General features: G+C 37.6%; 1 protein-coding gene and 1 non-coding gene across 2 annotated transcripts; both read right to left on the reverse strand.

Annotated features, from left to right (window-relative positions):
* Window positions 1-23,757: 23,757 nt before the first annotated feature.
* On the reverse strand, window positions 23,758-23,888 carry LOC114514437. The gene has a single exon (XR_003686060.1). It is a non-coding gene; the product is annotated as a small nucleolar RNA SNORA25 (small nucleolar RNA).
* Window positions 23,889-27,032: 3,144 nt separating this feature from the next.
* On the reverse strand, window positions 27,033-39,237 carry IL33 (interleukin 33). Its single transcript, XM_036020118.1, has 9 exons — window positions 39,136-39,237; window positions 38,812-38,919; window positions 32,787-32,912; window positions 31,942-32,052; window positions 30,522-30,630; window positions 29,695-29,745; window positions 29,311-29,447; window positions 28,699-28,796; window positions 27,033-27,310 (listed from the first exon to the last, which is right to left on the reverse strand). Exons 2-9 carry the CDS (start codon window positions 38,894-38,896, stop codon window positions 27,107-27,109), a joined length of 921 nt encoding a protein of 306 aa, XP_035876011.1. The 5' UTR covers window positions 38,897-38,919; window positions 39,136-39,237; the 3' UTR covers window positions 27,033-27,106.
* Window positions 39,238-72,089: the final 32,852 nt, after the last annotated feature.

The raw sequence follows: 72,089 nt of genomic DNA on the forward strand, positions 1-72,089 counted from the left end.
GACAAGGAGAGAATCCTATAAATGGCAAGAGAAAAGCAGGTAGTTAACTATAAGGGAGCACCAATTAGACTGTCATCTGATTACTCTTCAGAAACATTTCAGGGCAGAAGGGAGTGGAGTGAAATATTCAAGGTGATGAAAAGCAAGGACCTACAAAGCCCCTTGGCTGGATCTACTTTACCCAGCAAGGCTATCATTTAAAATTGAAGGAGAAATAAGGATCTTCCCAGACAAGAAAAAGCTCAAGGAGTTTGTTAACACCAAACCAATACTGCAACAAATGTTAAAGGGCTTGCTTTTACCAGAAGAAAAAGAGAAAGGAAAAAAAAAGACAGAAAATAGTCTAAATATAAAATGACACTAAATACATATCTATCAATAATCACTTTGGAGATGGCAGCATAGGCAGACATTGCCTCTTCGAACAATGAGATCAAAATTGCAACTAAAATATAGAACAACCATCACTCAGGAGCATCAGAGGTTGAGCTGAATGGAAGTCTGACAACTATAGAATTAAAGAAACCACATCTTGTGGGGGAAAGTGGTGGTGGGAAAATGGAGACAACTGTATTTGAACATTAATTTTTTAAAAAGGATAAAAAAGACCCTATAGCCTTTCAGGCTGGTAGGAGGGACACTGGAACAGCCTGGTCCCATACCCAAATGGATAAAAATTCAGGAGGGATTTCTCCAGAGCAAGGAGTTCCAGACCCATACCAGGCCCCCAACCCAGGATTCCAGTGCCAGAAGATAAGTCCCCACAACTTCTGTCTGCAAAAACCCACAGAGATTTAATCGGTGGAAGAAACTTCTGGAACCCCAAGCAGCTCCTCTTAAAGAACACAAACAAAGACTCACTTACTCAGACTCACTTCCTCTGAGCTCCAGCACTGGGGTAGCAGCTTGAAAGGCACTAGTGGTATACAGGGAGAAACTGGAGTGTCTGGCATGAAGGTGAGCAGAGGCCATTGCCCCTTTGCTAAACCCTCCCCCCACAGAGCTGGCAGGCTCGTGCCATATCTGAGAGTCCATCAACCTGAATAACACTGTTTGACCTGCCTTGGAGATCCCCAGAGGATCTACCCTACCCAACTTGCTGGCACACCCAAGCTACTTTTCCAGAAGAATTTGGGTCTTGACTCCTAAATCCTATAAACAAGCAACAGCTGGCTTCAGTGAACCCTAGCAGCAGCCAGATTATATTCACAGCTTGGCTTCCCTTGGGAATCTACAAGCCCAGCACAAGCAGCAGCCATCTCAGATAGCTTTACAGCTCAGGCAGGGTGCCCTGGGAAAAACACAGGTAGGGGCTTGCCTTGGCCTGCACAACCCTGGGGAAGCCCCAGGGCCAGCGCACCCAGTGGATGGCTACAGACTACATTGGAGCACCACCACTCTCCCCTGCAAAGCTGTTCCTTCATGGATGGTAAAGGATGGTGGTCAGTGGTCACAGCCAGTCCTTGCAGCTGACCTGCCTGGTTAAATCCCTCCCATTGATCAACCAACAGCAACCAAGGCTCAACAATAAGAAGAGGGTGTACTCAGCCCACATGAAGGGTGAGCAGCTCTACCTAATACATAGAGACAAAGACAGGGAGGCTGCCAAAAGGAGGAGACAAAGAAACATGGCCCAAATGAAAGTACAGATCAAAACTCTAGAAAAAGACCTAAGTAATGGAGATAAGCAATCTATTAGATACAGAGTTCAAAATGGACTCTGTATCTAATACAGAGTCCATTTTGTTCATGGACTTTAGAGAGGACCTCAGCAGCATAAAAAAGACCCTGTCAGAAACAAAGTATACACTAATTGAAATAGAGAACTATTTACAGGGAAACAGTAGAGTGGAAGGAGCCGAGAATCAAATCAATGATTTGGAACATAAGGAATCAAAAAACAACCAATCAGAACAACAAGAAGAAAGAATCCAAAAAAAATGAGAATGTTACAAATAGCCTCTTGGACAATTTCAAGAAGTCCAACATTCACATTATAGGGGTGTTAGAGGGAGATGAAAAAGAGCAAGAAATTGGAAATCTATTTGATAAAACAGTGAAAGAAAACTACTCTAATTTGTTGAAGGAAATAGACTTGCAAGTCCAGAAAGCACAGAGAGTCCCAATTATGATGCAAAGAGGCCCATTCTAAGACACATCATAATTAAAAGGCCAAAGGTTAAAGATAAAGAATACTCTTAAAAGCAGCAAGAGGATAGGATTTAGTTACTAGATGGTTCCCAGATGAGAAGGGGGAGGGGGAGAATGGTTGAATAGGTGAGGAGATTAAGAAGTACAAATAAGTAGTTATGGAGTAGCCATAAGTAGTTATGGAGTATAAAGAACAGTATAGGAAATGGAGTAGCCGAAGAACTTATACACATGATCCATAGACATAAACAATGGTGGGGCGATTTCCTGAGGGGGTAGGGAGTGCTGTGTAGGGGGGAAAAAGGGGGGAAAATCAGGACAGTTGTAATAGCAAAATCAATAAAATATAATTAAATTTTAAAAAACACCTTTAAATGAATGGCTTAAATATTCCAACCAAAAGACAGAGGGTACCTGAATGGATCAGAAAAAAAGACCAATATATATACTGCCTCCAAGTTACCCATCTCAGATTGAAAGATACACACAGACTAAAAGTAACAAGTTGGAGAAAGATATTTCATGCAAGTGGAAAAAAAATAAGCTGGGATAGCAGTACTCACATCCAACAAAATAGACTTTAAAACAAAGGCTATAGTAAGAGACAAAGAAGGACACTACATAATGATAAAGGGAACACTCCAAGAAGAGGATATAATGTTAGTAAACATTCATGAACTCAACATCGGAGCACCTAAATATATAAAGCAAATCTTGATGGACATGAAAGAAGAGATCGACAGAAATACAGTCATAGTTGGGGATTTTAACACCCCATTGACTTCAATGGATAGATATTCCAGGAAGAAAGTCAACAAGAAGACAGCAGCCTTAAATGACACACTAGATCAAATGAATTTAATTGATATTTTCAGAGCATTTCACCACAAAGCAGCAAAATATACATACTTTTCAAGTGCACATGGAATGTTTTTAGGACAGACCAGATGTTAGGAGACAAAATAAGTCTCAAAAAATTTAAGGAGATTGAAATAATATCAAGCATCTTCTCTGACCATGATGTGATGAAACTAGACATCAGTCACAAGAAAAACACTGTAAAACACACAAATACATGGCAGGTAAATAACATGCTATTAAACAATGAATGTGTCAACAATGAGATCAAGGAAGAAATTAAAAGATACCTTGAAAAAGGAAAATGAGAACACAACAATCCAAAATCTGTGGGACACAGGGAAAGCAATTCTAAGAGGGAAATTCACAGTATTACAGGTCTATGTCAAAAGAAAATGTTGAAATAAACAATCTAACTTTACACTTAAAGGAACTTGAAAAAGAACAACAAACAAAGCCCTAAATGAGTAGAAGGAAGGAAATAATAAAGATCAGAGCAGAAATAAATGAAAAACAGTCTAGAAAACAATACTAAAGATCAGTGAATCCAAGACCTGGTTCTTTGAAAAGATAAACAAGATTGTCAAACATTTAACCAGATTCATCAAGAAAATTAGATAAAGGACCCAAATATATACATTCAGAACCAAGAGAGGAGAAATAACAACTGACACTGAAGCCATACAAAGGATTCTAAGAAAATAATACAAACAACTATATGCCAACAAATTGGGCAACCTGGACAAAATGGATAAATTCCTAGAAACCTTCAATCTTCCAAAACGAAATCAAAAGAATCAGAGAATCTGAGTAGACAGATTATACCTAGTGATATTGAAACAGTAACAAAAAAACTCCCCGCAAACAAGAACCCTAGACCAGAAGGCTTCACAGGTAAATTTTACCAAACGTTCCAAGAAGGAATAACACCTCTCTTTTTTCTCTTTTTTTAAAATTTTTTATTGTTGTGCAAGTAAAGCTGTCTCAGTTTGCTCACCACCGCTTTCTCCCACCCCCAAATAAACCAAATCTCTAAAAATAAAATAAAGTAAAATAAAATAAAGGTCCATAAACTTCAAAAAGCACATTTATCATTGTATTACAAATGACTTTATTATTTTGACAACTGTATCTCAATAAAACTGGTATCCTTTTTGAAGAAAAAAGGAACTAACATCCTCCTTCTCAAACTATTTCAAGAAATTCAAGACAATGGAAGGCTCCCAAGCTCATTTTACAAGGCCAGCATTATCCTAATTCCAAAACCAGATAAAAACACTAAAAAGAAAGAAATTATAGGCTGATATTCCTAATGAACATAGATGCTAAAATCCTCAACAAAATATTAGCAAAATGAATACAGTAATGCATCAAAAAGGTCATACACCATGATCAAGTGGGATTTATTCCAGGAATGCAAGGTTGGTACAACATTCACAAATCAAAATGTGATTCACTGCATAAACAAAATGAAAGATAAAAAACATGTGATCATATCAACATTCACAAATCAAAATGTGATTCACCACAAAAGCAAAATGAATGATAAAAAAACCACATGATCATATCAATAGCTGCAGAAAAAGCTTTTCATAAAACCCAGCACCCATTTATGATCAAAATGCTCAGCAAAGTGGGAATAGAGGGAACATACCAAAACATAATATAAACCATATATGACAAACCCTCTGCCAGCATCATACTCAATGGACAAAAACTACAAGCATTCCACCTAAGGTCAGAAACAAGACAGGGATATGCCTTTTCATCTCTTTTATTCAACATAGTGCTGGCAGTCCTAGCCATAGCAATCAGACAAGAAGAAGAAGAAGCAAAAATCATCTGAATTGGAAAGGAAGGAGTAAAACTGTCATTATGAGCAGATGACATAATACTGTCTATACCTCTATAGAGGACTCTTAAGATTCCTCTAAGAAACTACTAGAACTGATAAATTCAGTAAAATAGCAGGATATAAAAGAAATGTCTAGAAATTAGTTGCATTTTTATATGCCAATAATGTACCATCAGAAAGGAAAATTAAGAGAACATTCACAGTTGCTTCAAAAGAATAAAATACCTAGGAATAAATTTAATCAAGGATGTAAAAATACCTATACTCAGAAAATTATAAGACACTGAAGAAAGAAATTGAAGAAGACACAAATAAGTGGAAGCACATACCATGCTCATGGATAGGAAGTGTTAACATCATTATAATGTTCCTACTACCCAAAGCAATATATAGATTCAACACAATTTCTTCAAGATTACAATGATGTATTTCACAGAACTAGAACAAATATTTCAAAAATTTACATGGAACCATAAAAAGCCCTGCATAGCAACAGGGATCCTGAGAAAGAAGAACACAGTTGGAGGAATCATTCTACCTAATATGACATGATACTATAAAAATGAGTAATCAAAACAGCATGTTCTATTTTAATTAATGACATAGAAACAGACACAGAGGTCAATGGACCAGAATAGAGAGCCCAGAAATAAACTTATACCTTTATAGTCGATTAATAGTTGACAGAAGAAGCAAGCACATACAGTGAGCTAGTGATAGTTTATTCTATAAATGATGTTGGGAAAATTGGACAGTTACATGCAGAAATATTAAACCAGATCATATTCTTACACAACAACAAGAATAAAATCAAAGTGGATTAAAGACTTAAATGTTAGATCTGAAATCATAAAAATCATAGAAGAAAACAAAGCAGCAAAATCTCAAACATACCTTGTAGCAATAACTTATCAGATATATCTCCTCGTGCAAAGGAAATAAAAGAAAAAATAAACAAATTGTAGTACATCAAACTAAAATGTTTTTGCACAGCAAAGGAAAGCATCAATAAAATAAGAAAACACACATAATAGGAGAACATATTTGTTGATACACCTGGTAAGGGGTTAATATCTAAAATTTATAAAGAACTTACAAAACTCAATGCCAAAAACCCCCCCCAAAAACCAACCCAGCTGAAAAATGGGCAAAGGACCTGAATAAACATGTCTCCAAAGAGAACATACAGATGGCCAATAGACATATGAAAAGATGCTTAACCTCACTAATTATCAGAGAAATGCAAATTAAAACCACAATGAGATATCAACTCACACAGGTCAGGATGGCCATCATCAATAAATCAACAAACAACAAGTGCTGGTGAGGATGTGGAGAAAGGGGAACTCTTCTGCACTGTTGGTGGGAATGCAGATTAGTGCAGCACTGTGGAAAACTGTATGGAGATACCTCAACAAATTAAAAGTGGATCTGCCTCTTGACCCAGCAATCCCACTTCTTGGACTATATATGAAGGAACCCAAAACACAAATTCAAAAGAACATATGCACCCCTATGTTCATTGCAGCATTATTTATAATCGCCAAGATATGGAAGCAGCCCAAGTGTCCATCAGTAGATGAGTGGATAAAACATCTATGGGACATTTACACAATGGAATACTACTCAGCTAAAAAAAAAAAAAAGAAAGGAGAGAGCTGAACACATTATGTTAAGTGAAATAAACCAATCAGAGAAAGACAAATGCCATATGATTTCACTTACATATGGAATCTAGTGAACAAACTGAACTAATAAGCAAAAATAGAGACAGACTCATAGATAGTGGGATGAAAGCTAATGAGGGGGATGTGAGGGGATGGAGTGATTAAAAAAAGGACTCATGGCTATGAACAACGTATAGTGATTGTGTGGCGAGGGGGTTATAAGGGCACTAAATGATAATAGAAATACAATACAAAATTATTAAATAAAAAATAAATGTATCAAAGTAGTTGTACAAGTTTACATTCCCACTAGCAATGTATGAGAGATCCAGTTCCTCTGTATCCTCACCAACACTTGTTTGTCTTTTGATTATCGACATTCTAACAGGTGTGAAGTAGGTTCTCATTGTGGATTTAACTTACATTTCCTTAATGACTTAAGATAATGAGCATCTTTTTCATGGATTTATTTGTTATCCACATATCTTCTTTGATGAGGTGTCTATTCAAATATTTTTTTTCTATTTAAAAAGTCAGGGTTTTTCAAGCAAGCAAAATATAACCAGAGACATTGAAGTTAAGAACTAACTGACAGTAACCAAATCGGAGGTAGGGGGGGATAAAGGGGACAAAAGGGGAAAGGGTTTTCAGGAACATGCATAAAGGACACATGGACAAAACCAAAGGTGGGTAGGATCAAGGGTGGGAAGTGGGGATCAAGGGTCGGGGGGGAGTGACGGGGAAAAAATTGAGACAACTCTACTTGAACGACAATAAAAAACAATGTGAAAAAAAAGTCAGAGTATTTTTACTAATGAGTTTTGAGAGTTCTTTATGTATTCTAGATACATAAAATCTTTCTGGATACATACCAAGTCTTTCATTAGATATATATTTTGCAAATACAGAGGTTGGAAAAAGTAGATTTACAGTTGTGAGTATGTGAAACTTAGAGTTTATTATTTTATTATTTATTAATTATTGTATTACTTTCCATATGAAAAACTATAAATCTATTTTTGCCCATCCCTGTATTTTCTCACAGTCTGTGGATTGTCTTTTTACTCTTTTAACAGGCCTTTCTAAAAGGAGAAGTTTTAAATTTTGATGAATTCCTATTTATTGATATTTTTATGGATCATGTTTTTGATGTCATATGTAAACAATCTTTGCCCAACCCAATGTCGCAAAGATTTTCTCCTATGTTTTCACCTAGAAGATTTATGGTTTTAGGTTACACTTTTTACGTCTGTGATACATCTTGAGTTATTATTTATATAGGAAGCAAGATAAGAATTGAATTTCAGTTTTTTTGTTTGCTTTGAGTTGCTTTTTTCATGCAGATATCTAATTGTTTCATCACCATTTGTTGAAAAGACTATTCTTTTTATTGAATTGCCTTTACAACTTTGTAAGTAATCATTTGTTATATATTACGAGTCTCTTTCCAAATTCTCTAAGCTGTTCTACTCCGGTATTTGTCTATCTTCCTGGAAATACCACACTGTCTACATATATGTAGCTTTCTAGTAAATCTTGAAAACAAGTACTAGGGACTGCTAGTGTTGTTCTTTTAAAAAAATGTTTTGGCTATTCTAGGTCCTCTTCATTTTCATATAAATTTTAAAATCAGCTTGGAATTTTAATTGGGATTGCACCAGACCTATATATCAACTTGGGGAATATGGACATATTAACCATGTTGGGTTTTCTGACCCGTGAACAAGTTATGTCCCTCCATTTTTTTTTGTTTTCCTTTAATTTCTGTAAGTTGTGTTGAGTAGCTTTCAGTGTATAGGTCTTGTATGTTTTTGTCAGATTTATTGCCAAATATTTTAAAAATTTTAGTTGTACTATCAATGGTGTTTAAATTTTTAATTTGCAATTGTCTTTTGTTATTCTATAGAAATATAATTGTTTTTGTGCATTGATCTTGTAGCATCCTGCTTTCTTGCTGAACTCATTTATTAATTATATCCTCTTCTTTGTAGATTCCATTGAATTTTCAACATGATGTTCATGCTATTTTGAAATAAAGGCAATTTTACTTCTTTTTAAAAATATATATTTTATTGATTATGCTCTTACAGATCTCCCATTTTCCCCCTTCACTCCCCTCCACCCTGCACCCCTCTCCCACCCATATCCCCCACCCCCTTATTTCATGTCCATGGGTCATACATATAAGACCTTTGGTTTCTACATTTCCCATACTATTCTTGCCCTCCTCCTGTCTATTTTCTACCTACCATCTATGCTACTTATTCTCTGTACCTTTTCCCCCTATCTTCTCCTCCCACTCCCCTGTTGATAACCCTCCATGTGATCTCCATTTCTGTGGCTCTGTTCCTGTTCTATTTGTTTGCTTAGTTTGTTTTTGTTTCTGTTTTACATGTGGTTGTTAATAACTGTGAGTTTGCTGTCATTTTACTGTTCATATTTTTATCTTATTTTTCTCAGATAAGTCCCTTTAACATTTCATATAATAAGGGCTTAGTGATGATGAACTCCTTTAACTTAACCTTACCTGAGAAGCACTTTATCTGCCATTCCATTCTAAATGAAAGCTTTGCTGGATAGAGTAATCTTGGATGTAGGCCCTTGCCTTTCAGGACTTGGAATACTTCTTTCCAGCCCTTTCTTGCCTGCAAGGTCCCTTTTGAGAAATCAGCTGACAGTCTGATGGGAACTCCTTTGTAGGTAACTGTCACCTTATTTCCTGCTGCTTCTAGGATTCTCTCCTTCATTTTAATCTTGGATAATTTAATTATGATGTGCCTTGGTATATTCCTCTTTGGATCCAAGTTCTTTGGGACCTCTGAGCTTCCTGGACTTCCTAGAAGTCTATTTCCTTTGCCAGAATGGGGAAGTTCTCCTTTATTATTTGTTCAAATAAGGTTTCCACTCGTTGCTCTTCCTCTTCCCCTTCTGGTACCCCTATAATTCAGATGTTGGGACATTTAAAGATAAGCCTCTCCTCATTTTTTTTTGAATTCTTGTTTCTTCATTCTTTTCTGATTAGATGTTTCTTTCTTCCTTCTGGTCCACACTGTTAATCTGAGCCCTGGTTTCCTTCCCATCACTGTTGGTTCCCTGTACATTTTCTTTTATTTCACTTAGTGTAGCCTTCATTTTTTTCATCTAATTTTTGACCAAATTCAGCCAATTCTGTGAGCATCCTGATTACCGGTGTTTGGAACTGTGCATCTGATAGGTTGGCTAGGTCTTCATCACTTAGTTGTATTTTTCTGAAGCTTTGATCTGTTCTTTCATTTGGGCCAGTTTTGTTTTTGTTTTTGTTTTTGTTTTTTGTCTTCATGTGCCTGTTATGTAATAGGCGCAGAGCCTGAGGTGTTCACCGGGGCAGGGTAACCCACATTGCTGTGTTGTGATGCTGTAAGTGTGGAGGGGTGCAAGAGGGAACAGTGACATTTGCTCCATTCTCTGCTGGATTTCAGTCACTTCCCCTTCTTCCCACAAGCAAATTGGGCCCTTCTAGCACTGATTCCTGTGTAGATGGGCTTGTGTACATTCTAGGACCCTGTGGGTCTGTCCAGTGAATTCTCCTGTGAGGCTGGGAGTTTCTCCCACTGCCTCAACCCCTACAGTTGTTTTCAATCAGTGGTTTGAGGCTTTATTTCCCTGCACAGGAGCCCTAGGTTACACAGTCTGTTTTGTTCCCCAGTTGTTTCTCCTGGTTTATCTGCACTCAAATGTGGGACCGCCCATTCCACAATCTGCCAGCTGGTGCCTTGCCGGCCAGCTACAGCCTTGCATGTCCCACTCCACAATCCACCACCTCACTGGGTCTGCCCACTGCCACCTTGCCCACCATGGTCCTCTAACCACCACCTTGCCATGAATCCTCTCCACCTGGCCCCTCTCTGACCTTCCTACCAGTCTGGGTGAATGTTTCTACTTTAACTCTTTGGTTTTCAGACTTCCATACAATTCGGTTTTTTGTCAGTTCTAGTTGTTTTGTTTTTAAATTGTTGTTGTCCTTTTGGTTGTGTGAGGAGGCACGGTGTGTCTACCTATGCCTCCATCTTGGCCAGAAATCTCCACAAAAATTTTACTTCTTATTTTCCAATCTGGATTATTTACTTTGTCGTCTTGCCTTATGGCAATGACTAGACCTTCCAGTAAAATACTAGATAGAAGTGGTGAGAGTAGACATTCTTTATTGTTCTTGATCTATTAGGTCTTTTCCTAGTTAGACTTTCACTGTTAATTGTGATGTTAGCTATCAGTTTTCTTTGGTCTATGCCCTTTATCAGGTTGAGAAAGTTCCCTTCTATTATTAGTTTATTGAGTATTTCTATCAGGAATAGATGTTAGATTTTTGTCAACCACTTTTCTACACCTATTGAGATAATAATGTTGTTAAAATAGTAAATTACCTTGGTTTATATTTGAATTTTAGATCAACCTTGTATTCTTGCGATAAACCCCACTTGGTCATGATGTATTTTTATATCATTTAACATACATATTCTTTATAAATACCATATATCCTTTTTCTATATTGTTGGATTTCATTTGCTAAAATTTTAGAATTCTTGTGTCTATGTTCATGAAAAATATTGGCCTCTAGTTTTCTTGTAATGTGTGGTTTTGATATCAGTGTAATGATTGCCTCATAGAATGAGTTCAATAGAATTTACTCCTATTCAATGCTTTGATAGAGTTTGTTTAGAATTTATATCATTTTTTCTTAAATGTTTAGAAGAATTCACCAATAAAAACTAGAGTTTTTTAAAGATTTTAAACTACAAATTTACATTTAAAAAATGGAGAGAGGAAGATGGCGTCAAGATAGGAGGAAGTGGATTCCACTTTCCCCTACACATGGGAGAAAAACCTAGCCCATCTATGGAGGAGCGGAGCAAACAGCCAACAGTACCACAGCATATATGAAAATAGGAGATCAAAAATTGTAGCAGACATTGAAAAAAACAGAAGATAAAGAGAGTGCTTCAGGACCATAAGGGCCCAGGAATCAGCACAGGGACCAGCAAGGCTCCAGCCCCAGGCCCAGGTACCTGTTGGGTCGGCCACAGGGTTCTTGGGAGAAAGCTGGGTTAACTGCTCCCTTCCCAGCCAAACAAGGTTTGAGTAGCACTGGGAGAGACCTGGTTGCTTGAAGTCGCAGAGAGGGGAGTAAGGACAAAGTAGCAAACACACAGGGACTGTGAGCACCCACTCGTTGCCCTAGGAAGAAAGTAAGCCTGAACCCGTGTGACTGGAAGCGGCCTGGCTGGGCGTGTGCTCCTGCAACCTGGTGAGAGTGTGCTTCATGGAAGACCCAGAGCCCACACCCATGGACCCAGAGAAAGTGCACTCTCCCTGAAAGACCGGGAGCCCACACTTGTAAACCCAGAGAGAGCGTGCTAGTAGGAAGGCCTGGATCCCGTAGACTAGCCCTGGCGAGAGTGTGCCTGAGGCTGACTGAATGCTGAACAGGAAGGGAGAAAATCGATACCAGTTGTCCCTCAGCCTGCTATAGTTGGCAAGACCAGAAAAACTAGTATGGCCAGTTGGAAACCAGCAAGAGGTTTTTCGTTTGTTTGTTTGTTTGTTTGATTTTTAAAGTAATTTTTTGTTTTTTATTATTTTTTATCTCTCCATTCCTTTTGTTTCTCTTTCCTTCTTTCTTGTTTTATTCATTCGTCCTTTCTTTCCAATTTTATCTCTCCTTCCTTCCTTCCTTCTGCTTTTTTTCCCATTGTTTTTTCTTTTTAAATACCCACAAGTGAGACAAAAAAAAACCTGGAACTGTGAAAAGACCAGAGATGGACCCGAAGAAGGGGCATCCCAACAGCTGAGAGAGACAAATTTCACTTTGCTATTACAAAGAACCTGCAAGTTATTGCATATTTGTATTATTATTTTTTCATTGTTCTTCCATCTTTTATTTGAATAGTATTTTTGTATTCCTCTTCTTTCTGTTTAGTCTTCTTGGCTGGTTATATTGTATCATTTGACAGGTTTCCCCTGTTCTCTCATTCATAGTGTATTGCTAATTTACTGTCCTGCACTTCACTTGAGCTCCATTAGCACACTACTCAAGGCCCTGTACCCCCTATTCTTGTTACCTAGATCTCATGGATTCTGTCATATGATTGTTGCTCTAATATTATTGTAAATAATAGCTGTTCCATACAATTGTAAATACTACACAACACTCCTCCCAGATCTTAACCCACTTCACGGTTTCCTGAACTCTATTACTGTAGTGGTCAACTCTATTATCTCACACACTATACCTATTTACTATCCTTTACTCTCACCTTACCTCAGAATCTGACCTCCTACAAACTCACTGCATTCTAGATCCAACTCACACTCCTTCTCTCCCCAACAAGAGTCTTATCTTCTTTTCATCCTTTATAAAAAGTGGCTAGTTGGGTGGAAGGTCATGGTTAAGACTATACATAGCCAAATGATCTCCTATCTTTTTTTCTACCAGCTGCTACTGTAAATATCATAGTATACTCTCTTGTTGTCTTACACCATTTTGCCTTATCCCTCCAACTGATCACAAAAAAAGAATAGGTGGAAGCTGTGAACACCAGAATACCCGAAGGAGACTGCACCACTGAATCTCACAGGTATTCTACCACAGAAGTTCACACCATAAACCCAAGGAGCCAGAACAGATCTATTTAAGAAACTGAGGCTATCAAGAAGAGTCTCACAAACAATAGGAAGACAAAGAAACAATCCCCAAATGAAAGGAAAGGAGGAAGCCTCAGAAAGAATGCTAAATGAAATAAAGGCAAGTCAACTATCAGGTATTGAGTTCAAAGCAATGGTTATCAGGAAGCTCAATGAGCTCACAATGAGCTACCAGAAACTACAGGGAAACAGCAATGAACTCACTGCAAACTATATCAACATGAAAAAGGAAATAGAAGCTATCAACAAGGCCAAGAGAAAATGAAGAATACAATTTCTGAACTGAAGAACACAATAGAAGGAATCAAAAGTAGGATCGATGAAGCAGATCAGATCAGTGAGCTGGAGGACAAAGTAGAAAAAAAAACACCCAGAAAGAACAAGAAAAGGAAAAGAGGCTCAGAAAGAATAAAGAGGGATTAAGAGAAATGCAAGACAATATGAAATATAATAATAGCCATATAATAGGATTGCCAGAAGGAGAAGAAGAAGAGAAAGGGATAGAAAACTTATTTGAAAAAGTAATAATGGAAAACTTCCCTAATTTGATGAGAGAAAAAGTCACACGAATCCAGGAAACACAGAGAATCCCAATCAAAAGGAACCCAAAGAGGCCCACTTCAAGATACATCATAATTAAAATGGCAAAATTCCAAGACAAAGAGAGAATATTAAAGGCAGCAAGGGGCAAAAAGTAAGTAATATACAAAGGAGCCCCGATAAGGTTAGCAGCTGACTTCTCAATGGAAACACTTCAAGCCAGAAGAGAATGCCAAGAAATATTCCAAGTAATGAGAACCAAAGGACTGAAACCAAGGCTACTTTACCCAGCAAGGCTCTCAATCAAGATAGAAGGCCAAATAAGAAGTTTCCTGGACAAAAGAAGTCTAAAAGAATACACCTCCACAAAACCAGCTCTGGAAGACATGCTAAAGGGACTGCTCTAAGGAAAGGAAGGAAAAGAGGGAGAGGGGGAAAGGGAGAGGGAGAGAGACAGAGAGAGAGAGAGAGATACATGGGTACAAAAATGGCAATGAATAAGCACTTATCAATAATAACCTTAAATGTAAATGGATTAAATGCTCCAAGCAAAAGACATAGAATAACTGAATGGATAAGAAAGCATGACCCACACATACGCTGCCTACAAGAGATCCACCTCAGGACAAAATACCTACACAGACTGAAAGTGAAGAGCTGGAAACAAATTTTCCAAGCAAACAGACAGGGAAAAAAAGCCAGGGTAGCAATACTCATATCAGACAAAATAGACTTCAAAAAAAGGGCCATAAAGAGAGACCTAGAAGGTCACTTCATAATACTCAAGGGAAGAATCCACCAAGAAGACATAAACTTTGTAAATATATATGCACCCAACATATGAGCACCCAAATACATAAAGAAAATCTTAGAGGACTTCAAGAAAGATATTGACATCAACACAATTATAGTAGGGGATTTTAACACCCCACCACCAAAAACGGACAGATCTTCCAAACAAAATATCAACAAAGATATTGTGGCATTGAACAATGCCCTGGATGAAATGGACTTAACTGAGATATACAGAGCCCTTCATCCCAAGAAGCTAAATACACATTCTTTTCAAGCACACATGGAACATTTTCAAAGATAGACCACATGATAGGACACAAAGCAAGCCTCAACAAATTCAAGAAAATTGAAATTATACCAAGCATTTTCTCTGACCACAAAGGACTGAAACTAGAAACCAACCCCAAGGGAAGAAACCCAAAACAATCAAAATCATGGAGATTGAATAGCATGCTATTAAACAATGAATGGGTCAAGAATGATATTAGGGAAGAAATAAAAAAGTTTCTGGAAACAAACGAAAATGAACTCACAACAACCCAAAACACAGCCAAGGCAGTCCTGAGAGGGAAGTTCATAGCAATACAGGCCTACCTAAAAAAGATAGAAACATTTCAAACAAACAACCTGACCCTAAATCTACAAGAACTTGAGGAACAACAACAAAGACAGCCTAGAGCAAGCAGAAGGAAGGAAATAAGCAAGATCAGAGCAGAATTAAATGACATAGAGACTAAAAGCACAATTCTAAGGATCAATGAATCCAGGAGCTGGTTCTTTGAAAAGATAAACAAAATCGACAAGCCATTAAGCAGGCTCATCAAGAAAAAAAGAGAAAGGGCCCAAATAAACACAATCAGAAATGAAAGAGGACAGATTACAACTGACACCACAGAAATACAAAGGATTGTAAGAAATTACTATGAAGAACTGTATGCTAAGAAATTTGAAAACCTAGGTCATATGGACAAATTTCTAGAAAAATATAATCTTCCAGATTTAAAAAGAAGCAGAAAGACTGAACAGACCAATAACAGCAGATGAAATTGAAGCAGTAATCAAAAACTCCCGACACACCAAAGTCTGGGTCTGGATGGTTTCACAGGAGAATTCTACAAAGCTTTTAAGGATGAGCTAACCCCTATCCTCCACAGACTATTCCAAAAAATCCAGAATGATGAAAGACTCCCAAATTCTTATTATGAAGCCAGCATCATCCTAGTCCCAAAACCAGATAAAGACACAATGAAGAAAGAAAACTTCAGGCCAATATCACTGATGAACATAGACGCTAAAATCATCAACAAAATATTGGCAAACTGCATCCAACAATACATTAAAAAGACAGGGACCACTTTCTATTCCCACCATGACCAAGTGGGATTCATTCCAGGTATGGAAGGATGGTTCAATATCCACAAGTCAGTAAATGTAATACATCACATAAACAAAAGCAAAGACAAAAACCATATGATCATATCAATAGATGCAGAAAAAGCATTTGATAAGGTATAGCACCCCTTTATGATAAAAACAGTCAGCAGGAATAGAGGGAGCATTCCTCAACATAATAAAGGCCATATATGAGAGACCTACAGCCAACATCATACTCAATGGGCAAAAATTAAAATCTTTTCCACTAAGATCAGGAACAAGACAAGGCTGTCCACTTTCACCACTTCTATTCAGTATAGTACTGGAATTTTTAGCCACAGCAATCAGACAAGAAAAAGAAATAAAAGGCATCCAAATCGCAAAGGAGGAAACAAAACTGTCACTGTTTGCAGATGACATGATAGTGTACATAGAGAATCCTATAGACTCTACCAAAAGACTGCTTGACCTAATAAATGAATTTGGCAAAACTGCGGGATACAAAGTCAATATCCAGAAATCAAAGGCATTTCTGTACACCAACAATGAAACAGCAGAAGCAGAGATCAAAGAAAAAATCCCATTTGAAATAGCAAAAAGAAAAATAAAATATCTAGGAATAAACCTAACCAAAGAGGTAAAAGACCTGTATTCAGAAAACTACATAACACTGAGGAAAGAAATCAAGGAAGACACAAATGGAAACATATACCGTGTTCATGGATTGGAAGAATTAACATCATCAAAATGTCCATACTACCCAAAGCAATTTACAGATTCAATTCAGTACCTATTAAAGTACCAATGGCATATTTCACAGCCATAGAACAAACATTTCAAAAATTTATATGGAACCATAAATAACCCCAAATAGCTGCTGCAATTCTGAGAAAGAAGAACAAAGTAGGAGGGATCAAGATGCCTGATACCAAACCATATTACAAGGCCATTGTAATCAAAACAGCCTGGTACTGGCATAAAAACAGGCACATGGAACAGTGGAACAGAACAGAGACCCCAGAAATAAATGCAAGTCTCTACAGTCAGTATTTGACAAAGGGGGCAACAACATAAAATGGAGTAAAAATAGCCCCTTCAACAAATGGTGTTGGGAGAACATGCAAAAAAATGAAACTGAAGCACCGGCTTACACCATACACAAAAATAAATTCAAGATGGATAAAAGATTTAAATATAGGCCATGACACCATTAAAGTCCTAGAGGAGAACATAGGCAGAAAAATCTCAGATATTTCACACAGCAACATTTTTACTGATATGTCCCCTCGAGCAAGAGACATAAAGGAAAGAATAAACAGATGGGGTCTCATCAAAATAAAAAGCCTCTACACAGCTAAAGAAAATAGTATTAAAATAAAAAGAGAACCAACTGATTAAAACAAGGGTTTAATCTCCAAAATATATAAAGAACTCACATGACTCCACTGAAGAAGACAAGCAACTCAATTAAAAAATGGGCAAAGGACTTGAACAGACACTTCTCCAAAGACATACAGAGGATCCAGAGACACATGAAAAGATGCTCAGTATCGTTAGCTCTCAGAGAGATGCAAATTAGAACCCCAATGAGATACCACTTTACACTGGTCAGAATAGCCATAATAAGCAAAGCAACAAACAAGTGTTGTAGAGGTTGTGGAGAAAAGGGGACCCTAATGCATTGTTGGTGGGATTGCAGACTGGTACAACCACTATGGAAAACAGTATGGAATTTTCTAAAAAAACTTAAAATTGATCTGCCTTTTGACCTGGCTATTCCACTGCTAGGATTATATCTTAGGGACCCTGAAACACCAATCCAAAAGAACCTATGCACCTCAATGTTCATAGCAGCACAATTTACAATAGCCAAGTGCTGGAAGCAACCTAAGTGCCCGTCAGTAAATGAGTAGGTCAAAAACTATGGTACATTTACATAATGGAATTCTATGCAGCAGAAAGAAAGGAGCTCCTACTCTTTGTGACAGCATGGATGGAACTGGGAAGCATTATGCTAAGTGAAATAAACCAGGTGGTGAAAGACAAATACCATATGATCTCACCTTTAACAGGAACCTAAACAACAACAAAAAACCAAACAAGCAAAATATAACCAAAGGCACCAAAAAAGAGAATAGACTGACAGTGTTCAGAGGGGAGAGAGGGAGGAATTTCAGGGGAATTTCAGGGGAACAGGGGAAGGGTTTACAGGAACAAGTATAAAGGACACATGGACAAAAACTAGGGGGGATGGAAATGAGAGGGAGGTGGGGAGGACTGGGTGGGTGGGCTGGGATGGGAGTAAAAGAGAAGACTGTACTTAACAATTAAAATAAACTTTAAAAAATAAAAATAAAAAATGGATATAAGTCTATTCATATTGTCTATTCTTTTTTTATATATTGTCTATTCCTGAATGAGTACTTGATAGTTTGTGCCTTTCAAGGGATTTCTCTTATTTTTGTTGAAATTGCTAAAGTATTGTCCAGAATAGTTTCCTTTTATCCTTTTGATATTTTTAGAATCTATGGTGATCCCCACTCTTTTATTGTTATTATTGATAACTCTTATTATTAATATTGGCACATTCAACAGACTTTTTTTCTTGATAAGTCTGGCTAAATGCATGTCAGTTTTAATGAACTTTCTCCAATACCCAGCTTTTGGTTTTACTGTTTCTCTATTGTTTTTCTGACCTATTGAATAATAATAAATCATTACATAATTTTTTAGTTATCCCATTTGTATATCTTGGAACAGCTGTACTTTTATCCAATGATTTAAAAAAAATTTTTAAATTTGTTTTTCAATTACAGTTGGCATACAATATTATATTAGTTTCAGGTGTACAATATAGTGATTAGACATAGTAATCACCCCAATAAGTCCAGTACCCATCTGACACCATACTAAGTTATTACAATATTATTGACTATATTTCCTATGATGTACTTTACATCCCAGTGACTATTTTCATATGTCCAATTATCTTTTGAAGGAATATAGGTCATGTTTATGTTTTTACTATTAAATCTTTTTATATTTATAATGTAATGTTTGATACATAAAAGACTATATATAACTTATTTGTAGTTTAAAGTATAATCAAATAAACATCTATTAACTTGGTGGGTTACTTCTATACCTGTTAGATTTCATTTATTATGACTTTTCCCTCACTTTATCTCTTAGAAGGTAACTTCTCTTAAAGTCATAGAGGGATTTGCTTGTGTCTTTCTATGTTCTAATTGTACTTAAGAAAAACTTTCCTGATTTAATGTCAATCGTGTTTGCCTGTCCTTCTAAGCTCAGCTTCACTGAGTACTTGCTATGTGCAAGGCAATTCCTATCAGTGTCCTAATAAGCAGGTATTTCAATTCTGTCTTCTATGGGTGAAGTTTGCTTTAAGACACATTCAACAGAAAACCTAACACTAACATAAGCACACATGGGCTTATTTTTTCTCTCTCAATAAGAAAGTCTGCAATTAATACTGCAAGGCTAGTATGAAGCAAAACAGTTTCATATGTGATGTGGTGTCTTACATTAGATTCCCTAGAAGCAGACCCTGAGTTAGGGATTTATCAGTATATGATTTACTAAGGAAATGTTCACAACAAAGGCTGCTAAGGAAGTGGGACAAGGTAGGAATGGACAGGACCAAGACAAGAATATGATCTTATGCTGAAGTCTAGCAAAGGGTAGCTTCAGTATGCACCCTGGAGGGGAATTTTTGAGTGAAATTTAGGAGTTTATTCACCTGAAACAAGGGAGCTAGGCTTTCAAAAACCTTGTGAGGCTGAGGGAAGAATGCAGGCTCACAGAAACTTTCACTTTTCTATGTAAGAGGGCAAAGCAGCATCAGTATCTAAGAGCAATCCTTGTAAGAAGAGCTGCAAGTAATGGATATTGAAAGCACATAGAAGATGGTGGTGGTGGTGGCAGCAGTGGTGGTGTGGGTGTGGGATAAACACAAAAATATTATCAAAGAATCCACTATAAAAGCATCAAAGGGTATTTGAGCATAATACCAATATTGTTCACTACACCAAAGTTCTTCCATCTTTTCCTTCTGCTATTTTTTAATGTGTAAGCATTTATCCCCATGCTTATTGCCTCATGGTCAGAAGAAGTTGACTGTTCTGTGTTCAACCCCATATCTATGGTCTAGGAAGAAGGAGAGAGAGTGAAAGACTAAAAATAGGCATGTCAGTTGAATAAGTCTCGTTTTAAAAAGTTTTTCTTAAGCCATTATCTTGCCTACATTTTATTGCCCAGAACAATGTCAAATGGTTACTTCATGAGAGCCTGGGAAGAAGTGTACTTTCAGTTGGGCATATGGCTTCCCAGGACAAAATGAGGATCTGTTGGTAAGGAAGTGGGGTTAGTTGCAATGGATTGATGCGGACACCAGCCTGCAGTGTCTGTGGTGTTATGGATGAGACAAGACAAATTCACACAGACCACCAAAGTCCTTTGGAGGAAAAGGGGTGTCATGGCCACTGTCTTAAGAGGAGAGTGCCCCAACCCTTGCCTTGACAAGGTTTTATTGGGTTCAGTTTGCACAGGAATACAGGGTGTATATGTAAAGCTCATCAATCATTGTCAGGCAGAAATGATTAAACAATAGATAACATTCAAAGAACTCTGAGGGCTTATTCTGAGTCAGGGTCAGATAGTTAAAGGGCCAGAAAACTTTGTGGAACAAACTCGATTCATGCTTGGACCCTTATCATTTAAATTGAGGGTATTAGCAAAGTAGATTTCATAGGATATCATGCATCCTTTCTTAGTCCTGATTGCCCTAGGGAACCAGCCCTTTCCAGCACAGGGCCACACTCACCTCCAGCATTGTTTCAGGCTTAAGGCATTGTTTTAGGCTTAAATCAGGCTGGGGAAGTAAGGCAGCCAAGAGATTAAAAGACTTCTTGCAGACAGAATGAGGACTCAGTCTATGTCAAAGCAGAGGGACAAGGGTCCATCACCTTCTTTTTGTATAGCCCCTCCAAGTCCTTCCCTGAGGGCTCCTTCATGACTGTGCCTGTCTTAGGTCATCCCTTCTTTGAGGAATCTTACCCATCATTGGCTAACCAGTCATCTACCCAGGGCCAAGCATGGTGAGATAAAAGGGGGCAGAGGTGGTACCTCTATAAGGAAGATAAGCTTTGTCTCCTAAGTGGCTTTTGGTCCCAAGGTCTTTTTACTCAGCCTTAGCCATGGATGATTACAGCTTCTGAAACCAGGCAGGGTGGTTCCCAAAAATGGATACTAGATAAGCTACTACAACATTTGGTACCTCCTCATTTTACAGAGGATAAACAGAGATTGAGAGAGTTTACATAATTTGCTCAAGTTGTGCTGACTGTAAGTTGTAAACCAAGCTTGTGTAATATGGTAGGCAGTGTTTCATGCATTCTCTTTATGGGAGTGTCATCTGAGTTAGGGACTGTAATTGGACTTGGACAAGTGTTTCATCATGTTGTCACCTAAACAAGAAATAGCTCATTCCTTGTATCTCTACCAAATGGCTTTCATTTCATCTCTTGAATTCATTCCTCAGATTCCTAGGCCCTTTAACCTCAACACTGCCTATTAAGATTCAGAACAACTGAATTTACTCCCTTTTGTCTGAGACCTGCAGAAGGAACCTCTTTAATGTGACCTTCAAGTTAATATATTAATAGATCAGGGGTAGGTACTAGGGTTTGGAGATAGAGAATTCAGTCCTATTTCTTTCCCTTGTGAGGAACTCATACTGATCGCTCTCATTTTTGTGTAACTGTGTACTGCAGATTTAGAGTTTTAATACATATTGTATGTGTTTTAAGTTCCATGTGGACAAAAAGCATAGCTAGGGTTTGTTTTGTGCTTTCACAGGTCCTAGCGGAGTCTAGCAAACATGGCATGTACTTAACTGCTAGACGATGAGATTTCTGGACTATATAGGTGATAGTATGAGAAGAGAATGAATTTTGGGAAAAGTCTTTCCCAACTCCCACTGGCATACTGCAGCTTAAGATTTCTCTATCTACTGTAAAATTTCTCAGCATGAGGTACAAAGATTGACATTGTAATTTTTTTTTTACTTGTTTTGTGCTGCAGATGTGGAGGACATGAATCAATCTTTTAAGACTTTAATAAAGCTGTTGCATCCTAATTAAATTAACAATTTTCTTTCTAAATCCCCCAAATCTCAACTCTGTTTTCTTTTCCAATTCCAAGTAACTTTACTGTTCAAATAAAATTTTCTTGACACTATTTCAACATGTTCAATAAATACACAAAAATCCAAATAGTAAAAATACAGTGAGGGAAAATAAGTTTGGACATAATTGTCATTTCTGGTAAAATAAAAGCGGACAGACTCCTTCCAGTAATGTATTATGGACCATCAAAACACATTCAAGTAAGTGACAAAGGCCACTATACATTTGATATTTTAATCAAATAATACTGACCGTATGATGGAAAGTATTTTAAAATGTGAGAGAAAAAGTAAACATTGAAAATAAGGTAGCCAGGTTAAAGGTATCTAAATATGGGGTCAGAACTCTCAGGTTAGAGTTCAATTGCAGGTACATGTTAGGAATTTAATTTTGGATTAAAGTCACTGAATATCTCCTACGTGTTGGCCATCATGATGGGCACTGGGAGTACAAAGGTGAAAAAGATACAATCCCCACTAGGAAAAATCTTACTTAGTTTTTTTAAACCAAAGTTTTATTTTTAATTATATTTTATTTATTATGCTATTACAGTTGTCCCAATTTTCCCCTCTTGCCCCCCTCCACCCAGCCCCTGCCCACTCCCTCAGGCAATCCCCACACCATTGTCCATGTCCATAGGTCATACATATGTGTTCTTTGGATACTCTAATTCCTATACTGTACTTTATATCCCCATAACTATTCTGTAACTACCAATTTGCAGTTCTTAATCCCTTCACTTTTTTTATTTATTCCCCTACTTCCTTCCCATCTGACAACCATCAAAATGTTCTCTGTATCTATGATTTTGTTTCTGTTCTGCTTGCTTATTTATTATTCAATTGTTGACAGATATGTATTTGTCACCATTTTATTATTCATATATTTTTTAATCTTTGTCTTCTTCTTCTTACAGAAGACCCTTTAACATTTCATATAATGCTGGTTTGGTGGTGATATTCTCCTTTAGTTTTTTCTTGTCTAGGAAGCTCTTTATCTGTCCTTCAGCTCTAAATGATAGCTTTGCTGGGGAGAGTACAATCTTCATTGTAGGCCCTTGCTTTTCATCACTTTGAATATTTCTTGCCAGTCCCTTCTAGCCTGAAAAGTTTCTTTTGAGAAATTACCTGACAGTCTCATGGGAGCTCCCTTTTAGGTAACTAACTTCTTTTCCCTTTTTGCTTTTAAGATTCGTTGTCTTTAACCTTTGGTATTTTAATTATGATGTGTGTTGGGGTGGGCCTCTTGGGGTTCATCTTGTTTGGAACGCTCTGCATTTCACGGACTTGTATGTCTATTTACTTCACCAAGTTAGGGAAGTTTTCTGTCATTATTTTTTCAAATATGTTTCCAATTTCTGATCCTCTCTTTCCTCCTTCTAGCTCCTCCATGATGCAAATGTTGGTATGCCTGAAGTTGTCCCAGAGCCTCCTTACACTGTCCTTGTTACTTTGTATTTTTTTTCTGTTTTGGTTGGGTGTTTTTTGCTTTCTTATATTCCAAATCGCTAATTTGATTCTCAGCTTCATCCACTATACTGTTGATTCCCTGTAAATTATTCTTTATTTTAATTAGTGTATCCTTCATTTCTGACTGGTTCTTTTTTATGGTTTCCATGCTCTTTTTAGCTTGATTTTATATCTGCACAAGAAAATATAGTACTATTAAGTGTCTATTACATCTTATGGAGAACTTCAACCTTAGGTCGCAGCGTTAAGACCTCCTTCCTGGTTTTGGTCACACAAGCTCTCTTTGAAATGGTCTATTCAGGCCCTTTTTTAATGCTATTTAAATTCTCACTAAGTTCATTGAGCATCTTATAACCAGTGTTTGGAACTCTGCATCTAGTGGCTTGCTTGTCTCCATTTTGTTTAGCTCTTTTTCTGGAGTTTTGTTCTGTTCTTTCATTTGGGCCATGTTTCTTTGTCTCCTCATTATGGCGGCCTCCCTGTGTTTGTTTATATGTATTAAGTAGAGCTGCTACATCTCCCAAGCTTGATAGAGTGGCTTAATGTAGTAGGTATCCTACAGGGTCCACTGGCACAGCCTCCCCTATAACCCAAGCTAGATACTTGAGGTGCACCCACTGTGTGGGCTGGCACTCCCTCCTGTTATAGTTGAGCCTTGATTGCTGTTGGCACATCCAAGGTCAGCTACCACCTGTGTTCTCTCCAGGGTCATACAGCATAAGCTACAAAATGATCTGCAGAAGGCTGCTACTTGTGCTGGGTTTGGAGGTACCCAGGCAAGGCCAGTCTGTGGACTAAGGGTGGCTGCTGCTAGTGCCAGGCCTGGGGCAACTTAGCAAGAGGTACAGTGCTTGCTGAACCCAGATGCTGCTTATTTGAGATAAGTTAGCAAAATCTGAAGCATGGGCCAAGACTAGCCATTTGTGTGGAAAAGCCTCTGTTCTTGGGTGGGCCTGAAAATTGGGTGGGGAAGGACCTCAGGGGACCACCAGAGTAGGCTGACAGTGTGAGGTAGGTTGATGGAGTCTCAGATATGCCACCTGCCTGCTGCTCTGTGGCTCTGTTAGGGGAGGGCTCAGAAATCCAACAGTTGCCTCTGTTAGCACTTCTGTCTGGGAGAAAAATGCCACCCAGCTTTCATCCTGATGATGGACAATTCCTCCTCAAATGTCTGTGATGACTTCCAAGCTGCTGCTCTGGTGCTGGAGCTCAGAGGGAGTGAGTCTAAGTCCATGCATGGGCTTTTTAAGAGGAACTGCCAGGGAATCTAGCAGTTTCTGTCTTCCACCACAGTTTTAATACCCCCTGGTTTTTACAGCCAGAAGTTATGGGTACTTGTCTTCCTGCCACTTAAACCCTGGGCTGAGGGGCCTGGTATGGGGCTGGGACTCATTGCTTCTTAGATATTCCTCCCTATTTTTATCTACCACACATGGGTATGGGACCAGCCCAGTCTGCTCCTCCTGCCAGTCATGATGTAGTTTCTTTAATTCTGTATTTGTAGGACTTACATTCATCTCCATTTCTGACAGTTCTGAATGATAATTGTTCTATAGTTTACTTGTAATTTTGTAGTGGTTGTGTGAGGAGGCAAGTACCATGTTTACCATGCCAGCATCTTGACCAGAAGTCTGGAAAATCTTACTTAGTTTTGAATTACCAAAAGTATCAGACAAATGATCTACTTCAGGTACCAATATTGGATTGAGATATGCTTACCTTCACTTAAGAATTTCAGAATATTGAGCTGTTTATTATAAAATCATTATGGCCTTATATAGTTTTAAAAATACAGTTTATTCAAGAATATAAGTAATATAATGTATATATTTGGTTACTTAACAATAATCATTTTAAGTATTTCATACAGATACACATAATTAACACTTAGTGTTTTTCAGAAGGAATGATATAAATTCTACTTTTATTTGTGTCTTTATAGTAAAATTATTGACAAAGTAATGAAACAAAGATATATTGTTCTACACTTATTTGCCTCTATACAGTAATTCTCAGCTGTGTTTATCTTATGTTCACCAGCAATTACATCCAGTGGAGCTCAACAAATTAGAAGTCAAAAAGCCTATCATTTCAGAAAAAGTCATATTTCATAATTATTGTTGTTATGTTTATCATTTACTGTCAGTGTTAAGCTATGAAAAATTATAGTAGAAATTGCTAAGGACTTAAGTAAAAACTATTTCATTAGTAGTTGAAAATGTTATCATTATGGTTTAGTATAAATTATTTTACTACCTTAGTAACAATAAAACACAAAGATATTTAATAAAAAATATTGTTATCAATAGATTTATATAAAATCTTATAACACCAGGCAGACAAAGCAGAATAAAGGTGTTAGCACTCAAATGTCAGGTGATTTGGGAGTGAAGCTCAGGGATGCCAAAGGTGTATCAAGAACACAGTTGGTCAAAAGAAATAAAGGCAGAACAGAAATCAAATGAATATTTCATAGTGAACAGGATCATTGAGATGCTGGACAACAAAAAGACCTGTGCATATAGGAAGAAAAGATTAGAAAAATTGTGTCCAAAGTGACCAGTATATTCAAAATCACTGATCCCTGGAAGCTCAGGTCAGAAGGACATGGTATGTCACAAACATAAGGGATAGCCAGTTATTAAAATTGTAATATTAATCTTGTATCTCATCTTAGACTTCTGGCCCCACCATGGTACTTGGATGCCCTAACCCGTATTGTGGCTCAATGTTTTTTTCTGAAAAAAAAAAATGCTTTAAGTTTGTTAGATATTTCTAATGATTCCAATTCTGTGTCTAAAATTTATTTCACTTCCTAATATAAGAATGCCTTACTTTACTTAACTTGATCTATAAAAATCAGAATTTTAAAAATGAAACAATTAGAGGTGAAATTATTCACTTTACAAATATTGCATTTTTTTTAATTTTTAAATTATCTTTGCCTTTTTACTATATTTATATTATCTGCCTAGCTATGTAGGCATCTGAAGTTTTGGGCATCTACAAGTTTGGTGTTTGTGAAATAGTCAATCTAGGTTTTTACTAGCAACTCTAGTAATTGAGCCCATTGTTTGGGACTAGAGAAAATTTAGTCGGTATATAGCTCTTAAAAATGGATCGCTGTCTAAAATGAGTCTTGGACTAAGACCCTTGTTTCTCCCCAGAGGTCTCAGTTCTACATATGAAGTTCTCTCTGGGCTGAAAGTAGAAAAAAGTGAAGGTCTATATGTCTCCAGAATATTTTCAGGTCTCTTTACCAATACCCTAGCTAATCAACCAATACTTGTATTAAATATGCAGTGATACACAGGGAAATAAAAACAGAACTGAGGATTACAAAAAAAGTGTATTTTTAACATAATAAGAAAAACATTCCACAGCATGCTAAGCAATATTTCCTTTAAATATTATCTCTCTCTCTCGCTCTCTCTCCCTGTCTTTGACAATCTCTTCAATGGTAGCTATTTGGGCTACTCAACCCAGGTTTCATAGCTTTCCATCACATTAACTTTAAGAGAGCTTAAATTTGATATTCTCTCTTCTTGAATGCTCAGTTTGGTCCTTTAATTGAATTAGAGCGAGATGATTATCCTTTACACCTATAAACACTCCAGGATTGCTTTTACATTCAAATGAAACACATGAAGAGGGCCCGGGCTCCTGATGAAGGAAAAAGAAGGTCTGGTCTGGCAATGGATTTTCACATTTTTGTAGCTGAGGAAACAAAAGGGAGAGCAACAAACACATGAATAGGGAGTCCAGAGGCAGTTTCACATCCCTCTGTTAGAAACGAAAGGGGAATAATTATTTAACTTGGTATTTTTAGCAAAGCAGCTCACTGAGTAGGGGATGGAAGAGGGTGGAAGGGGAAAGAAGTAGAGGGTCAAAGTGGGAGGATTTGATTTGGTTCACTGATAGTATACTTTGAGAGACACGTGGCTTAGAATGACTGGATCTAGACATGACAGTTCTGGATTTGTATCCCTCTTTTGTCACATATTTTCCCTGAGACCTGAGCACATTGCTTTACTTCTCAAGACTCGGTTTTTTTGTCTAACCAGTTTTCTAGATCAGTCACCCTAACTTACCTACAGATATGAGTTATATAAATGATTATTATTTTAAGTCACTAAGTGTTGGGGAGTAGTTTGTTACACAGCGATATCTGACCAATACAATAACTCTATCATAGAGTTACTATGAGAACTAAATGAGATAGTACTTTTAAAATATTTAGTGCTTGGTATTTAATAGAGCTCAGTATGGGTCATCTCTTATTATTGAGTACTTATATACACCAAACACTGTATTGTTAAGAGATGCTGGCTATCATCTAGTGTTTATGTTAATACCGGGCATGGCTGAATGAGTTAGCTTTATAACTTTGTGTATTTATATAATTTATCTTCTATGTTATACTCTCATGTTTTCTTCCTTGTCTCTACCTTTGGCTTCTTTGTTCCTTAAGATGCTTATAATTCTTCATCATGACCAATATAATTCTGAAATTTACTAACTGAAAAAGACTATGCAGTGAGTCCTATGATTAGAATGTAGATTGATATGCTACCTCTAAATCTTGGCATATGGAAGTGTTTATGACCTTCCTTTTAAAAGGCTTAGAATATATAGGGGTTTTTTTTGTTTTGTTTTTCTTTTTAGCATTTGCCTAAGAAAACGATATGTTACAAAGAAACCCTTCTTGGAAGAGCATAGTAGTTTCTAAAGCCAAACAAAAAGAATTTGAAATCATCCCATATAGTGGTGTTTCTCCAACTTTTATGTGCATATGAATCTCCTGGAGATTCATTAAAATGCTCATTTTGTTTCAGTTGTGAGGGAGCCTGAAATTCTTTATTTCTATAATAATATGCTCCCAGTGATGCAGTACTGCTGACAGAGATCAGAATTTTAGTAGCAAGGATATACATACCATTTCCCTCCCTTTCCTATTCCAGAAGCAAGTTATTGGTTATAACTGATCATGTTTTATGTACAATACAATAGCACAAACAAAAGTCCTTCTTCAAAATACCCCAAATATCCAAATCTGCACAAATGAGTGGTATCAATCAAGACAGTTAAGCGCATATTTTTGTTACCTCCACAGAGTGCTCCTGGTTGTTGGCATGCAGCAAGAAGTCTTTGTCTTTTGAAGGACTCAGGCTTACCATTAATCTCTCACCATCAACATCATCACCTTGCAATTAAAAATATATAAATTATAAAGTTAAAATTGTAACTCATTTTAATTTAAATGAATTTAACATCCAGAAAACGAGTCTAAGATGTCATAAAATATCTACTTCATTCAGCAACATGTCTCTTAGAAATATTTGCACCCAAATGAAACTAGAGTGTCATTGGACAAGTAGGGGATAATCCTAAACCCCTTGAAAAAGAGAGATTAGTTTTCCCACATGCTTTCGAATTATAGAATTGTGACTCTAATGAGTATTTCTCTGGTTGTCAGCTTCCCTGTCTGCATGTAAAGCCACACATAGTTGTCCCCCAACACTCAACTTCTCTTCTTGTATTATAGCAGGATATTTTCCAGCTTGGGTTTTTTTGTTTGTTTGTTTTGTTTTGTTTTTGTTTTTTGTTTTTGTAGCTAAGTGTAGAAATGTGACTAAGTTCTGACCAATGTGAGCCAAGTAGAAGTGTCAGGTACAACTTTCAGGTTATGTCCTTAATGGGAAAGAGAATTCAGGTACCCATGTTCCTCTGTCCTGCTAATTGGACATTGTCATGCTGGTGAGTAATCTTGAAACATGCAGATGTTGGCAGAGCCACAAAGACAGAAGGAGCTGGATCCCTGGACAACTTGTTCAACAGAACTGCCATTCCAGCCCTGACTAAGACAGAAATAGGGTTTAGGTAGCTTAAGCCTCTATTATTATGGGTCTCTATTCAATATAGCCAAACATTTATTCTATTAAACTGCAAAATGGTTGGGATGGAGTAAATTCCCTAAGAATCTAAGATTTTACTATGAGCTTGGGCTGGAGAGAACCATTTCCCATATGGAGCATTTTTGGATTTGACTTTACCCAAATTTAAGAATTCAAGCATTGCAGCTACTCAGACCCCCAAATTACCTCTTGGACTTATAGGTGAGTGTGAGCCATAGTAACGGAATAACACCTTGTCTGAAAGAGAATGCATAAAATTCCTTTGGTGATTATTAAAATGTTTCAGTTCCAACGTATACATAATATCAGAAAATATGCTCCTCTTTTATTGTATATTAACAAAAGCAAAACTTTTGTGGCTTTGAGGAAGGTCTCAAAAATGTATGCTCTGATTAATTCTCCATAAAATATTTAAAACAATTGTTCACAACAGTGGTGTACACTTTTTTTCAATCCTCACCTGAGGACATGCTTACTAATTTTAGAGAGAGTAGAATGAAGGAAGAGAGAGAGGGAGGGCAACATCTATGTGAGAGAGAAACATCCATCAGTTGCCTCTCATGTGTGCCCCAGCTCAGGACTGAACCCACAACTGAGGCACATGCACTGACCAGGAATCAAACCCATGACCTTTTGATTCACAGGACGACACTCCAACCAACTGAGCCACACCAGCCAGGACAACTAGAGTTTTTACTTTGGTAGTATTGATAAGGTTGGAAAGATCTAGTAGATAAGTTAGTGATATCAAATATGTATGTATGGTCCTCCTTCCATCTTTCACAACTGATACCACTTCCCAATATCAATGTTCTTTCCTGATAAACTCTAACTAAGCTTCTGAATCCTCAACACAGTGATATTCAGGCATCCATTATCGATATATTGGAGTTAGCTCACAACAGAAAATCTATTTGCCCTGTCTGAGTTAATCCATTGTTTACGGTTTGGCAAACTGGTTATTTACTTATCAGTCATCATTATACCATTACAGACAAAATGAAATATTCTACCTTTTTCTTGTTTTTTTTCCAAGATCTTCAACATAGATCTCATAACTTCCATCCGCAAAAGCAAAAGTAACGAATTGATCATTGTAGGTGCTCAGGGAAAAAGAATTCTCTGTAATAAGTAAAAATCTCATCATTAAGTATTCAAAAACTTGTTGTCATAAACAATCTTTTAACAGTTTTTTAAAAAATGCCTCCTCGAAGTTGTTTTTTTTTTTCAATTTGAGCTGTACTTTGTCCATCATTGTTGGGCAGATAGAAGCCTTTGGTGCAAGTTAAATTTAGCCCAAAGGCTGAAGTGCATCACTTGAATGGGATTAAAGATGCTAATTTACTGCATGAAGGTCATCGGAGGCCCTGCTAGTATGTTTATAGGAAGTTTTGGTGGGAAGAAAGAAGCTGGAAAGTGACAGACAGTGCCTGAGGAAACCTCTGCTTCTTGGCTCCCCATGGACTAGGGGGTTGTGGGCAAGAAGGGACAGTATTTGAATAGACATGGGATAAATAAATACCCATCTGTAAAGTGTAGAGTTACTCCAAGACTTCCAACAGTCCTGGGGAATACAGGTGTGAAATCCATTCTGTCCTCTGGCTAAATAATGGAGACACTTAGAGCAGTACTCACAACATTTTAAAAATGTTCCAATGCACATAGAAAATGGTAATATTTCAAAATGATCTGCTGGGGTAAACTGAAGCAGATTTAGGAACTACCTATAGGGGTCCTGGAGAAAAAAAATTACTACATTTTCTTTACATTATAGACTTATGCTAAGAAAATATATAAACATTAAGGAGATGTTAAATAATTGAATTTGTATGTGAACTTCTGAGGTAAAATATTTCAGTGTGTTCTTGGGAATTTAAGACATTTGTGTCAGAAGTAATGCCTGCAATGGCAACATGCAATTCCTAATTAAGTTTCTTGATGATCTCTTCACTTCTTAATAGTAACCATCAACTTGGACATTATTTGCTCAAGTAGGTGGATACAATTTAAAAACATTTTAACAACTATTTAAAATGTCTGAGTTGAAATTATTCTTAAGAAACACAATAGCACCTCCTTTTCTTTTATTGTCAAAATATTGAAATTTGGGAGGATCGTGTATTGAGGTTTTTTTCTGCAAAGGATAGTGTATTTTTCCTAGGAATAATGTATATGGGATTCCAATCCATAGCAAGTATTTCAAAATAATGATGGAGTGTCAACTATAAAATGTGCATGCATTGTTAGAGCAGCTACCTTGCACTCATTTTAGATACCACAAATGGGCACATCAATAGAAAATGGACAGAAGTGTCTAATACACACAAAGACATAGACTTGGGGCTGCTTCCTGGAGTAGCAATTGCTAGGGTCCCGCATCTTACCTCCCTCCTCACTCTCATACCTCCCCCGTGACCAGTCACACTTGGGTACCTGAAGCACTTCTGTTAGCTGGCTGTACATCAAAGGCAAAGTTCTTTGAAGGCCCTTCAGGGGGCTGCTGATAGGGAGTGATTACCAGATGTTGCTTGTTGTACTTTCTACCTGCAGGACAGGGGTGGGGTTAGGAGTGGACTATCAGTCTGCATTCTTCCCAGATCCCCTCCCCACCCCCTAATCCCTGCTTTGGAGTCTCAGTCAAAACTGCTTGCTGACAGTGGTGGCTGGCCCCAGGGCTTCAGTTGCTCCATAGTCTGAAGAGATCAATACATCCCGGTACCCTTGCACCCCAGAAGGACATGCCCATTGAATTCCAGGTGGAAGAAAACTAGTCACCCATATCTCAACATCCAAAAGGCAACCATGATTAACATTTTAGTTTACTTATTTTAAATGAAAAAATCACTTAAAAGATATTATAAATATATAGACATACCTCACCTTATTGCACTTTGCTTTATTGTGTTTTACAAATGTTGCATTTATTACAAATTGAGGGCAAGACCTTCTACCAGCAAACTACTATGACTCACTTGAGTATAATACTCACTTTATTGTGGTGGTCTGAAACCTAACTCGCTTGTCTCTGAGGTATGCCTGTATATATAATTTTATATCCTCTGTTTTTATGTAATGTTATGAAGTAACTGTTTCCCCCATTATATTAAAAACTGGTTATATACCTTTTAAAATGGCTTAAAATAGTTTATCATCTTTACTTTTTTCCAGGAGAAAAATTTGGGTGAGGGGAAAATTATATATCTGGATGTAGCAACTGAAGACAAATAGATGCTCATCACTATATTGGAGAATTACCAGGAAATGCAGTTTCCACTTACGTGTTTTTGGTGGATGCCTTTTGATGGTTCTTTCCCTGAAGTAACAGGCCCTGTTTTCTATAATATGGCCAGAGCGTAGCTTCATAAAATACATCTGGCAAACTTCTTCGACCTTCTGTTGGGATTCTAAACAAATAAAAAAAATGTGATACTGTTTCATTCCAACCATTTTTATCCTTTTACAAACCCTGAGTGTAGCAGATCAAGAAAACAACCACAGATCCATAGTATTTTGTCGGAAACTTTGGAGCCAGTTGTGTTTCAAGATTCAGAGTATTTTAGATTTAGATTTTCAGACTATTGTCATGTAGAAGATATATAGTATATATTTAGCAATCCCAGCAGGAACTAGGGCAGTACCCCAAATTAAAAAATTAATAATGTTATAGTGAAACATGGGAAATTTTGTATGAAGTGGAATAAAGACTGCATGGTGGTTCAGGTCAGGCTTTAACTGTCAGGTGAGCTCAGGTCATATTTTGCTGCCAAATGACTGTGGATCTATATCTAACATACATCAATCTTCGCCTAACTGAGGGGGAACTCTTATGGTCATATGAAGTCTATAATTTTTTTTGCTTATCTAGAATGTACTTTTAATAATTTTGGAGCCATAGCTGTAGTCTATAAAGGTTATTGATTTTAGAAATAGTTGTCATTTACTAAGTGTCTACAGTGGACCAACCACTGTGCTAATAATTTTACATACTATGTCATTTAATCCTTTGCTATAATATAGCAAGAAAAGTATTATCCTCCTCACTTTACAGATGATGATCTAGCAGTCATGACACTTGCCCAAAGCTGCAGGTCTGGTGAGAAGTTGTGACTCAAGTGTGTCTAATATCAAAGCTACTCTTTCCATCTACCTCCATATGAAAAAATGCTACACTGCAATTTTAGGGACTGACAAAATACACACTCATAAATCAGTTGAAGTAAAAAAATTAATTATTCAATAATTCTAATTTCATTAGAATTTAATTTAATTAGCCAAAGAAAAATTAAAGTCTCAAATTAAAAATTAAATTTGTTACTCAGAAATTATAAAAAGACTTTCAGGGTCAAATAGAAAAGAAAGTTGTAACACTTGAGTCATAGGATCTCAACTTTCAACATTATAGTAAATAAACTTTCAAATAATTTTTATAATATAGCCAAATTTCAATTATTCACAGTAATTCAGGAAATAAAAATAATTACTTGTGACTTTTGGATCCATTCCATGATATATTTTTATTTTCTAGAAGATTTACCTTCCTAGTATGCTTTTCAAAGTCAAGTGGAATAAATATCTATAAGCTACTATTTGAATTATCTGTATCTTGCCTCCAATTTAGATGGCCTTCTACCTTTAGGTATCTTTGACTGTCTGAAGGGGGCAAAGCCACTTAATTATACTCTCATTCACCCTGGAACTCGTTAACATTGCTTAACAATTCAGAAATGTCAACTATGGTATCTCATGCTTATATAGTGTTTTTAGAGTTAGAAGGATAATTTACAAAGCTATGCTAGAGCCAGCACTGGACTTTGTGTCCTGACAACTAATTTACTACAATACTTTATTTACTGTATCACATTCTGTCTTCAAAGTTAAAAGCTGGAAGATGATACTGTAAGCATACTCATTCCTTATACACTTATCAGTATCCCACAGGGACATGACATCCCACTGGGACATAACAAGCATGTCTAATATTAAAAGTGGACTCTGTGGGGAGTGGGTTATGGGTCTTGGGTAGCTAGAAGTGAGGGTCATGATACTGAGGAAGTATTGTGGATGTAAAAGAAGAGATGGACTAAAGATGTGGATGTGCAGGCTAGTATCTAGTGGGACAAACCCTGGCTATAATTAATTGAGGTGCCTTCAGTGGAAGGATTAAAGATACTTTACATTGGGAGTATTTGAAAGAAGGTATACTTTCTTTCAAGAAGGTGACTTTCAGGGCAGCTGGAAATGTGGTGTGAGGGTTGTGTTCTCAGAAGGAAAGCACAAATCGGACAGAGTCGTGAAGACTGCTGGAGAGAGTTCTTCACTGGGGTTCAAGGGCCAGGTCAAGCCTATGTAAGGACTGTTGCCACTTCCTAAGTCTCCATCATGTTTGCTGTCTGAGGACAGTGTCTAACTAAGTATGGCTTTTAAGTAAATAACTAATTTCATTATAGCAACAGCACAATGAAATTCCCTCAGGCATTTCTGGTGAGTAAATGGGAAGGTGACTGGAAAGCTGCCTGTAGTTTTGCTACTTGGAGAGCCAGCCTGTGGCTGACAGGAATTACAGAATTGAATCACTTCATCTTTTACTTCTTCCCCAAATACTTATTTGACCAAGTGTCTTCTCACAGCTTACTACCTTTTACCTGTCTGTGGCATTTGACTTTGGGGACCACATTCTTCTTTGAACCTTTATTCCCTTACTGTCATGTCACCAGTCTCCTTATTTCTCTCTGATCAGTTCATCTCTGCCTCACTCTCTGTTAGTCCTTCCTCCTTTACCTGCTCCTAAATTGTGGTGGTCCTCAGGATTTTGCCCTTTGTTTTTTTTCTCTCGCTCTACCAGGGGTGCCCAAACTTTCAGAGTCTCCACGCCATACTGGAAGAAGAAGAGTTGTCTTGGGCCACACATTAAATACATTGTGATGTGAAATCACAAAAAAACTAAAAGTTTTAGGTAAATTTATGATTTTGTGTTGGACCACATTCGCAGGCCACAAGTCAGACACCCTTGTGTGAGACTTTCTTTCTGAGCAGCCTTGCTTACTCCAATGAGTTCAGTCATCTTTCTGTATGCTGGTGACTCCTCAAGCTGAAACTCTTCCTTTAGTCTCTCTCCCAGGCGTGTATCTGTTGCTCCTCTTCCACAGGGCATTTTGACTTCAGCTACATTAAAGCATCTCTGTATCTATGTCTATGTAGAGCCTCCTGAATTCTGGACTCTCTATCTGGATGACCTACACCTCCTTCAAATTCAAACATATTCATTAAAAAAATTTTTACCTTTTCTTACCCCCAAAATAATCTTCTGGAATTCCCTGTCTTAAAAGACAGTGCCACTATCTACCATTGTCTATCTAATTCTTAAATCAGAAAGTTGAGAGTCATCCATTTTTCCTTCTTCCTCCATCCCTCAATGTATTCAATCTGTCATTAAATCCTCATGATTTCATCTTCTGAATGTATGTGAAATTTAGTGCTTCCTTTCCTTTCTGTTATCTTAGGGCATGTTCTCATTATCAGTCCCCCAGATGAATGTATTTAGTAGATTTCTGACCAGTTTTGGTTTCTACTCTTCCCCCCAGCTCTCTCTTCATACCATCCCCAATGTGACCTCTCTAAAATAAAAATATCTTGTAATTTCTCCAATTATACATTTTCAGTGATTCCCTACTATCCACAGCCTCCTTCACTGTAACAGAAGATTTTCCATGAACAGATCCAAACTAAAGGGTGTGATCTCTATTTAGTTCTATCCTCAATGTGACTTCTCTAAAATAAAAATATCTTATAATTTCCCCAATTATACATTTTCTGTGATTCCCTAATGTCCACAAGCTCCTTCACTGTAACAGAAGATTTTCCATGGACAGACCCAAACTAAAGAGTATGATCTCCTCTCAGTTCTATCTCTAAATGTTGCCATGTAAGACTATGAGCCAGTGGTACTAGATCTTCAGATTTTTTGCAAACCACACATTCAGATTTTCATGCAAAATTTCCTATTTTTAATTGTGGCCTCAATTAAAGAATAACATTAATAATAGTGTTCAGGCCAAATAAAATAGTTCTGTTGGGTGGACGTGTCTCAAGGTTCCCATGTTGTGACTTCGTCTACATGCATAAGAAAGCTAAATTGTCAGGGAAGGGAAAAAATTGATGGATGTTGGGGGGAGAAGTAGCAGAAAAGAATGGACTGACCCTGAGGAGTAGCTTTCTGGAAACTTGGAATGGGATGATTTTTGGGAGGGGCTTTCCTCCTGCTCATGAAGTCCTCCTGTACCCTGGTGGCACGACAAATGAAATGGCCTGACTGTATGGATACCTGTAGCAGTGGGTAATGAGTTTTGTGGCTTTGTGACCTGTGGATTGTGTCAGATCCTGCTAGTCCAAGGAAGGAAAAGGGATTAAAATGAGCCTTCTTGCTTTCTTTCTTGGGAGCTTGGAGTATTTTCTTTAGAAAGATAAATCATAGTTCTTGCTCCTTGCACCTTGAGTTTAAATTTTTTAAAAAATTTGTTTATTGATTTTAGAGAGAGGAAGGGAAAGAGATAGACATCAATTTGTTGTTCCATTTATTTATGCATCCATTGGTTGATTCTTGTATGTGCCCTGACCAGGGATCAAACTGTAATCCTTGGTGTATTGGGATGACATTCTAGCCAACTGAGTTACCTGGCCAGAGTGCACCTTGACTTTTGAGAAGTGGTTCATACCTGTCACACACCTCACATCTATCCATTGAATTTTTTACCAGAAGAGTTTAAATAATGACAATTTTAGTATTAAACTGAGCCAATATTTTTGGAAAGGAAGATCTGTTACAGGACAATAAAAATAATGTGATGCATTTCAAAGTCATATAAGAGATTTGGGGTTATCTTTATCACTGTTTTTCTAAATGGTGCAAATAAGCCACTGTACCCTTAAAGGAGAAGTTACATTTTAATTTTTGCATCAATGCTGGTAACTGGTGTAAACTCCAGTCTGCTTCCTTATTCCAGTATCTTAAAGAACCCACAATATAACCCTGGTGGGGTGGCTCAGTTGGTTTGGTGTCATTCTGTACAACAAAAAGTTGAGGGTTTGATTCCTTGTCAGAGCACATCTGGGTGTGTAGGGGAGGCAATAGAGCATTGTTCCCCTTTCATATCAATGTCTCTCTCTTAAGATAAGATAAAGTAAGATAAAATAAAGTAGAGCTGTATCTTTGGGTGAGGATAAAAATAAACAAAAACAGCCCACATGTCCTGAGGTACAAAGACAACACATTCACTACTAGGAGGGTATTTGGGGATGCAGAGGCACTTCACTGAGTCACTGCTTTTGTACAGGGCATTAAGACTCAGATAAGAAGACTAACAACTGTGATTTCCTAGCCATTGAGAAGTCACACTCAAATTAGTGTTTTCCCTGGTGACCAAAGAACACTGTGGGTGGGCTGGAGCCTTAAGAAGGACAGAAATGATACACTTTAAAAATGCTTTTTCTTCTAGCCTTAAAGATGTTCAGGAAAATGGAAAGGAACCCAAAGGACAAGGATATGTAGTCTCCATCCTAATTCCTCGTCCTGTTTTTGCTATAGTCCACCAGGGGTCTATTAACTCTTTTGCGTAACTGTTCCTGTATGAAAAATCTGAGTATAGATTTGTATAATTATTGTCCAGGATAGATAATATAGATAATGTAAGGATCAGAAAGGTATATTGCCCATTCGTCTTGAAGCTACAACTACTACCTGATTCTTTTTACCCTTCAGCTTATTCCAAACCCTTTGAGTTTGTAACTGGATAGGCTTGAGCATCATTTGGTGAATTCTGCTTTATCTGGGGCCTGGACTATTCAAACATCTTCACATGCATTCTCTCCTTTACCAGAAATTGCAAGTTAAACCATAAGTTTGATATACCAAAGGTCTTAATAAATGTTTGTGGAATGAAAATGGATCAGTTTATATTTTGTTAATTAATATGGGAAAAAAAATTGGATTTGGTGGCAGGAGGTGTGGGTGGAAAGAAGGAATTGATATAAAGGGCTATAATTATATTTATTACTATTAGCAGGTTTAAATTAGCTGAGCCATTCCTGTCTTAAGATACATCAAATAAGTAAAAGTTGTTTGTATGTAGTTTGTTTAAAACCAAATGCTGCTGAATTGCACACTTAGGAGGCATCCCTTCAATTTCAGCTCTTGTATTTTTAGTAACTTTTGGTAACATAGCACATACAAACATTGGATAATAAAGGTTTAAGAACAGATTTTTAAAAAATACTGTGTAAAACAATCAGAAATGCTTAAGTCCTTACTTCTCAAACTGGGAGATTTTACCAGGGCTTTTCCTGCTAAGTTGTTCACCTTTGCTGGGGAAATTCTGGTGGTCGAATGCTTCATTTCAGGCTTTATTTTTCAGGCTTCTGTTTCTGTTGGATTAAAATATAGTATTAGTTCAATTGTCTCAACTTGAAAACAGACAGAAACAACTGTGGCTAACTCAATATAAAATCGATAATGTAACCACCAAGAGAAATAATTATTTCAGTAATATTTGAACATAGTATTCTGAATATATATCTGCTAGAATATAGTCACAGGACAAAAAGAATTGCAAAGAAATCTTAAGCATTACTTAGTGGTTTTGTTATTAATGGTAATATTGGTATTGGAATTCTGACAGTTTCCTCTACTACAGGATACAGCAAATAAGTAGATGTATTAATATCATAGGATTTTCACTGTAGGAAAAAGGAGATACAAATATAAAATTTAAAAAGGCCAAGTTCCTGGGATGTTAAATTTGAATCAGTAACATTGGCATGCCCATATCTTAGTTTCTAAGTACTTTTTCACTAAAGGGAACTGGGACTAGATATGGACTAGGAAAATAGAAGTGAACATGGAATATCCTGTGGTGCTGGAAAGGTGAGTTATTTAAAGCTTTTTAAAAAAAATTTCTGCGGAGAAACATTGATCAGTTGCCTCTCACATGCACCCAGACAGGAACCTAGCCTGCAACCCAGGCACATGCTGTGATTGGGAATTGAACCGGCGACTTTGTTATCAGGCCAGCACTCAATCCACTGAACAACACCAGCCAGGGCAGCAGTGAGTCATTTGAAAAGTAGTCATTTAAAAATTAGTGACGTTGTGTCAAAAGGACACATGAAGGGTCTCCTGCTGGGCAAATTTGGCACAATTTGAGAATCAAAAAGAATAATAATGGTAATTGAATATAAAGCATTTGATGAAAAAAGAAGACCACAAGCCCATAGCATTTCTCAAGAAAGAATGAATGAGGAATTCATTTATTACAGAGGGAACGATAAAATTAGAAAAATCACTATCTTACAGTCCTCCACTTAATACTTGATTCAGGCAAGGATCATCAATGGATGTAATACCTTGATGATCAAGCTGGGTTGCAGTAACCTACTGAAAGATTATGGAGTTCTCTGTCATAAATTGCAGAAAACTCCATATTTTTTAATTATTCCTTTAGTCCTCCAACCTGGCTTCATCATCAAGGTAAGGCAGTGATGTAGTGGTTTGTGGGGGAAGGGGGACTTCTTCTCTAGCCTTAAAATCTCCCTGACATTGCTGAATTCTACTAGTAGTTATTGTTTCTTTTCTTGAGTATTATCCTCCTTTTTTAAATTTTATTTTAATCATTGTTCAAATACAGTTTTCTCCGTTTTAATCCCAATCCAGCCCCCTCTCCTACCCCTCCCCACTTCCCTCCCATGACCACCCTCCCCCTAGTTTTTGTCCATGTGTCCTTTAAGTTTGTTCCTGTGAACCCTTCCCACTGTCCCCTAAAATTCCCTCTACTCTCTTCTGTGGGCACTGTCAGCCTGGCCTCTATTTCAGTGTCTTTGGTTATATTTTGCTTGTTTCTTTGTTTTGTTGTTTAGGTTCCTGTTAAAGGTGAGATCATATGGTATTTGTCTTTCACTGCCTGGCTTGTTTTGCTTAGCATAATGTTTGCCAGCTCCATCCAAGCTGTTGCAGAGGGTAGGAGCTCCTTCTTTCTTTCTGCTGTATAGAATTCCATTGTGTAAATGTACCATAGTTTTTGGATCCATTCATTTACTGATGGGCATCTTGGTTGCTTCCAGCAACTAGCTATTGTAAATTGTGCTGCTATGAACATTGGGATACATAGGTTCTTTTGGATTGGTGTTTTAGTATTCTTAGGATAGAGTCCCAGCAGTGGAATTGCAGGGTCCAAAGGCAGATCCATTTTTAGTTTTCTGAGGAAGTTCCATACTGCTTTCCATAGTGGTTGTACCAGTCTGCAGTCCCACCAGCAGTGCACTAGGGATCCCTTCGCTCCACAACCTCTCCAACACTTGTTGTTTGTTGCTTTGTTTATGATGGCCATTCTGACTGGTGTGAAGTGGTATCTCATTGTGGTTTTAATTTGCATCTCTCTGATAGCTAGCGATACTGAACATCGTTTCGTGTGTCTTTGGATTTTCTGTATGTCCTCCTTGGAGAAGTGTCTGTTCAAGTCCTTTGCCCACTTTTTAATTGGATTCCTTGTCTTCTTAGAGTGCAGTCTTGTAAGTTCTTTACATATTTTGGAGATTAAACCCTTGTCTGAAGTATCATTGGCAAATATGTTTTCCCGTACAGTTGGTTCACTTTTAATTTTGATACTATTTTCTTTAGCTGTGCAGAAGCTTTTAATTTTGATGAAGTCCCATTTGTTTATTCTTTCCTTTATGTCCCTTGCTCTAGGGGACAAGTCAGTAAAAAAGTTTCTGCGTGAAATATCTGAGATTTTCCTACCTACGTTCTCCTCTAGGACTTTCATGGTGTCACGTTTTATATTTAAGTCTTTTATCCACCTTGAATTTATTTTTGTATATGGTGTAAGTTGGTGCTCGAGTTTCATTTTTTTGCACGTGGCAGTCCAGTTCTCCCAACACCATTTGTTGAAGAGGCTATTTTTACTCCATTTTATGTTGCTGCCTCCTTTGTCAAATATTAATTGACCATAGAGACTTGGGCTTATTTCTGGGCTCTCTGTTCTGTTCCATTGGTCTAGGTGCCTGTTTTTATGCCAGTACCAGGCTGTTTTGATTACAGTGGCCTTGTAGTATAGTTTAGTGTCAGGTATTGTGATCCCTCCTACTTTACTCTTCTTTCTCAAAATTGCAGCAGCTTCAGGGTCGTCTATGATTCCATATAAATTTTTGAAGTGTTTGTTCTATGTCTGTGAAATATGCCATTGGTACTTTAATAGGAATTGCATTGAATGTGTAAATTGCTTTTGGTAGTATGGACATTTTAATGATATTAATTCTTCCAATCCATGAACACGGTATTTGTTTCCACGTGTGTCTTCCTTGATTTCTTTCCTCAGTGTTATGTAGTTTTCTGAATACAGGTCTTTTACCTCTTTGGTTAGGTTTATTCCTAGATATTTCATTTTTCTTTTTGCTATTTCAAATGGGATTTTTTCTTTGATCTCTGCTTCTGCCGTTTCATTGTTGGTGTACAGAAATGCCTTTGATTTCTGGATATTGACTTTCTATCCCGCTGTTTTGCCAAATTCATTTATTAGGGTAAGCAGTTTTTTGGTGGAGTCTATAGGATTTTCTATGTACACTATCATGTCATCCTGCAAACAGTGACAGTTTTGTTTCCTCCTTTGCGATTTGGATGCCTTTTATTTCTTTTTCTTGTCTGATTGCTGTGGCTAAAACTTCCAGTACTATATTGAATAGAAGTGGTGAAAGTGGACAGCCGTATCTTGTTCCTGATCTTAGTGGAAAAGATTTTAATTTTTGCCCATTGAGTATGATGTTGGCTGTAGGTCTTTCATATATGGCCTTTATTATGTTGAGGAATGCTCCCTCTATTCCCACTTTGCCAAGTGTTTTTATCATAAATGGGTGCTGTACCTTATCAAATGCTTTTTCTGCATCTATTGATATGATCATGTGGTTTTTGTCTTTACTTTTGTTTATGTGATGTAACACATTTACTGACTTGTGAATATTGAACCATCCTTGCATCCCTGGAATGAATCCCACTTGGTCATGGTGTGAGATCTTTTTAATGTATTGTTGGATGTGGTTTGCCAGTACTTTGTTGAGGATTTTAGCGTCAATGTTCATCAGCGATATTAGCCTGAAGTTATCTTTCTTTGTTGTGTCTTTATCTGGTTTTGGAATTAGGATGATGTTGGCCTCATAAAAAGAGTTTGGGAGTCTCCCATCTTTTTGGATTTTTTGGAATAGTCTGTGAAGGATAGGGGTTAGCTCTTCCTTAAATGCTTTGTAGAATTCTCCTGTGAAACCATCTGGTCCTGGGCTTTTGTGTGTTGGGAGTTTTTGATTACTGCTTCAATTTCTTTTGTTGTTATTGGTCTGTTCAGGCTTTCTGCTTCTTTTTCATTGAGTTTTGGAAGATTATATTTTTCTAGAAATTTGTCCATATCACCTAGGTTTTCAAATTTCTTGGCATACAGTTCTTTGTAGTAATTTCTTACAATCCTTTGTATTTCTGTGGTATCTGTTGTAATCTGTCCTCTTTCATTTCTGATTGTGTTTATTTGGGTCTTCTCTCTTTTTTTCTTGATGAGTCTGCTTAAAGGCTTGTCGATTTTGTTTATTTTTTCAAAGAGCCAGCTCCTGGGTTCATTGATCCTTAGAATTGTGCTTTTAGTCTCCATGTCATTTAATTCTGCTCTGATCTTGGTTATTTCCTTCCTTCTGTTTGCTCTAGGCTGTCTTTGTTGCTGTTCCTCAAGTTCTTGTAGATGTAAGGTTGGGTTGTTTGTTTGGAATGTTTCTAACTTTTTTAGGTGGGCCTGTATTGCTATGAACTTCTCTCTCAGGACTGCCTTGGCTGTGTCCCATAAGTTTTGGGTTGTTGTGAGTTCGTTTTCACTTGTTTCCAGAAACCTTTTGATTTCTTCCCTAATATCATTCTTGACCCATTCATTGTTTAATAGCATGCCATTTAATCTCCATGATTTTGAGTGTTTGGGGTTTTTTTCCTTGGGGTTGGTTTCTAGCTTCAGTCCCTTGTGGTCTGAGAAAATGCTTGGTATGATTTCAATTTTCTTGAAATTCTTGAGGCTTGTTTTGTGTCCTATCATGTGGTCAATCTTTGAAAATGTTCCGTGTACATTTGAAAAGAATGTATATTTAGCTTCTTTTGGATGGAGGGCTCTGTATATATCAGTAAAGTCCATTTCATCTAGGGCATTGTTCAATGCCACAATATCTTTGTTGATATTTTGTTTGGAAGATCTGTCCATTTTTTATAGTGGGGTGTTAAAATCCCCCACTATAATTGTGTTGCTGTCCATATCTTTCTTGGAGCCCTCTAAGATTTTCTTTATGTATTTGGGTGCTCATATGTTGGGTGCATATATATTTACAATATTTATGTCTTCTTGGTGGATTCTTCCCTTTAGTATTATGAAGTGGCCTTCTGGGTCTCTCTTTATGGCCCTTTTTTGAAGTCTATTTTGTCTGATATGAGTATTGCTAACCTGGCATTTTTTTCCTGTCCATTTTCTTGGAAGATTTGGTTCCAGCCCTTCACTTTCAGCCTGTGCAGGTCTTTTATTCTGAGGTGGGTCTCGTAGGCAGCATATATGTGGGTCATTTTTTCTTATCCATTCAGCTATTCTATGTCTTTTGATTGGAGCATTTAATCCATTTACGTTTAAGGTTATTATTGATAGGTACTTATTCATCGTCTTTTATGTACGTGTGTTCCTCTCTCTCTCTCTCTCTCTCTCTCTCTACTCTCTCTCTCTCTTTTCCTTCCCTTCCTTAAAGCAGTCCCTTTCGAATCTCTTGCAGAGCTGGTTTGGTCGAGGTGTATTCTTTTAGACTTCTTTTGTCTGGGAAGCTTCTTATTTGGCCTTCTCTCTTGATTGAGAGCCTTGCTGGATAAAGTAGCCTTGGTTGCAGACCTCTGGTTCTCTATACTTGGAGTATTTCTTGCCATTCTCTTCTGGCTTGAAGTGTTTCCATTGAGAAGTCAGATGTTAACTTTATTGGGTCTCCCTTGTATGTTACTTCCCGTTTCTCCTTGCTGCCTTTAAGATTCTCTCTTTTTCTTGAAATTTTGCCATTTTAGTTATGATGTGTCTTCAGGTAGGCCTCTTTGGGTTCCTCTTGATTGGGACTCTCTGTGTTTCCTGGATTTGTGTGACTTTTTCTCTCATCAAATTAGGGAAGTTTTCCTTCAGTCCTTTTTCAAATAAATTTTTGATCCCTTGCTCTTCTTCTTCTCCTTCTGGTATCCCTATTATACGGATATTATTATGTTTCATATTGTCTTGCATTTCTCTTAATCCCTCTTCATTCTTTCTGAGCCTCTTTTCCTTTTCTTGCTCTATCTTGGTGTTGTTTTCTACTTTGTCCTCTAGCTCGCTAATCCAATCTTCTGCTTCATCAATCCTGCTTTTCATTCCTTCTACTGTGTTCTTTAGTTCAGAAATTGTATTCTTTATTTCCTCTTGGCCCTTGTTGAGAGTTTCTATTTCCTTTTTCATGTTTATATAGTTTGCAGTGAGATTGATGTAGTTTCCTTCTAGTTTCTGATAGCTCATTGTGAGTTCATTGAACTTCCTGATAATCATTGTTTTGAACTCACTATCTGATAGTTGAGTTGCCTCTATTTCATTTAGCATTTTTCCTGAGGCTTCCTCCTTTCCCTTCAATTGGGGATTGTTTTTTTTGTTTTCTCATTGTTCGTGGGTTTCTTCTTGTTAGCCTCTGTTTCTTAAATTGATCTGTTCTGGTTCCCTGTAATTATGGTGTGAACTTCTGTGGTAGAATACTTGTGAGATTCAGTGGTGCAGTCTCCTTCGTGTATCCTGGTGTTCACAGCTTCCCCCTACTCTTTTTTGTGATCAGTTGGAGGAGTAAGGCAAAATGGTTTAAGACAGCAAGACAGTATACTATGATATTTACATTAGCAGCCAGTAGAGAAGAGATGGGTTATCCTTTGGCTCCTTATATTGTTAACCGTGATCCTCCACCCCACTATCCACGTTTTAGAAAGGATGGAAAGAAGGTAAGACTCTTGTTGGGGACGAGAGGACTGTTAGTTGGATCTAGAAAGCTGTGAGGCTGTGGGAGGTCAGATTCTAAGGTAGGGTTGGATTAAAGATTGGTATATAGGAGTAGTGTGTAAAAGAATAGAGACAACCCCCACAATAGTATATAGTTCAGGAAATTGCAAAGTGGGCTGAGATCAGGTAGGGGTATTGAGTAGTATTTACAATGGTATGAACTAGGTCTTATTAACAGTAATAGCAAAGCAAAAGTCTTGTGGCAGAATCGATGAGATCTAGATAACAAGAATAATGAGTATAGAACCTTGAGTGGTGTACTAATGGAACACAGATGAAGGATAGTAAGTTATCAACACACTGTGACTGATATACCAGGGGGAATCTATCAAATGACAGTATAACCAGCCAAGCAAAGAAGATTATACAGAAAGAAAAATAAAACCAAAATACTATTAAAATAAAAAATGTCGGAAAAGTGAGAAAAAGATAATACAAATTTACAGTAACTTGCAAGATCAAAAAAAAAAAAGGAAAAAAAGCAGAAGATGGAGTGCAGGAGAGATAAATTTGGAGTGGAAGGAATAATACTAGGATGAATGGAAGAGAAACATAAGGGATTGAGAGATACAAAAATAGTAAGGATTGAAAAATGTCACTTAAAACACAAGATAAAATCAATCAACCAACAACAGCCGCAAAAACCAATCCAAACGAAACCAAACCAAACCAAACCTCTCGTTGGTTTCTAACTGGCCAGACCAGTTTTTGTGATCTTGCTGGCTTCAGCTGGTTAAGGGACCTTTGAAATGCTTATCACTCTTCCCAGCCAAATCTCAGCAAGTCTCTCAGGTACCCTGGGCGCTCCCGAGCACACTCGCTCTCTGGAGCTAACTGCCGCGTTCTTCCAGACTCCGGGGTCCCTGCAGGGTTCCAGCTCTATGGTCTCAGGACGCACCCGCGACATTTTGGGATTCACTATGCCCTCTCTGGGAATCGTAAAAGGGCGCCCCATCCACCAAATTTTTGAGTTTCAGGCTCAAGGAATGCCCTAAGTGCCACGTCCCTTCCGGGTTCACTGCGCGAGAGTCAGGATTCCCGATGGGGGGCACGCTTCTACAGTTCCGCACCTCAGGCTCCAGAAACCTGAGAACGCCTGCGCCCTTTCCTGGATCAGGGCTGCTCTGTGTTTTCCACCAATCCACACTCCCATCAGGCTAGGGGTGCGGGCACTCTTCCAAGCCACCCCTGGTCCTGCCGGCTGGAGGTACTCACTTCTCCCCTGGCTCTGGGTGGGTGTTCACAGACCCTGGGTGATTTTTTTCCCCCCAGTCCAACTGGCCTCTCTGTGCCTTCAAGCAACAAGGTCTCCCCTGGAGTTGCTCAACCCCCCGTATTTGGGGGAGGGAGCAGTGACTCCCCTCACCCAGGAGCCCTGAGGCAGACCTGGGAGCACTGGGCCTGGGGACTGCAAACCCCTGGTCCCCGAGCTGATCCCTGGGTCCCTTTTGTCCTAAAGCAGCTTCCTTGCCATCTGGTTTTTCAATGATCACAATAATTTTTGATGTCCTGCTTTCAAAAATGATTCGGTAACCTAGGCCACTTGCTCTGTTTCTCCACCAATCCGTGAGTTTCCCTCCTCTTCACTGAAGCCGAGAAACACGCTGCCTAGAGTAAAGCCGCCATCCTATCCTCCTTTTTTCTATAAAATAGAATCAAATTATCCCAGGAGTGGTTACTATTTAAATCTCTTATAAAGTTCATATTACTCAGCTCTTCTAGCAGAGTAAGGAAGCAACATTTAGTTCCTAGGTCAAAAGACTCACTGGAAGATAAACTTCATGCATCTTTGTGTTTGCCCCTGGACAACCCCAAGTAGGCTGAAATTTTCTTGTCTAGATGGAAGTAGAATCTTCCATGCAGCCATCCTATGTATAGCTAGTCTCATGAGCAAAACCCTTCATAGTAGGGCAGTTGAGGACTCCCTCTTCTGCCCATAGGAGTGAATGTTATCCTCACAAAGCTTGGGGGCTTCACATAGATCCTTATCTTCTTCCTCTGACTCTCTCACCTTTACTGATCAAGAACATTTAGAAGTAGAGACACTTAGACATCATTTTACTGAACTCCTAACTTTATAGATGAGTGGGCTAAGTAAGACTGAAAGCTTAAGTGCCTTGCTCAGTCTTCAAAAGCAGAACTGGAACCAGAATCTAGTCTCCTGAGTTCTATTTGTTTTGCCAGAGCATCCCCACCCTGTCTCCTCTTCTCCCCACCCAAATGTAGGAAGAAAAGCAATCAGAACTAGGAATTTAAATGGAAATGCTTAGCTGGTTGTCCAACTTCTTTGAAATAATAAGTTCCTGAATATGGTAGATACTTTTTAAGCCTAATGTGTAATAGTGCAGGTTGGTAAACTTATTGTAGTTAAATTTTTTTTACTAATATTCATTATTTTTATTAAGAGCAATATGATTGAATTTGCCTCATGTTTGAAAATCTAGATTTAATTATTTGCGATATGTGAATTAGAAGATCTGGTTCTTTTTTTTAAAGTATACTTTATTGATTATGCTATTACAGTTTTCCCAATTTTTCCCCCTTTTCCCCCTCTGCCCTGTACCCCGCAACACTCCAGCATTCTCCCCTCCTTTGTTCTCCTTAGTTCATGTCCATGGGTTGTACATTGTTGTAGTTGAATTTTAAATTGTATAGAAAATAAGTCAAAGAAGGTACCTACTACCCTGCACATAGTAGGTATTTAGGTTACACTTCATAACATGAAAATTGCATTGCTAGATGTTTTATTTTGTCTTTTATCCAAGGCTCCGTATGTCCTAGAAAAAAATTTTTCCTGGATAGACATTAAAGGAAAAAAAAAAGCCCTGGCTGGGTGGCTCAGTTGGTTGGTTGGAACATTGTCCCATACACCAAAATGTTGCGGGTTTGATTCCAGTCAGGACACATACTAGGTGGTGGGTATTTCTTTCTCTCTCCTTTTTTCTCTCTCTAAAAATAACATGTTCTCGGGTGAGGAGTTAAGGAAAAAAAGTTGCATTTTCAAATAAATGTGGGAAATGTTCCAATCTATATTCCATCTCTCAGGAAGTCAGTACTTACATTTGCATAGTAAAGATGTTGACAGTCCTTCACTCGAGAGTCATGGGTACCTTTGCTGAATTAATTATTTCCAGTAATTATCTGATCTTGTAAACTTCCCCACCCCTTCTATTAAAACCCTCAAGGACTAGTTTAAGAGAACACACTTGGAGGAATTCTGCTCTCAACCATTAGCTTGCAGAGTTAAACAAGGTAGATAAGAAACTGAAGTACCACATTTACAATAGTCATTGACACAGAGAAAGTTGGTTGTTTTTTAAGAATCACATAATAATTCAAAAGCATAGTCAGGAAATATTTCCAAATCCTATTGTAAAAAACAAAGCATTTTCTGTAAACAATCTACAAATCGTTTACCTTAAAAATATGATCACTCCTTTCAATATTTTTTCAGAATTAAAAGTTTACTCTTTACTCTCCTACTTTAAAATCAAAATATTTCAGACTATATAGCAATATAAACATCATTGTTTTTTTTGCACTGCTTTTCCCATAACATATGGCAAATATTCTTGCACACTGGTTATGATACTCACCTAAGTTATAAACATCAAGGACTGGTTTCAAGTGATGAGGTTTCCTGCTGTTAACACTTGGTATCAGTTGATGCAGTTATATTCCAACTCTATTTATACACATACACTTGGATTAAGCAACACTGAATGACAGCATTTGATGAACTGGCCAATAGAGCCAGTTGAGTAAGTTGGAAGAGTGGGAGCATATCTTGTTCCTACAGGCAAATTCTAAACAGAGCTTTTACATTATTTTAGCTGGAGTACTTTCAATGAGTTCTTAGTTAATTATTAATTTTTATCAAACCTCTATGACATGGACTCTAGTTAGTATTTTAGCTTAATATAGAGCATATAAAGGCACAGATTGTTTAATTGCCGTTCTCTTTTCTACAAAGTTGATAACTTTTATTTTTTCTATTTGTAAAGATGATGTACATGTACTTATAAAATGTGTAAATGACAGGGAAGCATATATGTTATAGATCCTGACATTTTTTCAGTGTAGAAGTACTATGCATATCTGCTTTTTATGAAAAAGTGGAATCACACTACAAATATTTTGTAAGCTGCCTTCTCTAATTTTTTAATTAACATTACATCATAAACACTTAACATGTCAGAAATATTCTTTTAAATACTATTATATTAATAGTATTTAATCATATAAATATACATAACTAATCTTTTATTGATTAACACTTTAGCCATTTCCAGTTTTTCCTTTCTTTTCTTTTTCTAGTATCACCAATGTTGCAACTGACAGCTGTGTGTGTATGCATTGTGATTCTTGGTAAATCTTTAAAATTTGTTGGTAGTATAAATTCCTAGCTGTGGAATCACTGGATCAAACAGTATGTGTGTCTTCTATTTTAATAGATATTACCCAATTGACTTCTAGTAATTTGTATGAATTTATAACTTTTTCAACAATCAAGGTTCATGCCTTTTTCTCTATTGCCTTAGCAGAAATGTCTCATAGCTTCAAATTTTATTCTTCTTATTACTTAGTGAGTTGAGCATCTTTTTTAGACCATGTTTGTTGTCAATTTCTATAAATTATTGATGTATGTGAACTCTTTGTAAATTAAAAAATAAAACCCCAGCCTGTGTTGTGTGTTGAAAAATTTTCCCCACTACCTCTTATCTTTGGAATCTGTTAATGGCATTTCTTTTTCATACATACATTTTCAAATATTATGTGCTTAAATTTAATCAATATTTTCTTGTAGAACTTCTAGGTTTTGTGTCCTGCTTCAAAAGAACTTCCTTCCTCCAAGATTACAAAAAAGTTTATTATGCCATTTTCTAACTTTTAATAACTTATTAAAAGTTATTAACTTTTAATAACTATAAACTTTTATAGTTATTAATACCTAAATGTTTGATTCACAATTACCTTTAGTATAAAGAATAAGTAAGAGATTTTTTTCCCCCAAGTGCTTATGCCAACCACATATGTAACCAAATTTATATAGGGAGCACCATGCAGAGGGTTGTCAGTGCAAAAGTAAGAAGTTTGAATTTTACCCAATAGTTAGCAGGAACCTTTTGAAAGTTTGTAAAGCAAGCGAAATATAAAAAATGTGTATTGTGAATGTAATTTTATGGCTGTGTGAAGGACCATCTGAAGGAAGAAAAGAAAGGAAAGAGGAAAGAAGGCTGGTTAGGAGGTCAATTAAAATAGCCTGGTCAAAATCAGAGAGGACAGATCTAAAGCAAGTTAGTGAGACTAGTAAGCAGGTATTGAAGGTAATGAGTGCTGCAGGCATTTCATACAGCCCTAGTCTTACCAGAAAAGGATCGGGCTGAAGCAGGTCTGCCTCTGGTCGGCTGGTAGTATGTAGGTTCTTGACTTTATGCAGAAAAGATTCACAACATGAGTCCAAGTGATTTTGAGAGTGTGTTTCCTAAAGCCAAGGACAGTGAAACAAGAAAGGGCTTAAGACAGAAGAAGAAACAGGAGAGAACCTAGGCAGGGCTATTTTGGTTCACTGAGAAATAAAGTCACAGTGAAAGAAGTAAGCCAAGGTGGGGCTGCTGTCAGGTCAAAGGAAAGTCAGAGAAAAGGGGCCTTGGAAACAGGTTCAGGAGGTTAGTCCAGGACAAGCTGTCACTGCCCATTGCTCCCCTGGTTTCAAGTCTCATGGGGTCTGTTAGAGTTTAGGAGATATAAGCCTGTGGGGGAAGAAAATGGGAAATGGAAAGGTACAGTTATCCTCCTGAGGGGCACAGTGCCTTTCATCTTGATGGTTTTAAAGCCTGGGAGTTTAGGGGAGACCTTAAGGGAGGCTCTCAATACAACATTCATCAGCTTTATGCTAATAAACTAAAATGAGATTTACTCCCTTAATTTCATCCATCTTTGGGTATAGTTGACACCAATGGCACTAATTGGATTTCTGTTATCTATATTTCTGAATAAGGTGACTTAAGCTATTTATCCTCTGGTTGAGAAGCGTAGATCTTTTACTCTGGTGTCCTTGGTAAGAGAAGATAGAATTTGGGGATTTATTAGATGTCTCTAAATGGCTTAGCCATTTAACTATCTGTCTCAGTTTGCCAATTCCACTTGTTTTGGCTTATTAGCCTGCCTCACTAGAAATTAGCATGAGAAAGGGTCTCAAAGATATCTGTTGCAGCTCCACTAAGTCACACAGTTCCTAGTGGCTAGGTAAGGTTAGAACCCAACTTTCACTACTAGTTTAGGGTTGTGTCTTTCAGAGAGCCTCCACAGCTCTTTTTGGATATGGGTGAATCAGCTCTGGACTGGGGAAGATGAGAGATGAAGGGAAGTGAAAGCGGTGACAGTTAATGAGTGTGATGTGGGGCATGTGGTGTTTGAAGTTCTTACAGCACAATTATATAGAAATTTCAGCAGAGAGCTGGAACTGAGTTATGGTTGGGGGAGGCCAAAATTAGCCATGAGGATTTGGTCTTCACTTCTGAAAGCATAGGAGTTGATGTGGGAATAAATAAGATTGTCTTGACTGGAAGTGGGGCAGGAAGAGGAAGCTTTGTCAACATAGAACTATGAGGAATCTTACATTTAAGGAGCAAGAAAAGAGTTAGTAAAGAAGACCAGGAAAAAAAATCTCATATTATGAAGGCTAAGGGAGATCTCAAAATGGAACATTTGGTGATGAGCATGACAGAGACCCAGCTGGAGACTAGAGACCTTGGAGAGAGCCCTTTAAGCATAGTGGACTCTCCAAGAAGTTGCAGTGGACTGCATAGTGTGAAGAAGAAGGAAATGAGACTTTTTAAAGAAGCATAATAGTGAAAGGGAAACAAAGACCTTTTCAAGAAGTATAGTAGTGAAGTGGTATCTCAACAGAGTATATGCAGAAGAGAAGATGCAGCTTACTAGCTAGGTGATCTTGTACAAATTAGTCTCTGAAGCCTCAGTTTCTTCATAATGATGATTTTCCTCAGAGGTTGAACTCATTGGGTTTGTGAGAATTATATGAGAAGGTATATTTTAAGCACTTAGCCCAGTAGCTGGCATGGAGTGGGAACTTAATACATGTTTTTATTATTGTTGTTAATATTGAGGGCTTTTTTTTATTGTGATGTGGGACTGTTGTGAATGTTTTAATGCAAAGAGAAAGGAACCAATGAAAAGGAGAAAACTGATATAATGAAGTTGTACAGGAAACAAAGAGAGAGGGGAAATAACTCTAGTGGAAGAGTCAGCTTTGAAAGGGAGGAAGCAAGCCCTGGCTGGTATAGCTCAGTGGATTGAGCACGGGCTGGGAACCAAAGTGTCCCAGGTTCGATTCCCAGCCAGGGTACATTCCTGGGTAGCAGGCCATAACCCCCAGCAACCGCACATTAATGTTTCTCTCTCTCTCTCCCCGCCACTACCTTCCCTCCCTAAAAATAAATAAATAAAATCTTTAAAAAAAAAAAAAGAAAGGGAGGAAGCAACCGTGACCAGCATGGCTCAATTGGTTGGGCTCAATTTTCTGGGACAGTTCCCAGAAAACAAAGGGTCACTGTTTTGATTTCCAGTCAGGGCACGTGCATGGGTTTTGGATTCAGGATGCACAGGAGAGGCAACTGAATGATATTTCCCACATTGGATGTTTTTCTCCCTTTTTTCACCTCTTTCTAAAAATAAATGAATAAAATGTTAAAAAATTAAAAAAAAAAAGAAAAGTAAGAAGCATATGTCTTTTTGTAGGAGAGGAAGAAAAGGGAAAGAATGAGAGAGAGGTGAAATTTCAAGGTCTAGGAAAACGAACTTGAGGGTCTTATAAGATGCCTGAATCTTCTTCATAAAATAGATTGTGAGAAGAGTTATAGAGATTAAGAGAAATACACGAGTTTGACTTTTTGAGAATAAGTGGGGAAAGCCTGAAATAGCTTCTTGAAGAATGCATAAAAAATTAACTAAGGGCCCTGGCTAGGTGACTCAGTTGGTTGGAGCATCATCCTGTACACGAAAAGGTTGAAAGTTCGATTCCAGGTCAGGACACATATTTAGGTTGCAGGTTCAATCCTTGATCAGGGAGAATGTGGAAGGCAGCTTATTGATGTTTCTCTCTCATGTCAATGTTTTTCTTTCTCTCTCCCCTCCTCCACTTTCCTCTCTCTCCAAAAACCAATTTAAAAATATATCTTTGGGTGAGGATTAAAAAAATTAAGAAATGGAGAGCTACCCCATTGAGTTTCAGTTTAGTTTGATGAAAAAAGTTTTAGAGGTGGTTGGTCAACAATATGAAGTACTTCATGTCACCGCATTGTACACTTAAAATGGTTAATATGATAAATTTTAATTTTTATTTTACTACAATTTTGACCAACTGGAAAATAATTTATTGAATCACTAACCTTCTCTTATATGTCAGATAATGCTTATTTTAAAATACTGATACCCATAAGAATGTTAAGTTGGTTGTTGGTCTTTCTTTCCTTACTGTGAATTTTAGTGAATTTTAAAACAAATTCATTTAATTAACCAGACTGGTTTCCTGTGAAGTCTTGTTAATACATACTTTCAAAGATATTTTTATTAAAAAATACATCTTCTTATAAAATACATCTTGGATAATATAGAAAATTGGAGCCCCCGTACAGAGCCCCCGTACAGAGATATTTACCTGGTGTGCCACAAGGACTTTTAAAACATGCGTTACCTAAATACTGAGTCAGGGGCACTGACCTCTTTTCTCTTAGATTGTGAAGTAAAGAAATGATAACAGCCAACACAGCAATAGCCTTCCAGTGTGAATCAATCAAAATCATACCTGTTTTCTGTCAGCTCAGGAATAAAAAATTTTTGGTGTGCCGCAGAATTGTAGTAATTATCTTATGCATGTCATGAGGTGAAAAAGGTTGAAAATCGCCACCCTAATAAGTAGTTTAGTGCTTTGAAAAGAAACATGACTCATAACATTGTAAGGAAATCCTAACCTCCCTGAGATCCTACAGTCACAAACGATGCTGGATTTGTCCTTGCTTGTACCCCAGCACAGAGTGCTGTCTTATAATGACCACAATAAGAAACCAACACGTGTCTTATGCTGGGCTAGAGGCTGGAGATACATAGCTAATTGTTTCCTGTCCTCCTAGAGTTTATTCCCTTTGGGGGAGATAGATATAGATATTGAACAAATAATCATACAGATAAATCATTTATGAACAGTGATAAATAAGAATTAAGCTGGTAAAAGAAAGATAAAGTAGAGTAGTACTAAGGTAGCATGGTCATAGAAGGTGGCATTTAAGCTGTATCCAAAGGGTGTATAAAGAACATATGGAAGGGAAGGGGCAGAGAGTGACTTCTGGGCAGAGAAAACCTCGGGGGAAAAGGTCCTGACAGAACTTATAATGTTTAGAAGGGGAACTAAAAGGGTCAGTGTAGCTGGAGCAGAGTGGGCAATGAGGAAAGTATAATGTAATGAAGGTGGAGATGAAGGGGAGGTGGGGGAGGCTGCATCCTGGAGGCTAGGAGAAGGAGCTTGGATTTTATTGAAAGTGCAATGGGAATTCAAAGAAGGGTTTTAAGTAATATGGGAGGTTTTTAAAAGAGTGCTCTGGCTGCCATGTGAGGAATATTTGGAGGGTGGTAAGAGGGAAGAAATAAAACCATCAAGGAGTCTACATTAATTCAAGTTCTAAATAATGGTGTTGTCGGTGATAGCAATGACAGCATTTTGGGCCTCTTCTGAGGGTCATTTGCTTTATATACATTATCTCTAATTGTCACCATGACCTTGGTATTTTAATATGATTGTCTCTATTTTTTAGGTAAAATTAAATGTTTTGCAAAAGGCCACATAGCTAATAAGTAGCAAAGCTACCATCTGAACTCAAGATATCTGGTTTTTTCAATTACTTCATGGGAGCCATTGGAAGAATGAGATGGAATTGAATTCCTTGGCCTTAAATTTCATTCATTGCCTTGTCGAGGTTGTGTATTCTTGCAGGTGAAAAGGATCTATGAGGGTATGGTAGGATCATAAAGAACTGTGTGGGTACTAAAAATTTACTGGAAGAAGGCAGTACCTCCAAACTGGTCCTGGCTGGTAGGAGGGAGAGGAAATGGGGTATGTGACTAAGCTTGGCAATACTATATGACTTCATTCTGGGAGATTTTTCAGGGAAGCAGAAAGGAGAGGGTGAGAGGGGAGGGTGCTCACACCGATCCTCTGCTTCCTTGGGTGTAGTAGTTTCACTTCTTTCTTGGGGGAGATCAGAATAAGTGATATGGATGAAGAGGAGGTTGAAGTTTGGGCAGCAATGAAATGCCACTCTCCTTACCCAAACTGAATCACTTCCTGTGCCCCCACTCTTCAATGCTCTGAAAGTTCCTATGTGTCACTAACCTGGACCCAGGACAGAACATTCTCCTAGGAAGGGGAAACACTGAAAAAACAAATCTGGCAAATCAATCTATCTATAATGCAAGCCCTCCTTGTGAGAGGAGGATATGAATTTTTAGAGAAAATTACTTTTACATCTTCAAGGTGAAAAACACTTAATTAGTATTTGTAAAGCACTTCTATGCTTTTCCATTTTCCTGGAAGCAGTCTTACCCAATCATTTTTATACAGTGGTACTACCTGCCCCTTCAACCTCTCTAGCTCCACACACCCACTCCTTCCATACTCTGTACATTTTAGAGCCACTGGACTGCCTACTGTTCCTCACCTCATCACACACTTTCCCATCTCCATAACTTTGTTCAGGCTGCTCCCCTTGCTATAGATGCCTCTTGTCCTTTGCTTGAAAAGCTGCACGTCAACACTTACAGTACAATTGAAATGCCTTTGTCTCCTCAACGACCAAAATCAAGCAGGATTTATTGCTTCCTGTCATAGTTGCTTATATCCAACTCTGCTTGGTTCTCTGTCTCATCTACTGGACTGCTAGCAACTTGGGACCAAGGGTTGTACCTTCATCATCTTTGTTTCCCAAGCAATTATTCATAGCAGGCACTTGGTAGAAGTTGTGTGATTTAGATCAGTTCTTTCCAAAGCCCTGCAAACCAGGTAAGGCTAGTATCACTGGACAGATGTGGAGACCCTGTCCAAATTACAAAGATGTACAGAGTGATGGAGCTGGACTGTATAATTGTCATTACTTCATTTTAACCTACAAAAATGGCAATTTTATGTAAATCAGCCTAGTAGAACCCAGGTCTTCTCATTCTTGAGTCAAGGCTGTTTTTAAAACATTTAAAGAAGCTGATTTTCTGTTTGGCCTATGGACCTGTAGTTTTAGTGTGACTAAACATTTTGAATTATTCATTTCAATGTGTTGTTTTATTCCCCTCTAGTGCCCCTCCTCATGCCTCACATACTTTGGAGACTCAACTGTGTTTTGGGCCAAGTCTTTAGTAATTTCAAAGAAGCAGAGGTATAGTGACCGACCCTCCATTCCTAAGTTTGGACCCAGGATCTCTGCAGGTCTCAGTCTCCTTATCCCAAAAATGAAGAGGAAGCATGAAAGCCAGAGTCTTCCTATTCCCTTGACTCTCTTCCTTGTGCTTCTGTACGGGCTCCCAGTTAATCCCATCCCTCTCCCTGAGCCCACTTCAATACAAGCAACTGTACCAGCTGCTTGCCCACCCCAAAGATGCCAGCCACCCTTAGAGAAATGCACAAGCTGAGGTATCATTGGCAAATATGTTTTCCCATACAGTTGGTTCTCTTTTAATTTTGGTACTGTTTTCTTTAGCTGTGCAGAAGCTTTTAATTTTGATGAGGTCCCATTTGTTTATCTCCAATATATATAAAGAACTTACAAGACTGCACTCTAAGAAGACAAGGAATCCAATTAAAAAGTGGGCAAAGGACTTGAACAGACACTTCTCCAAGGAGGACATACAGAAAATCCAAAGACACATGAAGCGATGTTCAATATCGCTAGCTATCAGAGAGATGCAAATTAAAACCACAATGAGATACCACTTCACACCAGTCAGAATGGCCATCATAAACAAAGCAACAAACAACAAGTGTTGGAGAGGCTGTGGAGAGAAGGGATCCCTAGTGCACTGCTGGTGGGACTGCAGACTGGTACAACCACTATGGAAAGCAATATGGAACTTCCTCAGAAAACTAAAAATGGATCTGCCTTTGGACCCTGCAATTCCACTGCTGGGACTCTATCCTAAGAATACTAAAACACCAATCCAAAAGAACCTATGTATCCCAATGTTCATAGCAGCACAATTTACAATAGATAGTTGCTGGAAGCAACCAAGATGCCCATCAGTAAATGAATGGATCCAAAAACTATGGTACATTTACACAATGGAATTCTATGCAGCAGAAAGAAAGAAGGAGCTCCTACCCTTTGCAACAGCGTGGATGGAGCTGGAAAACATTATGCTAAGCAAAACAAGCCAGGCAGTGAAAGACAAATACCATATGATCTCACCTTTAACAGGAACCTAAACAACAAAACAAAGAAACAAGCAAAATATAACCAAAGACACTGAAATAGAGGTCAGGCTGACAGTGCCCACAGAAGAGAGTAGAAGGAATTTAAGGGGACAGTGGGAAGGGTTCACAGGAACAAACTTAAAGGACACATGGTCATAAACTAAGGGGAGGGTCGTAATGGGAGGGAAGTGGGGAGGGGTGGAGGGGGACTGGATTGGGAGTAAAAAGGAGAAAACTGTATTTGAACAATGATTAAAATTAAAAAAAAAAAGAAGAAATGCACAAGCTTTGCCTCAGTCCTGTGGTCTCCTCCTCTCATTTCACTAATCTTACAGCAGGTGAATAAAGTTGGAATTGAATAACCTGTAGTCATGTTTTAGGAGGGGGATCTGAAATCCAGGTAAACCAAGGACTTAGCTACATTTTGCCTTAAGAAAAACTACGGTGACGAGGAAAGTCTATAGATACATGTGTGTGTGTGTGTGTGTGTGTTCAGAAAGCTGTAAGTGCTAGATGAAAATATTGTGAGGGAAAGAAACACATGGAACACATAGGTCTTTGGCTTCAGTTTAACCCTAAAATTTAAAGTTTAGATATTTTTTCTTTCTTTAAATATATTTTATTGATTTTGCTATTATAGTTGTCTCACTTTTTTCCCTTTGCCCCCCTCCACTGGGTACCCCCATTCCCTCCAGAAATACCTCTCTTAGTTTATGTCCATGGATCATGCATATAAATTCTTTGGCTTCTCCATTTCCTATACTGTTCTTAACTCCCCTGTCTATTTCTGTACCTACCAGTTTGTGCTTCTTCATCCCTGCACCTTTTGTCCCATTCTCCTCCTTCCTAGCTGATAACCCTCCAAATGATCTTCATATCTATGGTTCCATTCCTGCTCTGCTTGTTTGCTTAGTTTGTTTTTTCAGATTCAGTTGTTGCTAGTTGTGCTTTTTTTTTAAAAAAAAATCCTTACCTGAGGACATACTTATTGATTTTAAAGAGGGGGAAGGGAAGAGAAAGAAAGGGGAGGGAAACATCAATCAGTTGCCTCTGGTATGTGCCCTGACCATGGACTGAACCAGCAACCCAGGCATGTGCCCTAACTGGGAATTGAACCTATGACCTTGTGATTTATGGGATGATGCTCCAACCCAGTGAGCCACACTGGCCAGGATGAATTTTTAAAGTTCTTTTAAATTAAGACTGGACATTATACAAATGATGAATTTTGCAAAAAAAAATTAGAAGAGTATGAAAAAAATCAATAGGAGTGTGCAGAGTAAAAAGTTCTGTGGCTTTTAAAAATTAACCATTATATAGTATTGACTCTGTGCCAAGTACTGTACTAAGTGCTATATGTATTTAACTTATTCAATTGTCATAGCAACTTTGTAGGGGACACTCTTATGTTCCTTGTTTTACAAATGAGGAAACTGAGGCACAGAGCAATCAAGTAATTTGCCCAAGTTCCCATAGCTAAAATCTCAAGCAAACATTTCTAAAATTCATGAGGTGCTCCTGGAAAGGGGTGAAGGAATCCAAACCTACTGGGCTTTAGGCTTTCCATGCTACACCCACACCCAGAGAAGTAATCCCTTATCCATAGCAGGCTTCTGCTTAAACTTTTAGAGGACAGAAAGATTTCGCTACCAAGAAAACAAAATTAAGTATCTGAAAACATGTCATGGGCCCATGCCTCCTGGATTATACGATGCTGTTAGGGAGAATGAGACAGAGGCCCAGTTCAGATACTATCAGTGGTGGCGTCTAGCTACTGAGTAGATTTAGCAGCATTATAAGGAGAAATCATTATACTTTCTTGTTGGTAGAGGAAATTTTTAAAACTTTTAAAGAAGTTGAATCCTTTTCTGAAAAACAAATATTACATAAAATCCCAAGAGATAGAAAAAATTATTAATTTATAGTATGGGTTAATATTTACATTTTTTAAATTTATTCATTATAAAGTTTATTAATCAAAAAATTCTGTTTCAAGCATAATAGTAGGTTAGTTACCATACCAACCCTCCTGACAAAAATAACTGAAATGCTGAAAAAATATTTTAAAAACATCTTTCCAAACTTACTGTTGAACTGGTGTGAAAGTAAAGAATGTGGTGTCTAAAACACTGGGAGGCAAGCAGGTTTTACTTTTCCTTAAAGTTGTCTGCTAAGTGCCGGAAACAGGGCAGACAAGCACATGAAGTGCAAGGGCCAGGAAGCAAACCCCAGGATATGGCTAAGACGGGGATTTTAATAGGAAACTGCTGTATAAACCTGGATGCCCAAAAGGCTAAACTCACAATGTGAGAGTGATTGAGACAAATAAACCCACTTGTACGAGGAGACGGCTAGGAAGCTTGTTTGTCTCAACTGTGGCACTAGGTGGAAAGAAGACTATTCCTCTGTGAATTGATATTCCCTTGAAAAGTCAGCTCCCATGTGGGGCTGCACTCTGAAATCACAATACCTGTGTACTTTCAAAAGCCTGAAATAGAAAATTTAATATAAAGTGATTATAGTTTGGTAGAGTTCCAAGACAAATGGGAAAGACAAACACAAATCTTATCTTGAGGTACAGACCAAGTCACAAAGTATTTACACAATAAAATTTCCAGGCCAAGTGAGTAGTTACTTTTCAGTCACAATTTATGAAGCAAACACCATGCTTCTCACCATGGTGAGAGCCCACAGAAGAAACAGATAGTAGAAGCTAATCTGCAAAGTCTTCATATGTTAGAACAATCGGAAATAACATATAAATTAACTGATTTTAATATGTTTGGTTAGAGTTCTAAAAAGATTAAAAATGTGAACAAAGAGCAAGTGGATTTAAAAAGATTCAAATAAACTATCTGGAAATGAAAAATATATTATTAAAATTAAAGCTCCATGGATTGACTAAACAGCAGATTACACATAGATGAAGAGTCAGTGAGCTAGAAAATATATCTGAAGGTATTGTTTGGAATACAATCCAGAGACACATATAGATGGTAAATACATAAAAGGGAATAAGAGATATGGAGAACAGAATAAGACAGCCTAATATGTATCTATTTGGAATTTTAGAAGGACATGATAGAATAAGAAACAATATTTGAAAATATAAAAGCTGAGAACTTTCCAGAATTACTGAAGACCCAAATCCTCAGATCCAAGAAACCCACTAAATTTCAATCAGGTTTAAAAAAGAAAGAAAGAAATCCACATCTTGATATATTAAGTATGAAATTGCAGAATGTTTTAAAAAGAGTGAGAAGATTGTAACCTCAGTCACCAAGGACAATGATACTATTTGGATAAGCAAAAAGGAAAGCTTTATTGGGTATATGGATGGATATTTAAGTGTTACATGAACCCCAGAACCTGTGAAATTAACATCAGCTATTTGCAAAATCAGTAAAGCACCTTGGTAGTCCACTGAGTACCATTAAAAACTGTATAGCGGCTTAAAACTCCTTATTTTACAGACGAGGGAAGTAACACTCAGAGCAGATTTCATCACGCAGTGAGGGGGTACAGGGTGGAGCCAGGACCAAAACCCAGGCCTCCCAAATCCCACAGTGGTAGCTGCAACTGCTTTTTTACTTACTGCTTTTCTTTAAAATATGATACAACAACAGCAAAGAGAAACAAAAAATGAAGAAAATACAGGGAACAGTTCCAGTTTATCAGGGAAATTTTTGGTATTGTCCTTATGTCCCATGTATAGAATTTAATAACTTTTTGAATACATTCTTACATAGTGCAATGTCCCATCTCTAGGAATCCATGAAACTGCTCACTTTTTTGGATGGGGTAAGGAGTATAGCCTTGATTTGTTTCCTTCTATCTTGTCAGATAACAGGAAGGTAGAGAAAGGTTTTAGAAGATGGGATTAAAGTTGAGTCACAGCAAATAGTTCTGGCACAGTAGAAGGTGGCAGCAGAACAAAGGGTAAAGAGAAAGTCTCACCCGGGGTAAAAGCTTTGCTGAGAAATAGACCAGGAAAAAGCAGGTGCCAAGCCATCGCATGTACATATGCATCTGAGTCATAGGTCATAAATCAGCAAAACTGGAGATAAAATCTACAGTTTTAACTTAATTCACTGCTTTAGACATGGATGCTTTGCTTTCTAAAATGTTTATACCTAGATCCGCAAAAGAAGACACATGCAAGGGCAGGCAATGCTGATATATCAAAATGTATCATCTCTGTTTATTCATGAAAAGATAGAAATTGCATCTAAGTGTGTATATGTATATTTGTAGGTAGGTAGGTATATGTATGTATGTAAGAATTACTTCTGGATTTTTCCTAATTTTCAGCAAATATAGGCCAACAAATGAGAGGACATCTGCTATTGGCAGCGATACAATTCATCAAAACAGATTGCTTAACTGAGGGTCAGAACTTGCCCATTAATGTCAGCTTTGACTCTGGGAACAGTGCCCACATTCCAAAGCCTAAAATGGTTTAATATTGACACAATTCCAAATTCTAACAAATACCTACCCTAAATTCTATCAGGGATTTACTGCTTGTTTTTTAAAGAGAAATAAGAGGTTTTAGGCTGATCTTTAGATTTGGAAGATCATCTTCAAGGTAGAGTGATACCTATAACTTTAAATTAGCTCATTTGTAAAGAAGAAGGTTGACTTGGGTATATTTTTCAACCACATGAAACACTGATACAAAGAAATTTATTCCAGATTTCACACATATATGTTTAAAGCCAGTGAAAGTATATCAATTTTCATTCCCAGTGCAAGGGATATCACTAGATACTTCTGGAATTCATCCTCGGAGCTAGTAGATTTCATTTGAAGGCAGCTTTGGAAAACTAAAAAATAACAAGAGAAATTTCTAAAAGAGTGAGCCAGATGTTTATGGAAATGGGAAAAGATGGACTCTTAGTCTCTAAAATCTAGGACCAAGAAAAGGGAGCCCAAAGTACCAACTTAGGTATAAGACAAATGTACCAGCTTTAAAAATAAAAACATTAATAAAAAGTTTTCTCCTTAAGAATGGGAGTCAACTGCTTTGGGTTTGTAAAATGCTTGCTATACTATAAAGACTAAAGATAAGTTTCAAAAATCCACTTCGCTTTGCCTGAACTTTCTATTTAAACAACCATAAGATAGGAATTATCTTTGTGCTTAATATAATAGCCAAGTGCTAGAAACAGCCTAAGTGACCACCAGTAAATGAATGGATCAAACAATGGTGGTACATTTACACAATGGAATATTATATAGCAGAAAGAAAGAACTCCTACTCTTCAGGACAGCATAGATGGAACTGAAGATTAATATGCTAAGTGAAATAAGCCAGGTGGTGACAGACAAATACCATATGATCTCACCTGTAAGTGGAACCTAATCAACAAAACAAACAAGTGAGCAAAATAGAACCAGAGACATGGAAATAAAGAACAAATTGACAGTGATGGGGGCAGGGCATAAGCAGGGAAAGAAGAGGTAGGGTCAAGGAACATATGTAAAGGACTCATCGACAAGGACTACGGGATGGGGGCGTATTGAATGTGGGAGAGGGGGAATAAGCAGAGCAGGGGAGAGCAATGGGGGAAAATGGGAACAACTGTAACTAAACAAAAAAATCAATCAATAAAAGGAATTATCTTTGTGCTTTGAAAAAATAGTCAACTAATCAGCATTCAGCACTTTGATGTCACATGTAGAACCTCTAGCTGATCAAGTTTATCAAATGCTTGGGATACATCTCACAAAGCATATATTTTGTTAAATATGTTATTTGAAAAGTGTTTTATTTAAGAAAATCAACAAGGGTGGATTATTATTAGCTCATAATGATTCAACAATAACTTGACTAAATTTTCTTAAAGTGCATTGTATTAAAATTGTATAAAAACTCAGTCTGTGACCATGAGTTAAGAAAATAATCCTTTCCATTCTACTATAGTGTAACATTTTATATTTTATTTTTTATTTTTTAAATTCTATTTATTTATTTTTAGGGAGAGGAGAAGGGAGGGAGAAAGAGAGAGAAATATCAATTGGTTGCTTAATGCCCCCAACTGGGGACCTGGCCAAAACCTAGGCATGTGCCCTGATCGGGAACTGAATCAGTGACCTTTTGGTTCATAGGCTAGGGCTCAGTCCACGAGCCACACCAGCCAAGACTGTATAACATTTTTTAAAAAATCAATTCCTGACTATTATTTTGAAACCCAAATACAATATGATGGCTTGTTTTCTTCTCTAATTAATGTTGCCTTCACCTGGGGCATGCCAGAGGAGTGCCTCAGCTCCAAAATTACAATCCTAGGGGGAAAAATTATAAAATGTATTTGCTAGCTAATTCAAGTCTGGGGAAAAATAGTAGTTGCCCCAGTCTGACATAACATATTTCTAGGAACAGGTAAAGAAAATGTATGCATTAAAGTTGAAGAGAACCACAATGCCTATACAAGGCACACCTGTCAGAATGGTTAAAATGAGGAAAACAGAAAAAAAGAAGGTATTTGCAAGGATTCAGGACATCTGGAATTTGTATACATGGCTGATGAGAGTGTAAATTGCTACAACCACTTTGGAAAATAATTTGGTTGTATCCACTAAAGCTGTCTTTGGCCCAGCAATTAATTCTACTTGAAGGCATATACTCAATAAAAAGGCATTAAAATGAAACCAAAAGACATGTAAGGGAATGTTTATAGAAGTCTTAGTCATATACCTCTAAGCTGGAAACAATGCAAATGTCTATCTACATTATAATAAATAAATTGTGGCACATTTATTTTGAGGAATTCTAACTAGCAATGAAAATAAACAAGCTACATCTATATGCAACAACACAGATGCAACCCACAAACACAATGTTGAGTGAAAGAAGCCAGACACAAAAGGGTATATAATGTCTGAATTAATTTATAAATAGGTCAGAAACCACACAGGCAAACTGAATATATGACATTAGAATGCATAATAATTGCTATTCTTGAGGTAGAGAGGAACATGAAGGGGCCTCTGGAATTCTTTACACATTTCTTTATATAGTTACATAGGTTTGTTCACTTTGTGACAATTCATTAAGTTGCACAGTCATGATTTGTGCAATATTCTGTGTGTGTGTGTTATATTTGTATGTTAATAAAATTTATTTTAAGATAAAAAAAGAGAGACTACCTGGATTCCAAAATATATGGATTCAACAATCTGAAGCGTGATGGTCAAGGAAACTCATTGACAGAATTAAATAAATACTCTGTTTCATGGTTGAAACAATCAAAGGAGCATCAACATCTGTGTTTAAGAATGGATTGAGATTCTTATTTAAAATGGCAGAGTAGGTAAATGTGGTACTCACATCCTCCCGTGACCACATGAAAATTGCAACTAAACTATAGAATAACCAACATTCGGAACCACCTGAAATCTAGCTGAACAGAAGTCCTCTCCCTAAGGATATACAGAAGAAGCCACATCAAGACTGGTGGTAGGGGTGGGGATGTGGAATAGGAGAGGTAAGTCAGCTGCAGAGGTTTCTTTTGAGGAATGAGGGGGTCCCAGCCCCACACAAGGCCCCTTAGGCCAGAGTTCCAGTGCCAGGAAGAGAAGTCCCCATAGCTTCTGGCTATGAAAACCAGCAGGGATTATGGCTGAGTGAGATGGAGGGCTTCCAGAGTCCCAGGCAGGCCCTCTTAAAGGACTGGCACACAGATTTATTCAGATTCACTCACTCTGAGCTCCAGTGTTGGGGCAGCAGCTCAAAAGGCACGAGGGATATATAGGAGGAACTGAACTGTCTAGCTTTGAGGCAAGGGCTAGAAGGATGGTTTTCTTCCAAACAAAAGTGCTGACAGAGGCCAGTGTTCCTTTCTGAGCATTGCTCCTACAGGTGGGCACCATATCTGAGTCTCCATCAACCGGACTAACATTATTTGCCTGCCCTGGAGATTCCCTAAGACCCCCTACCCACCTGAGCTGGGGGGGTCACTCAAATCACTTCCAGTGGCTTTTTCATACAAATGGCTTGCCTTGGCTTGTGCTGCACTTTCCTAAAATTTCTTGAAGGTTCACAAACCATAAACAAGCAGCATCTGGCTTTGGTGTACTTCTTGCTAAATGTCCCCAGGTGTGGCACTAGTAACAGCTGGCCTCAGTTTACAGCTTGGCCTCTTCTGGACACCTTCAAGCCCAGCACAAGTAGAAACCATCTGCAAATCACTTTGTAGCTCATGCTGGGTGGTCCCAGGCAGGGCACAGGTGGTGGCTGATGTTGCCCTGCACCTCCCAGGAGGGTCCAGAGCCAGCACACCAGGTGGACAGCTTCAGAACACACTGGAGCACCACCAAACCACCTCTACAAGTGACACACTCAAGGGGTGAAATCACTGGTCCCTGCACGTCAGCTCCTTGCTGTAGTAGCAACCAGTCCTCACAACTGATCAGCCTAGGAGGTCAGTCCCTCCCATTGATGTGTCAACAGCAATCAAGGCTCAATCAAGGCCCAATAGTCCTGGCCAGTGTGGCTCAGTTGGTTGGAGCATCATCCCATAGCCGAAAGACTATGGATTCCATTCCCAGTCAGGGCATACACATAAGTTATGGATTTGGTCCCCCTGTCTAGGTATATATGATCCCCATTCTGGGCACATATGATCCCCGGTCTGGGTGCATACCAGAGGCAGCCAATCGATGCTTCTCTCTCATGTCAATGTTTCTCTCTTTCCTTTTTTCTCTCTCTAAAAAGCAATGAAAAACTGTATTTGGATGAGATTTCAAAACAAATTTAAAGGGGTGTCAACTATAACAGGAGGGTCCACATAGCTCATATGTAGGGTAGGGGGGGGGCAGGGAGAGGGTTGTACCTGGAATGCTCAGCTCTGGTGGCTTGGAAAGGTGAACCACTGAGCTCTGCAGGACACCTAAGACTGGGTGTACTAACTAAGGCCACTCCACCAAGACTGGGAGATATACCAGCTCGACCCAATACATAGAAACAAACACAGGGAAGCTGCCAAAATGAGGAAACAAAGAAACATGTCCCAGGTGAAAGAATAGGACAAAACTTCAGAAAAAAACTAAATAAAATGGAGATAAGCAATCTACCAGATGCAGAATTCAAAATACTAATTATACGGATATTCAATAAACTTAGGGAATAGTAGATGAATTCAGTAAGAACTTCAACAAAGAGATAGCAAGCAAAAATGGAGATAGAAAACATAAAAAAGAACCAGTCAAAAATAAAGAATATAATAACTGAAATGAAAACTACATTAGAGGAAATCAAGAGTAGGTTAGATGAAGTAAAGAAGTGAATCAGCAATTTGGAAGATACAATAGCAGGGAACACTCAGTCAGAAAAACAAATTGAAAAAAGAATAAAAAAATGAGGACAGCGTAAGGGGCCTCTGGGACAACATTAAGCATAACAATATTCACATCATGGGGGTGCTAGAAGAAGAACAGAGAGCAAGGAATCAAAAACCTATTTAAAAATATAATGACAGAAAACATCCCTAATTTGGTGAAGAAAATAGACACACAAGTCCAGGCAATGCTGTCAGTCCCAAAGTGAACCCAAAGAGGCCCATACCAAAACACATTATAATTAAAATGTCAACAGTTAAAGACAAAGAATATTAAAAGCAGCAAGAGAAAGTCAGTTTAATTACCTATAAGGGAGCTCCCATGAGACTGTCAGCTGATTTCTCAACAGAAGCTTTGCAGGCCAAAAGGGATTGGAACAAAATAATCAAAGTGATAAAGAGCAAGGACCTACAACCAAGATTACTTTACCCAGCAAAACTGTTATTTGTAATTAAAGGATAGATCAAGGGCTTCCCAGATGAGAAAAAACTAAAGGAGTTCATCACCCCTGCCAACCACTACTACAAGAAATGTTAAAGGGATATCTTTAAAATAGAAAGAAAAAGAAATAAAATATAAATAATAAAATAGCAATAAATACATATCTATCAACAATTACTTTAAATGCAAATGGATTAAATGCTCCAATCAAATGATACAAGGTGGCTGAATGGATAAGAAAACAAGATCCTTACATATGTGGTCTATAAGAGACCCATTTAGATCAAAAGACAATCATAGGTTGAAAGTAAAGAGATTGAAAAAGATATTTTTTCAAAGTAAAACAAAAAAAAAGCTGGAGTATCAATAATTATAGCAATACAAATAGACTTTAAAACAAAAGCTATAATTAGAGACAAAGAAGAACTCAGCAATTCCACTTCCGAATATTTATGTGAAGAAACCCAAAACACTAAATCAGAAAGACATATACATCCATATGATTATTTCAGCATTAGTTTCAATAGCCAAGATATGGAAGCAGCCTAAGCATCCACCAATATAGATGTATAAAGAAATGATGAAATATGACACAGCCATAAAAAAATTAATGAAATCTTGCCATCTCCAACAATATGGACAGACCTAGAGGGTACTGTGCTGAGAGAAATAGATCAGACAGAGAAAGACAAATGCCATGTGATTTCACTTATATGTAAATAATGTTTTAAAAAGCTAAATGAACAAGCAGAATAGAAACAGACTCATAGAGAACATTTTGACCGTTGCCAGAAAGGATGGCAGGTGAGAGGGTAAGTGAAAAAGATTAAGCAGTAAAGAAGTACAGCCCTGGCTGGTGCGACTCAGTGGATTGACTGCTGGCCTGCAAAATGAAAGGTTGCCAGTCTGATTCCGTGTAGGGCATACACCTTGGTTGTGGGCCAGGTCCCCAGTTGGGGGCACACAGGAGGCAATTGATCTATATTTCTCTTATACATGTTTTTCTACCTCTCTTTCTCCCTCCTTTCCCCTATTTCTAGGAAATAAATAAATACAATCTTAAAAAAAAGAACTACAAATTGGTTGTTATAGAATAATTGTGGATTGTAAAAGTATAGCTTAAGGAATACAGTCAATAATATTGTAATAACTATGTATGGTGTCAGATGGGCGCTAGATTTACTAGGGTCATCACTTTGGAAATTATATAAATGTCTTACACCTGAAACTAATATAAAATTGTATGCCAACTGTAACTGAAAAATAAAAAATATATATTTAATCAAGAGTGAATGGAGCTGACTGGAAAATGGTAAGACAGGAAATGAACACATGCTCAGTGTAGCTGGTTCTTTCCTCAGTTATCTGTCCTTATGCCACACCAACTATTGAACATTTTGAACATTACTCTTGGATAGGCCATGAGATTTTTTTTTCACAACCAAAAATGAATGAATTGAATTCATTGAATTCTTGAATTAGATGATACTGAATTTGATTTTTAGAAGACATTGAAAAGTTAACAGTATGGAAGCTTTTCAATGTGAGAGTTCCTGGCCATAGATCTGAATAAAATCAATGCACAATCCACACCACAGATACTTAATTCCCCTAAAAGTTGGAACAGAGCTGCCCTGTGAATGAACAGGAAAGACAACTCATAGGTCTGGAAACTTATCCACCAAGGTATTGTTAGAAGTTTTGGAGAAGGAAGAGGGATGGGAGGGGGTCCATAGTACTTGCATAAATAAGTTAATTTATGAGAAATTATTATGAGAAAAAGCTCATAAATAATTTTGATTAACTGCCTCCAGCCAGGTATCTGTTTTTAACAGAATAGCAAGAGGTGGTCTGGAACAAGATAAAAATCTGAATTAATAGACCTCCACCCATGCTTATGCTTAGGAGGTCAAGTCCTCCCTTGGAGGAATATGCACCACCTTCTCTCACCAAATTGATGTGTTATTCCCTCACCCCTCCCCATAAATTATGCAAATCCTCAGGACAAAGAGACTGAATGCCTATGCCTTTCTCACCCACCTCAGCTAGGCCTGTTCTCTTCCATGAGAATGTATCACTAATAAACTTGGCTTACATACCGCTCATATTTTGCCATGTATAAGGCACACCCACATTTTTAGCCCAAACTTTCAGGAAAAAATCTTTCATTTTAATTTTTAATTCAATTATTTATTTATATTTAGATACTTATTTTTGTATTATAAAGGAATTTTAACACTTACTTTTGAACATATTATGGTATAAGAAATTTTATGTAACAAATAATTACAAAATACAAGAACAGATTTTTCCCTCAAAAATTTGAGCATTATACATGGCAAAATACGGCGATAGGCTTGTGACTTTTAATTTTTTACTGCGATAAAGTATTGTTTAAGCAAGATTGTTAAAGAATGTGGACAAATAATACATAATTTATGTATAAAAGATACTGGAAAAAGAGAAAACCTCAGGAGGCAAAATTGTGGAACTAATATATTCAGGTTAGAGGGAAATTCATGTTTGGGTATAATAAGCCCCTAAGTGAAAGAATACAGAGGTGTGGACAAAAAAAGAGAGCTATAATAAAGCTAACCGAAAGTAATCTCACAGGGTGATGTGGTCATAAATTCCTAATCAGGCAAATTAAGGTGAGTAATTTCACCCCAGGCCTATAACTCCTTTAGCAAAAGGTTTTAAACCAGCCCTGTCAATTATTCTTGTGCATCTAGATTAACACACCTTTGAAATGCCAGAAGTAATACCCCTCTCAGGGCGTAACTACAGTCCAGAGAGAGCACATAATCTTTTTAACTATCCTGTAATTTAATCCTCACCTGCTTTCTTCCACCTTTATGTAATCTTCCTTATGTTCCCTCCTTAATTCCAAAAGTATAAAGGAAATTGCAAAACTAATTCTTCAGAGCATTCGAGATCTTGCTTCTCTGCATTGTTGTCCACTAGGCTCAAATAAATTCTTATAAACATTTTCTGCAGGGGTCAGGGCACATACAAGAATCAATCAATGAATGCATAAATGAGTGGAATAACAAGCAATGTTTCTCTCTACCTTCCCCTCTCTCTCTAAAATCAATCAATAAAAAAATTCTCTACAAGTTTGGGCATTCTTTTTTTTTAATTAAAATTTTGGTACTCCAAGGAAATTTTATAGTTAATTTAAGATTTTATTTATTTATTTTTAGAGAGAAGGGAAGGGAAGGAGAAAGAGAGGGAGAGAAACATCCATCAGTTACCTCATGCATACCCCCAACTGGGGACCTGGCCAGCAACCCAGGCACGTGCCCTGACTGGGAATCAAACCCGCAACATTTTAGTTCACAGACTGGCATTCAATTTGCTAAGCCACACCCGCCAGGGTGGGCATTCTTCTATAGATGGGAAAAGGCATATAATTTCCTCTTTATAAAGAAAATAGAACTTTTAAAATACCATTTCTGTTTTTTAACAGAAAATCAAAGTTTTAACATATGTGCATGATAAATTCATATAAGTATGAAAATTCCAAGGACAGTGAGACAAAATTGGGTATATAAGATATTTGGGGGCAAAGGAGAAAAGGGAATGACAGGATACTATATTCAAGAAGTGAGAATGGACAATTTATAGGTAGTTGAGAAAGAGCAGAACATACATGGCAGGATATTTTTGTTAGTCGACTCAGAAACAGTAAGACACAAGGGGTATCTAGCTGGCAGGATTGGGGTCTTCCTGCTAGGGTGAAGATTCTTTAGGTGATCAAGCCATGGTTCCCTTTCTAAGGCAGACGTTTCTGTCCAAATCTCTTGGGCAGAAACAGGGGAGGGAAGGTCAAACGTTCTTCCTGAGTCTTGTTTCTTAATAAACAGCTTAAGATCAATATCCCAAAGGGCAGCTTCAGTGTGACAAAATTTTGGTTTCCTTCAGTCCTACCTTTGAACTTTTAAATAAGTTTTACATTTCAGGAGCTAAATTGGTAGACTGCTCCATATTTCATTCAGTCCTGAGAATAAGTCGGTTCAGTTCATCTGTGAGCCTCATTTCAGGAGGTAAAATAGCATTTCTTAACTGCCATTGATAGAGCTAGCAGGCTAAGAAGTTAGAGTGGTTTAGATTTGAACACAGCAGAAATGCAAAACTATAAAGTTCTGTCAAACTCTTTAAGAAAATACTGAATCTTTGCTAGGAAATCCAAGAGAAGTAGTGAGCAAAATATTCTTATAATTGCA

This window comes from Phyllostomus discolor, chromosome 3 (genome assembly GCF_004126475.2).
Source record: "Phyllostomus discolor isolate MPI-MPIP mPhyDis1 chromosome 3, mPhyDis1.pri.v3, whole genome shotgun sequence".
NCBI lineage: Eukaryota > Metazoa > Chordata > Mammalia > Chiroptera > Phyllostomidae > Phyllostomus > Phyllostomus discolor.

Bases quoted from the DNA above. Each gene is read 5' to 3' on its own strand.
- IL33 (XM_036020118.1), bottom strand. From the start codon at position 38,896: ATGAAGCATTCGACCACCAGAATTTCCCCAGCAAAGGTGAACAACTTA. The intron at 28,797-29,310 runs GTACCTGAATTC...TTTAATTGCAAG, and splicing joins AGCAGGACAGAGGAACATGG to GTGATGATGTTGATGGTGAG. The intron at 27,311-28,698 runs GTAACAAAAATA...TTGTTTCCTCAG, and splicing joins ACCAGGAGCACTCTGTGGAG to CTACAAAAATGTGAAAATCC.